Source organism: Sycon ciliatum, chromosome 8 (genome assembly GCF_964019385.1).
Source record: "Sycon ciliatum chromosome 8, ocSycCili1.1, whole genome shotgun sequence".
In the NCBI taxonomy this organism is placed as follows: Eukaryota; Metazoa; Porifera; class Calcarea; order Leucosolenida; family Sycettidae; genus Sycon; species Sycon ciliatum.
The window spans coordinates 10,855,759-10,919,241 of NC_088650.1; the positions used below are offsets into that span (position 1 = coordinate 10,855,759).

At 46.6% G+C, this 63,483-nt stretch overlaps 2 protein-coding genes and 3 long non-coding RNA genes across 9 annotated transcripts in view; 4 read left to right on the top strand and 1 right to left on the bottom strand.

Annotated features, from left to right (window-relative positions):
- Positions 1-5,974: 5,974 nt before the first annotated feature.
- Positions 5,975-12,622, top strand: LOC135823119 (uncharacterized). The gene is made up of 5 exons (XR_010554611.1): positions 5,975-6,223; positions 6,334-6,406; positions 10,635-10,766; positions 11,343-11,630; positions 12,474-12,622. It is a non-coding gene; the product is annotated as an uncharacterized LOC135823119 (long non-coding RNA).
- A 13-nt stretch (positions 12,623-12,635) lies between these two features.
- LOC135823549 (uncharacterized) lies at positions 12,636-20,034 on the top strand. Its single transcript, XM_065336392.1, has 6 exons — positions 12,636-13,085; positions 14,690-15,037; positions 16,094-16,192; positions 17,747-17,773; positions 19,192-19,469; positions 20,005-20,034. The coding sequence occupies exons 1-6, from the start codon at positions 12,959-12,961 to the stop codon at positions 20,032-20,034; spliced, it is 909 nt and encodes a 302-aa protein (XP_065192464.1). The 5' UTR covers positions 12,636-12,958.
- Positions 20,035-22,649: 2,615 nt separating this feature from the next.
- On the top strand, positions 22,650-30,437 carry LOC135823376 (uncharacterized). 3 transcript variants are annotated; one of them, XR_010554686.1, is made up of 3 exons: positions 22,650-22,994; positions 28,085-28,204; positions 29,429-30,437. It is a non-coding gene; the product is annotated as an uncharacterized LOC135823376 (long non-coding RNA). The 3 variants fall into 3 exon arrangements; XR_010554684.1 differs by lacking the exon at positions 22,650-22,994 and adding an exon at positions 23,872-24,217; XR_010554685.1 differs by lacking the exon at positions 22,650-22,994 and adding an exon at positions 27,511-27,585.
- Positions 30,438-30,622: 185 nt separating this feature from the next.
- LOC135823375 (uncharacterized) lies at positions 30,623-37,907 on the bottom strand. Of its 3 annotated transcripts, none has more exons than XM_065336229.1 (7): positions 37,620-37,907; positions 36,062-36,235; positions 34,121-34,312; positions 33,195-33,928; positions 32,485-32,821; positions 32,082-32,282; positions 30,623-31,706 (listed from the first exon to the last, which is right to left on the bottom strand). In XM_065336229.1, the coding sequence occupies exons 2-7, from the start codon at positions 36,186-36,188 to the stop codon at positions 31,336-31,338; spliced, it is 1,962 nt and encodes a 653-aa protein (XP_065192301.1). In that variant the 5' UTR covers positions 36,189-36,235; positions 37,620-37,907; the 3' UTR covers positions 30,623-31,335. The 3 variants fall into 3 exon arrangements, with proteins under 3 accessions (XP_065192301.1, XP_065192300.1, XP_065192302.1); XM_065336228.1 differs by lacking the exon at positions 37,620-37,907 and adding an exon at positions 36,442-36,613; XM_065336230.1 differs by lacking the exons at positions 32,082-32,282; positions 37,620-37,907 and adding an exon at positions 36,442-36,617 and having other exon boundaries at positions 30,623-31,673; positions 32,647-32,821.
- Positions 37,908-62,740: 24,833 nt separating this feature from the next.
- Positions 62,741-63,483, top strand: part of LOC135823025 (uncharacterized) — a 75,027-nt gene continuing 74,284 nt past the window's right edge. The window contains exon 1 of the long non-coding RNA XR_010554591.1: positions 62,741-63,288. This is a non-coding gene — a long non-coding RNA (uncharacterized LOC135823025). The remainder of the gene's footprint in view (positions 63,289-63,483) is intronic.

Sequence of the window (63,483 nt, forward strand, 5' to 3'; positions counted from 1 at the left end):
ACTCCCCCGATAAGTAACCCATTAAATTTTACTTTTGGAGAATCCTTCAAATAAAGTCTAAATGTAAAAATGTAAAACTAGGCATTGGCGGATAATGCTCGAAAAGGTGGCAGATTCTGCTCGAAAAGCAGTGAAATTGGCATAACCATACAAACCTTATGGCGGGAAATTCCTCGCATTCTGCTCCATTTCTTTATCCACATACCAAACATGCATGAAACTTACCAGAAAAAGTACCGAATTCTGCCAATTTTTCTGCAGGCATTATCCGCATATGCCCAGTGCAAACCTCTAACTAAGGACCATCTGCCATTAAAGACCGCTTTCTCTGGCCCCAAGCCAAGGGGTGGTCGTTAGTCACAGGTTTTACAGTAAAGTACTATGTAAACCAGCAACTACACGTAGTCCCAGTCTCATGATGTTGTCTGGTGATCGCCTCGTGCCGCTGTGAAACTCAGAGATACAACTAACGCGTTTTCATCCTCTACTTCTTAGCAATGACCAATGAATCTTCTAAAGCAGGATATAAATCCCAAAGCCCCTACGTACCTTGTCAATGTACCCAGGATTCGAAATGCGACAGATCATGGCCTTGAGAGAGTTTAAAATGATTGAAACCATCCAACAGTGTTCACACATAATAGGATATGTTTGCATATACACACACAAGGAATCAGCATGCTGTGTGTAGAACATGCGCTGACGCTACCCTGCACAAGTTTAAAAGCTCAACGTCTTGGTCAACACTGCACTTACTGTGGTACGGATTCGACGGTTGCCTCTCAGCCAAACACCTTCCACAGCCATTCTTGGACGACATTTGCATGCTCCTGCTCCGCTCAGCACCTCACCATCTGCACCAGACGGCTCAAGGATTGCGAGTGACCTGCTACCCACCACTTCTATTACGGTCATTGCTCACACGTATTGGAGCAAGCTATGGAAGACATACTTTCACAAAGGGATCTTCGTAGCTACATTACTCATCGGATACATCATGCAAATACAATGTAGACTATCAGTGTGGCGGGCTGTTAGAATGCACAAGTGCGAATAATAAACAACTAACACCTAGCATTTGCTACTCCGTGAATATCAAAACCATGGAATCCAAAAGCTTTGATGCTAAACTGAAGATGGAAAAACCAGGAATTGCCGTGCTAGGATTCCCATTATCAGTCGGTAGAGACACCTGAGCTTCGGCTTATACAGTCATCGTTCTGCATTATTATGGGTATATTACTATAACCGCTCGCCCGGAGCTTTAGGCTGAGTTCATCCGGCCCCGACTCCGGGGTCCGGTGTTATCCGTCCTTTGGCCTCATGTACCTGTACATGTATGTGACTTAATAGCTCTCGAGATCATCCTGATGCATGCCTGTGTGATACTGATATCACTTCAGCGAAATCATTACCGTTTTTTGCAGCCTTGTCAGACTATCAGAGGCTACATAGTGGACTTAGGGAAGAAATGCAGTAGTGTGAGTTCACATACCGGAACAGCTCTGCAGTGCTGACCACTAAGAAAACGGTTTCAAGTCTACCCTGTAGAGAAAATACAATGTAAGTTGACCTTGTGGTTGGCAGTATCAAAGTAGCATCAAACAAGTATAGCGGTCACGGTCCGGATTTGCCTCGAAGGCCAGACAGGCAGCTGGTGTTGAAAAGTGCATAATGATACATGATACAACAGTGGCATTTCCGCCGCATCGCGTGTAACCTACGAACCAGTCAGACACTGACGTGAGGCAGCCAGAGCAGCTGCATATGAATGATTTCCTCTTAGGCAGGTAACAGCGCTGGCCTATAAGTTCTGGTCAACAGCAACGTAGTAGGTCGGAATCATGCATGTTCTGTATAGTATACTGTTGGAAAACTTCCCAAGAATTGCTGTTGAGGAATCTGAACTTCACGTTTTCAAAATTGGAAGAAGAAGGACGAGCTGAAGTGACATTTGGATTACTTTATTAAACAATGTTAAAGTGATGGAGACGATGCGAAAAACGATCTAAAAGCTAAGGATAAATACATTTCAGGAGAAAAAGCGATGGAAACAATTCGCATCGTCTCCATTGCTTAATAAAGTAATCCAAATGTCACTTCAGCTCGTCCTCCGTATTGCAATTCAATAACTGTTGCCTCCACGTCGAATATTCACGTTTTTTAATAGCTATGAAAAGTATGAATGCCGCAGACATCACCACGCAACATGACAATTTGTTCAAGGTTTGGTTTTGTGTGTTTCCAAAATCGATTTTCACGCTCCGATCATCAGTGGAAATACGGAACTAAAGAGATCAAGGGAAAAAAACAAAGGTTAAAATTCTCTGTACTGTGTCGTGCCCGTTATGTCCAGCAGTTGAAGGTCCTTGAAGCTGTTTGTATTCGTACGCATAAGCCCGATTTGTGTAAGCAAAAAGAACATGTTTTAGCACTTAGGTTATTTTCGTGAGTTTGCACCCCGTGTTCATGAGTTGTTTCTGCACTGTTCATGCCCGGTTGTCACACTTACTCTTTATTTTAGTTCTCACTTTTTGTAATACTTACCACAAGTTACCCGTCATGTGTCACACTTCTTTGGATTTTTAACCTTTGTTTTTTTCCCTTGATCTCTTTAGGTCCGTATTTCCACTGATGATCGGAGCGTGAAAATCGATTTTGGAAACACACAAAACCAAACCTTGAACAAATTGTCATGTTGCGTGGTGATGTCTGCGGCATTCATACTTTTCATAGCTATTATTAAACTTTTATCTCCACGTAGATTATTTGTATATTCACGTTTTTGCTCTTTCTTATTAGTGTGATAGTATGTTTGTCTCCCAGAAAACCTTTTATTGTACTCCAACCAGGCATATTCACTAAAAGGACCTGAAAATGTACATGTACATGTACTAGACGGACCGGAGCAAACGTTTACAGGTACATAGAAAACTCAATTTTCGAACAGCTCTCGGTACTGTAGCTGCTTCGAACATTTTAGGTCTCACCAGAGGAGCTCAGGATGACTGGCCCAACCGACCCCAAAAAAGAAATTGCATGAGGACAGGAACTGTTCACCACCGTAACGATAGGACAAGCAGTCAGTAAGCGCGATAAGTCCGAGTTCAGTTTTAAACTTCTGTGAAGTGTCATGCATAAACGATCATCAGACAGAACTGAACACGATGTCCAGCGGATGTGTTTGATATACTTGTGTATTCTGCTGGAAGTGTGGATTGTTACTTTTATGTGCCAATGCCATGTCCAAACGTGTGTGAAACTGTGTGTTTGGGGGGGGGGGGATACGCATGGCAAGTCTCTACACCCACCAATATTGTGAATTTCATGTTATTGCGTACATAGAACGCGACCAAGCGGTCAACATCAACAGAAGGTCAGGGTTGGTATCAAAATGCAGACAGGGGAAACTGGTGCTTTCTCTCACCCTCTTCACGCCTGCTTTGTTCTTACGTTACTGTCGCTATCGCCCTCGATGACTCCGTAACACTGCCCTGTTATCGCCTCTATTCTCACCTACATGTATATGTACATCCGCTAACTCTCACTAACAACTCAATAGCATTGTCCCAATGCCACGTCTTCACCTCACGCATACATGTACGCATTAACTTCCACACTTGCACCAAATATCTAGGCTTGCTCATAGAGAATTCGATAGTAAACCATTGTGGCTGTTGTCTGATGATCCCTAAACGTGAAACTTTTAAAAAGTTCCAGCTACGCAGCCTTTCGTACTCTGTTGTGTGTGTATACTGCTCTGCACATTTGTGCATTGAGCACTCTACCTCGAGCAGCCTAGACCGGCCTTGTTTGTACAATCATGTACATGTACATGTATGTAGTCCAGTGCTCACAAATTTCAATAGCCTACTCAAGCTCAACCAAGACTCAAGAGTACATAACCCCCCCCCCCCCCCCCCCCAGGCCCAGAGTGTGCAACTCCACTATGGGTGCTGTCCCGACAGAATTTCAAGTTGACGTCATTTTGATGATGCAATGCGCACTGTACACGGGGATTATCAGACGAATCCGGAACCTGTGGTTGACCGAAGCCGATTGATCCTGTACAAATTATTGCAAAGAAAAGCGTGTGATGCTTTGACACCCGTACACATGTTGTAAAAATCACTGGTGCAAGGAGCATTGCGTCATAAATTATGACGTCAACTTGAAATTCTGTCGGGACAGCAGGGTATGTGGGAGTTGCACACTCTGGGGGGTTATGTACTCTTGGCTCAACTGATGAGGGGTGGATTCTTTCAGATTTGCCGAGTGGAAAGTACGATAGACTTCTCGTGTACTCTGGATGGCAATCGTAAGTCAGTCCAGTGCGAATTCAAATCGGCAGGAAAGGCGCCATGTCCCAAGTAGGGAACACCACAATTACTGGAGCTGAATGTTTACAAAAGTCCACATGAATCTTTCTCTGTCAGCCATACGACTTTCCTCTTCATATAATAACGTGAGTAGTCTCGTACTGGGATGGATTTTATGGGAAAGAAGTTACCGGTACCGGAACGCGGTGCCGAGACATGTCTATGCATTCGATATCAGTTACGACGCACAGGTTTATTTATTGGGCACTGACGTCATGACTGTGCTCGTCGTGTGGCAATACCCAAATATAGACACTCCAGGATAGCAGTAACCAAATTTGACCAAAGGCCACACTTCGCAATAATAATACTAGAATGAAATTTTCTTAGATTACAGAAAGAACACTGGGCGTTTACAAAGGGGAACAAAACAGAGAAACGCGGATCAAAGTAGGCAATGCAGCATGCAATAATCATGACAAGAGACCAGCAAACTGCAGACTTCCCACTGGACACGGTCACCTACATGTACGTACAGCACTCTGACTCTCATAAACACTCTCATAAACACTCTCATAAACACTCTCATGATCACGCTCACCCTCACCACTCAGCTCGCTACCTCCCTCACCATTCCTCAATCTTGTCGTTCGTCGACTGTTGAAGGTGGACTCGATCCTGCTCCTACTACATTATCAATTTTTTTGTTCTTGCTCCGCAGGCCCTTTGATCCCAGTGTTTTACTCAGGGAATCGTGAAATATCGGTATTTTACGACTCCCTGGTTTTACTCACGGTTCTGTGTTCCCTTATCACTATCAGCTGCTTATTCTGCTGAAGGCAGAGTTATCACGTGATGCTGTAATCGAAGCAGGTCTGCGTACAACCAATAGTCCAGATGTTTATGGACTGTTGTTACCATAATAAACGATTGGTACCTTCAAGAGTACATACACGTATTGACTCTTGGTACTGTGTGACCCTGTAGCTATCGATGTCATGTACATACGTGGTTATGGCTCGCAGACCCATACCATAGCTACATTGTAGCCGGCCATACATGTAGAAGATTGGAGCTGCATTCACACACTGGTACGGGTGGGGGTTATGCCTTGCTATTATGGGCGGATTGATCACCATATTTGCATGGACCTACTTCACACTACTACATGTAGTACTAGTCTGGTTTATACAGAAGCCTTGCTTGGTTATGGGTGTAGTCAGGAGCACTACGCGTCCTCGCCTTGTAACATGCTGTCAAAACCGAAAACATAGTACTAGTATGTAGGAGCACAGTAGTGGCTGGTGCGACTGTCTGGAAAAAAGTTCGTATCCAGCGCCTGTAAAAGGTTATGCGATACACGTCATTGCCACCCCAAATTCTTCTATATAAGGGGTTTCTGTGCCCGCTTTGGGCATTTTGCCACCCAACTGGCTCCTATATATATGTATGGCGGATTTGACGTTATCGCATAACATCTAGCATTGGCTGTGCACCTGTTTGGACTGCTACCATCCAAGTATGGCACAGTGTAATTGCAACCATTTTGCTATTCGCCAATGATGCCAAACCTTTCTCCAGCAAGCAGCACAGTTCGCTGCTTCCTGCTAGACACCACTCTTCAGTACTGGTATCGTTTCTCGTTTCCACAACTTACTAGTGAAAGATAACTCTCAGTTCAAACGGCTTCTTCCGGAACTTGTGCCCCACCGTTTTCCAAGTGTTTTTAAAATTCAAACAGCTTCATTTGTTCTTAGAAGCAGTCCATACTACGAAACTACAACGTGTATTCTGGTTACTTTTCTACTAAACTTTGGAAACCCTCAGGGAACTTGAAACGATTCGGTTACTAGGTGTTTTACAACAGCGTTGTGCACCTTGCCTGAGTAGCTGGCTCACCCCCTGTACGTTTGTGAGCAGATGGGATTCAGTGAAGCATAGGTGTAACTCTGTATGACCTTCTATACGTCAATATTCTCTTTCTCTCTTCTTTCTTGTTCGTCCCCGTTCATAGTTGATCATTGCGGTCTGCGACGAGTGGATGAAGTTCCCATCTGGCAGACAACCAGCTCGTGTGTGCATGGATGGTAAGTCAGGCAATAGTCAATACCTACATGTACACCTGTAAAGCTGTTTCGAACAACACCCATTGCACATCCTGTAGTCTAATGTTCACCTTCCCCACATCCTTCCTTTCAGACAGTGGTCCTAGAGACCAACAGCAGTGTGTTAGTGATTGCGGGTCTGGATGATCACGGGATGAAAACATCTTTGCTACCGTTCCTGATATGATTCCACTGGCTACTACCACATAGCCCTTGGCGGATAATAATACTAGCAGAAAGTTATTACAATTTCAAATTTGGACTTCACGGAGAATTTTCAAAGTGTTAGGAAATTTGAGGCCACATGCCACGTACTGCTCTTTTTGGAGAGAAAAGAGCAGTACGTGGCATGTGGCCTCAAATTGCCTAACACTTAGAAAGTTATTAGTTGACAAAAATCGTGACTTTTCTGGAATGTTTCATGCATCTTTGGTACGTGCATAAAGAAATACAGCAGAATTCAAGGGAGGTCCTGTGATGAGGTTTGTAACGTCGGCCAATTTCACTTCTTTTTTATCAGAATTTGCCAATTTCCCGATAAATATCCGCCAAGGGCTACTACCATATTGCATGTACAGCAAAGTGACTCAAGAGCTATCCCTTCCCAGCCTAGTTGAAGCCTTTACCTCACACAGAGAAGGTCAGTACGGACACGGGGAAAGCTCATCAATGATTTAAAGAGGTATACATGGCACATGCAGCTTTGATGCTATTTGTCCATCTCTCTTCGACCTCCTACCCATACTTCGAAGTACACACACAATTTATTCCGGGATAAGATGAAGCAATGATCTGCTTTAGAAATCAATTATCTTTTATTCATGAAGCTTAACATCCTCGTATCAAAACTGTGAATGCGCACTCATGACTCCATGCCCACATGCAAGCAAGATCGGTTTAGTGTTTCCCAGAACGTTTTCTTCTCATATTCAGCAGTTGGCAGGCATCACAATAGGGAAGCAAGGAAGAAGAACAGAGTATTTTGCAAAGAAAGTGGACAATGTTGTACACCTTGATAAAATTCATCAAGGCACTTGTTCACGGTCAGCCTCATGGATACTGTATTAGGCCCTGACGGATTATGCTAGCATAATTTTTCGCATAATTCCTACCAAAATCGAATAATCGCATAATTCGAGGCAAATCGCATACGAATCGCATAAATAATGGAATAATCCGCCTGTTCGCACCAAATTCCATAGAGTTGTACATGTTCTACAAGTACAAGTAGATACACCAGGAAGTCGTAGGTTTACGACTCCCTTGATTAACATGTTCAGTCCATTACAATCAGTGATGGTCGTAGCTACAATTGTAGGTCGGACGGTGTTTAGAGTTAGAGTTCAACCTTCAATCCAGTCTTTAGTAATAATAAAGTTAACAGCAGTGTGTTCACTGAGACCCGTCTGCATTTGCCTCCGAGAGACTGCGGCCCGCTACACGTTGACCCCGTTGAACTTGTGCTACTACAGTACAACGCCCTATAAAAAAATCCCCTGTTATTTTGCACAGAACCATCATATACATTAGCAGCATATGTGAGCATAATGCGGCATAATATGATAACTTTTAGCATAAAAATAGCATAATTCTGCAATTTTTTCAGCAATGCGAAAAGCATAATTTCACGAAAATATTAGCATAATCCGTCAAGGCCTATACTGTATTCACCCAAATACATGTACAAGTGAATGTCCTGATGTGCGAAAAAATGCATTTTTTCCATTTCGCCAGGAAACAAATGTTCCGATTACAAGGGCATGTCTTTCAATACGATTATTCAAGTCTTCAAAATACACTCTTGGGTCTTGTGTTTTTTCATGCTTTTACGTGTGCCCTTGTATTCGAATATAAGTGCGTGCCCTTTTATGGGCGTGTATACCATAAAAATGGGAGGTATGCATCAAATATGGTCGTCACCTTTATGCGGGGCAAGTTGCCCCACCTTTGGCAGGTACAGCCCATTCTAGTACACTTATGAGTCCATGGCCTTTCATGCAGAGCTGGCATTACAGTGTGTACGGTTGCAGTGGACTTTCCCCGGAAAACCTAACGGCGGGAAATGGATGCATACATGTATGTCCCATTGTGCAATTTTAAAAGCAGGTGTAGCGTCTTTGTGCTCCGCCCGTACAACACAGCAACAACAACAGAGTTGCATAGCCAGTGGCTGGCAATGGCGAACTGATCCTATCAAAGAAGTAGGCCACTGTGTGGGCATATGCGGATAATGCCGGCAGAAAAATTGGCAGAATTCGGTACTTTTTCTGGCAAGTTTCATGCATGTTTCGTATGTCGATAAAGAAATGGAGCAGAATTCGAGGAATTGCCCACCATAAGGTTTGTATGGTTTCGAGCAGAATCTACCACCTTTTCGAGCATTATCCGCACACCCCTACCACTGTGAAGTGACGACCACGTTGTGCTATGTCTGCTTTGCGCAAACTCGCACTGAACACCATGATTGTCATGGCTACGCACAAAGACACGTGCTTTCCAACTCTCTTACGGCCGTTGGAAAGCATATCTTCTTTGAATCTCTCCCATATAGAGATTAATAGAATTCTGGCAACGTAAACAACAGCAACTCCGTCTAAACTGTACATCCCTTTTACAATACTCAGTTAGCCCTTTCCCAAAGGTGCTCTTTTAATTCGCACTTAGTGCTCTTCGCGTCCCTCAAAATATGCTGAAAAAGTTCTCTTTTTCCAGTGAAAACAGGCAAAAGGTGCTCTTTTTTCAGTGAAGCATAGCCATGATACATGTTCAGATATGAACCCAAGCTGAGAAAGGAATACGCACTCTTCCATTTATGGGTCCACGAAAGGCAAAACAGGAAGTAAAGTTCAAAACCCCACTTTTTACAGCATTGTGTACAAGCTTCACCAACTTGTTGCCCCGAAAAACGGCGTGCCGGGGCCCACCGAGCACTCGGAAAATGTGATCGCATGCACGAGCAAACAGATTTTAGCACTTTTTCAGCTCAAAAAGCTCAAAAAGGGCGATATTCACCAAAAAACGCAATAAAGGGCGAAAGAAACGGGCTTTTCCAAAAAGGGCCAAAAAGGGCGAAAAAAGGGCGAGCACCTTTGGGAAAGGGCTATACTCAGCATGCATAGGATGGCTGCAGTGATCATGGTAACAACCTATGTCCATGAGGGTGTGTTGCACGTGCTACCTGGGTATATTGTTTGTTTGTTTCTTTTATCGTGAACCTAACATTTGAATTCGTTTAGAGCACAGGCAATTCTGCCTTCTCACCAGAGGAAAAACTTCCGGTTCCTGCTAAGAACGAACAGATATATAAGAATCACCACCAGAAATGACTCACTTGCATTGCCCAATTCTATTATAAATGACTGTCCATGTCGTGTTTTGACGAAAACATTACCCAAACCCACTAAGAAATCAAAACCTTTTAAAAGTATTGAAATGAAAGAGTAGGGCGAGTTGGGCATTCAACACACACACACACACCTGGTCCTGGTCCTGGTAAACACTGCCATTACGGTCACGTGTCCCCTTGCGGGGCCGACAATATGGAACGACGAGCAACGGCAGTCCGCTGAGAGAGAGGTACTAGGTCAGGGACTCAGGGACCATGTTCGAGAGAGCCATCTCTGGCAGCGATCTGGCTTATCATGAGAAACGATTCCTCTCACGGCTGTCGCTTGAACTGGTCCATCACTCTCCACAACCGTCAACAGAGCGAACATTCCATGAGCCAATGCTCAGAGTCATTCCAAGTCGTCGTCTTCGTGCGGTAGTTTGCTCCACTCGCGGGCTTGCAAGGCCTCACGAAGGACTCCGAGGTGGGGCGACGAGGAGAATGTCGGCATCGTAACTATCCAACCAAGTCTCCATTGATGAATACCCCACCTCAGGCACTGTTGGCCTGGACGGCTGGGGACACCCCAGGCCGTCCACAACGGTGAGAACAAGCACGGACCAAGGCGAGAAACAAGAGCCCGAAAAAGTACAACCGTCCTCCACCAGAGCAGAAAACACACACACACACACACACACACACACACACGCATACGCACACACACACACACACATACACACACACACACACACCACTGGCTATGGTCCAGTATCCTCTAAAAACGGTTTCGTTGCCATCTCATCAGAAGGATTGTCCACCTTTACCTTTTTATCATACATCCGGTAGTTCTATTGCTTTGTTTTCTTTCATATCCATTTGTAGGTTGACCATTCTTCGCTTTGAAGAAGGTTAAGATGGCACCTTTCCCCCACCAAGGCACATCGGTTATGTTACTACTCTCTAGTATCACGTGCTGTGCCTGCACTGTGTTCCCTGGCGGTGGACCCATCGAAGGTGAGGTACAATATTAAGGCTCGTATTTGATCTTTTTTTCGAACCTATAGATTTAATAACATCACCCCCACCATCATCATCATCATTATCATCACCACTACCGCTGCTGCCATCCCCTGTGCCACGGCCGCCCCCAACAACGACAACAACAACAACAAACATACCATAATTATGTCTTCCTTGTGCTTAGCACCTGCCAACTCCGAGGAATGACAACCGTCTCTGCCCCCTTCGTATAAGGCCCTTCAGTACTTTAAATTGGCCGCTTAGCAACACCGGCGCAGGATGACCACCTAGATATACCTCGGAGAGTATAATGGAATGACCACCATCTAAAAAGACCGTAGAGCAAAGGGCAAGAGAAGCGAAAAATGATAGGAATTACGCTATCAGGCCAGTATGTTTGCGAAATTCATGATCGAAACTGTTCTTCAACCTTCAAACCTGCTGTGAATACGACCACTCTATCCTGCAAAATACCTTTGATTTCAGATAGAAGACATGTACATCTTGATTTGAGTATTATATTTATTCTCGTTCCACTGGATTTTCGTTTGCACCTGCTGTACTTTGCAGAATACTATGAGCGTGGTGCAGATGTACTCAATGGGCCAACGTGTAAAGTCAGCCGCGGCCAAGCTTTTCTGGACATAACAAATGAAGGTTCAAGAGGATCTTGCCCTCGACGAGTTCAGTATAGAAGGGCAGGTCTGTCTGTCTTCCAGAGACTCCTGTTCTTCAATGCGGACTACGAAATTATCCAGCTGAGACTTCTCAACTACTCCGGTGTTCATAGTTCGTACTCGTGTGGTGATGATCGAAGGCCTTTCTCCCGAAGAAATAAATACTCTATTCGCCTCGGCAGTAAGTATTATAAAAATAGTGTTTGACTATGAATGCTACCATGGAAACTCATAGTGTTTACAAGTTTAAAGAACACTAGTACCAGGGCAACTAAGGTACATCTTGTATGTCCGTGGGTGTCAGCGGTGATTAGCGAACTTTTGGAAACGAAAGAAGGTTATTGTGTACTTGGCGTGGCATGTGGCTGTTGCTGGGTCTAAAGCCAGGCAAACCAAATGTAATGTGTTATTTGTCTGCCATGCCAACATCTTGAATTTTTTCTCTATTTAACGGAAACATGGATGCAGAGCATGAGATGTTGGTCTTCAGTGCGGAAACCTCTGACTGAGTCGCGCGAACCACGACAAAATTTAAAAGAAAGTAGGTTTGACTTTAATATGAAGGTGAATTCTCTGAAAGAATGTGCATTGAGGAGGGGAGTGGAGCTTTCTTGCTGGTTCACCGAGGACTTTCCATGTGCTCTGGATAGCAGCAGCAAGTCAGTTGGGTCAAGTGAGCGGGAAACGTCTGAACTCCAACATTGGGAGCGAGTAACTTTCTTATAATTATCCCCGAAGTTCCGCAGGAGGCCAGTATTTTTTGCTATTCGAAAAGAAACACACAAATAGAAACAATGGATAAGAATTGAACCCATAACCATACGATTCCCACCTCTGATCCTTATTGGCGAGCCACTTTGCTGGTGCTAGAAGTTAGCTACAGGCCAGTCCAGATCAGGCTTCTATTGTGCATGTGTTATAAGACTGAGATTGGCTAATCCAAGACCTTTACTTCATACACGTACTACTGCTAGTTGTAATCACTGATGGTGCGTTCTGTGCCCTGCATCCTGCCTTTGTTCAGAGCCAATTGTTGGTATGAATACTTACCTTCGAGGAAAGAGAGGACTGGATTATCAGCCCCATGTGCCACATGTTTACGATGAAGGCTCGGTCATTCCTCCTGTGATCTGTGCACCAAGGCATGGAGCTCCAAGAAGGAACTCTACTACACTCACTATACATTATAGTGACGGTCGCACACGTACAGTTCGACCGCACCCGCATGCCAGAGGACTGTATTTCAAGATCGAAAGCTCTCGCAACTCATCCGGTCGATATGTGTGCTCGGCTGAAAACAAGTTCAACAAAAACCCGGTTGTGGTTGTCCACCGAGTCGATATACTACACGCACCTGTTTTCACTGGTACAAAGGAGAATGTGACGGTCGAAGTGGGTCAACCTCTAGAAGTTCAATGCATAGTTACCAGTCTGCCATCTATAACCTCAATTACAGTCGAGTTTCCGGATGGGTCACATACTTCAGTTCCGGCTACACCATTTAATCAAATGCAAAAAGCAGCGAGAATTTTGAGAGCGGCCCATGCTTCTGTCCTAAATGAAGGATATTTCAAGTGCATTGCTAGTAATGGCATTGGAAATCCAGTTGTGAAGGTCATTCGCGTCGCTATTACCAGTGAGTATTATCACCTGCTGTCTGTCTGTCTGTCTGTCTGTCTGTCTGTCTGTCTGTCTGTCTGTCTGTCTGTCTGTCTGTCTGTCTGTCGGTCTGTCTGTATGCTTCTATGTCTGTCTGTCTGTCTGTCTGTCTGTCTGTCTGTCTGTCTGTCTGTCTGTCTGTCTGTCTGTCTGTCTGTCTGTCTGTCTGCCTGCCTGCCTGCCTGTCTGTCTTTCTGTCTGTCTGTCTGTCTGTTTGTCTGTCTGTCTGTCTGTCTGTCTGTCTGTCGGTTTGTCTGGGAAGCTGACTGGCTGGCTGCATGTCACACCAAGCGAGGGCTTTCTTCTCCAAAAGATAACAAACCAGCAAGGTCCCAGTAGAAATAGGTCAACTACAACAGTATATAGCCGAACTGCACAACAGGAGCTAGACTTGATAGTTGATACTGACGAATTTAGCGTTTCCTCAAGTCTATTATATTCATGGACTTCTTCAGAATGATGTTGGGAACAGAGGAGAACATGGTTAATATAGCAGGAGACTCCGAGAGGACATATGCCAATAGTACGATGAAATTGCTACAACTACGTCCTCTGGAAACCAAAAATTCGTGAGTTTTCTATTCCTATTCTACTAATCTTATTGTTTGGAGTTTCCCATCTATCACAGACTTCAAAGACAAATCGTTGCAACAGTTACCCTACAGTAACTCAATATCATCAATTCCTGATGTGCCCATTCATGCTCCACAATGGACCTTATGCCATTTGTACAGATCCACGAAATCCCGTAGAATCCCGTAGACCCGGTAGGGTGTTGAAAGTGCAGGACCCTATTGTGTGTTCTGCTATTTCCACTAAGAAATGGGGCCTGAAGGCATTTCATACGAAACCCTTTTCTGACAAAGATCTAGCGAGTCATTAGTTCTAACCAAAGTGAAGAAGCTGAAAAAGCGATTGTTGGCCATTGAATTATGACGCAAAAAAGGTCAAATGCACATGCATAGCACACAATGAACACCCTACCGGGTCTACGGGATTCTACGGTATTTCGTGGATCTGTACAAATGGCATAAGGTCGATTCTTGCCTCATTGGCTCCACACAATCGCATAATCCCCTTGAAACTGTGCATTATCCCATACATACAGCAAGTGGATGATATGAGGCTGGCACCCAAATCCCCCCCCCCCCCCCAATACACACACACACACACACACCGATAGAGTGCGCCTGAAGCTATAGTCTGATAAACATAAAACATGTGCATGTATGTGGATACTTAGCACTCCCGTACTCTCTTTACTTACTAGTATCCGGTAGAGATCTGCCAAGTTTATGTAGTTTCCAGATGAAAGGAGGTCTAACTATGCTTGTGTACTGCTTGGGTCTTGGTTTATGCATTCACTAAACCTGTGTCTGCCGGGCCATGTACCAAGTGGAATCGTGTGCTGACCGGACAAATATCCATGCAACAAAGTGCTGTGGATCAAACGTGCATCCCTGCATGGCTTAAACGGAATCCCGGCACATCAGGACAGTCTCCGCTGCACCAAGGACATCCGGTTAAGGCAGGTTTTTTACTGTATTCGGCATGTACTGTGTGTAATGCGTGTTGTTGCAGATGCTACTGTACCTGTAGTGAACTCCACCATAGCTCAGCCATCATTTGCCACTGGAAGCCTTGAAGCCCCTGCTGGAAAAGTGAGGCCTGGAGACACTGTGTATAAGGTCAGACGCGGGCACCCTGTTGGAAAATCAAACCCCGGAGATACCGTGGATGTGGTCAGATCTGTTGGAAAAGTCAGGCCTGGAGACAATGTGTATAAGGTCAGACCTGGACGCCCTGTTGGAAAAGTCAGCCCCGGAGATACTGTGCATGCGGTCAGACTCAGACGCCCTGTTCATCCAGCTAACTCGAAAAGAACACCAATGCTGTCTGTTCCTCAGCCAGATTTCAATTCATCCGAAGGTAAACGGTCTTGAGCATACAAACAGATGTCAACTATCAATGATTAATGATAATACCTGTGTGCTTGTAGCTTCCTAAGTATCATCGTTGCCTTTTCCTAATGCTGGGGAAGTGCAGAATCCTTATAAAGTATCGGCACTGGTTCGGATGTAGAGCGCTGTGGTAATGGGAATGTCCACACAAATTCATTTCTTGTCAGACGAAGCTGAAAGAATTCTCACGACTTGTGCAAACAAAACTTAGAAATTTCGACTTTGGCGGTATTAGTCATGAAGTTGGTTGTTCCAACGAGGAATGGCTCCTCGTGTTCTCCGGATGGCAGTCGTGAGCCAGTCAAGTGTCAAGTTCGGCAAGACGTGTGTGTTCCTCGTTGGAACAACTAACTTCACGACTTCTACAAACAAATCATACTAACAGTGGTCCAGATAGGAGAGGGGGCACATGGATATGAGTTATCAGCAACTGTCGACCATGGTAACTACAGTCCTGCTCAATGAAATCCAGTCTCGTCACTCAAGTTTGGGCCTTGCACCATTTTGCAGCCCAGTGTTTTCAGGTCCAGAACTGCACGTACTTGAGTGACGGAACTGGATTTCATTGAGCAGTACTTTAGATATTTTATGCATGTTTTTAGTTAGAAAGTGCTATAAGTATGGACCAAACTGAGAGAGCACTGAGGCATTCAGCGAACTGCTATCTAGCTCCAATATATTTCAATTGCACAAACCAACAGGTGTCCAATTTGAAAGGCTACTGGATAAAGAAGACCAAACCAGGGAAGGTGAGCACACCATTGATGAATACAGGCTCACAGCAAAGAGTGCCTGATAATACGTACACAGAATTACACAGAATTATAGATGATCTGACAAGATATCAGCACGTTGTCAATATCATCTGGGTACTAGTAATCGACACTTCTACACCCTCTTTACTGATCCAGTAGAGATCAGCCCACCATATATGGTCGCCAGATCAAAGGTCACCATTATTGTGCTTATGTACTGCTACAGTCTTACAATATGAGTATCTGGCATGTTTTGTGTGCTATTTCAGACGCTACAGTCCTCGTATTCAACACCACTGATGATGCAGCTAATAATGGAAACACACCAATGCAGGATGATCCTTGGTTTCAGTTCAGTGCATCAAAAGGTATGTGAGTGGTCTTGTGTATGCTCAGGTCAGTTACCAACTAACAATGATGATAACAGCTCCTTCGACAGTGTATGCACTGACACAGTCCACGCCAGCTTTCTAGAGCTAAATGTTCTGATAATATTTCTCCATTTACCAGTACTTGAGATATGTTCATCAGGTTTTAAGGGAGTTGAAGCAGGAAGTCTGAAGGAAAATTGGCTGCCATCACCTAGACTCAAGCCAGGGACCCTAGCATATAGCCTGAGGTTCTCTACCACTTAACTACGGTAAAGTCATCATCCACGCAGCGATTGTGCAATATTCTCTTCAGATTTCGGTGCAATGGAACTCCGGTAATTGCGCGAAACATCTAAGTTAGAGTACAGTTAAACCTGTCTTTACCGGACCGGATGCTCCTGGTACAGCGGAACCTATCCTTATACGAGACGATTCCTCTTGATAGGGGAGGCATGTGTGCCCCACAACACTAGTATGCAGGTTAAATTGATCAGTATGACGTCATCTTCGTTTCTAACCAAGTCAATACGGCGAACTTGGTTAGAACCAAAGATGACGTCATGACGATCAATTTAGCATGCATAGTATTGTGGCCCACGCATTCCTCTATTAAGAGGAGTTCTCTCGTCTCCGGATAGGTTCCACTGCACCAGGGGTCCGCAAAAGACAGGTTTTACTGCACTTTAACTTAGATGCTTTGAGCCAGTTCCACAATACGCGAAACTTACTTGCATGAAACACGAAATGAACTTTCGTGTGAAGTTTCGTGAGATTGCGAGTTCATCGTATGCTGCCAGTAAAAATTGGACTTGGTGTTTGACATCCGTTCCACTGTCCATGTTGGGCGGTATTCCACTTGCTTAGGCAAGTTTTCTTTGGCAGACCGTCCTTACATGAAAAATTGTGCGGTTGCGACAGGACTCCGCTTGATCCAGGTGAACTCAGGGTGTACTGTACTCTAACTGCAAGAAACTCAGCGTGCCTTGCACGCGAGGTAGGGCGACATTGATACAAACCAGAAAAGTGCTCAACCAGGGTGATGTTGAGCTATCATGAAACCCCTCAGTTGTCAGCACTTGCATCTAGGTTTGTGAAGATACTGATACTGGGGAGACGAGAGGGCGGGACAAAGGGCCCATAGATCATGAGAAAGAGAGTGCTAAACTGTGCGGGATATGGACCAACGCACGATGAATACTTTCCGCGAAAGCCAGCCTCCGGCGTCTAGCAACAAGAGCGATTCAGCAATAAGATGGCATGGACGAAACTAGTCACAAGAGGGAGTAATAAAAGGGAAGCCTAAAAATACCCATCTCACAGTTTATAGCACTTTTTGTTATGCTTGTGACCAAGGACAAAATTAATAATAATTACTACACTTATAAGTTGCAAATGGGAAAAAGTCTGTAGAAAAATTGACTGCAGCCACCAGGACTCGAACTAGGGACTCTCGCTTATGGCCAGCAATGCTCTAACAAAATTACAACACTTACAATTACAATTGCACTTACAATTACAGCACTATCGTGTTTTTGTTTTGTTTTGTTCTAGGATCTGGTGAATCTCCTAAGAAACCAGGTAAGATACCCGGAACACTGCTGCTCTGCTGTACACCAGCATCACAGGTATTGGATACGTCCAGAGTTCTCATAACACACACACACACACACACACACACACACACACACACACACACACTTGTACTTGGTGCTCACTGCCAAAACTGGTCACGTGGGTCTCCTCGGGAGAGGGGAGAGAGACTCAAAAGGAATCTTTCACACACACACACACACATGCACACACACACACACACACACACACACACACACACACACACACACACACACACACACACACACACACACACACACACACCATGTACCATGTACAGTCCGTATCGCCTATAAGGTTGGTGGCTATAGTAATATACCAGATATAGTGATCAATTTCTCAAGTTCATTTTCATTTGCAGTATCGGTCATAGTATATCGCTTATAGTGATAAAATGATCAAAATCAAACACCTACACCAAGGTTCAACTCAAGGTTCAACTCGAGTGACAGGACTGCACCCAAAAAAAGTCAAACAGGCTAGTAAGTTGTACCCTGCAGGCACGGTGACCAGGTGACTGGTGTATGCAGAAGCACGTGACCGCTTGTTCAACCATGTTCGATTGGGAATAAAGGAGGAACGCTACATCGCAGCCTTTTCGGACCAAAACCAGTCGACTCAGCGTCCAAAAGACTACAACATATGGGCCAATCGCCGTCAACCGTGCTTTTATAAAACGACATGGCGCTTTTAGTGACATTTTGCATGCAAATCCCCATCTAGTAGGGCGCAGTCACCCAGTTTTGGTGGAAGTCCGCGAGTTCGATTGCGATTAAAGTAGGAAGGGAGCGTCTCAGCATCCTCGGACCACGACCATTCGACTCAGCACCCCGAAGACTACAACTGGTGAAAATTTGATTTTAGCCTTAACTTCCCCTTTAACAACATTGCTTGTCTACAACATGACTGGCACGCATGTACTTGAGGCAGCCACATCCTACCATAACGGGCAGGTTCTGTTATGCGAAGTGGGTTATTTCCCGTTTTTAGTAAATTGCAATGTGGAGATAGAAAGGTGGACAGGGAAAAGATGCAGGATGAATTCTATGCCTCTTTTCTTCCTCCATTATTGTAGTAACATAATATAACCCTCACCCAGGACCCAATCGACCATTACACTGTCAGCGTAGCAATGCAGGACTATTTCATTCAAGAGGATAAAGTAAACAATTGGAGCAATAGCATAGCTTCATTTTGGAGTTAACGTTATAATAATTATTACTACATTTAAAAAATACATGTATGCCCTCTCATTCATAGGTTGATAGCTTCTACTGGTGGGTAAGCAGATGGAGTTTCCTGCTGGGTACATTTCCTATGATGTGTGAACGATCAGCGTTCTGAGTGCATAGCAAGGATGGATGTTTTGCGCATTGTGCTTCCAGATCACGGAGCAACATTCGCTGTCATTGGAGGAGTGTTGGGCGGATTGATTCTTATTTGCGCCGTGCTCGTGGCTTACCATCAACGCTCCCGGCGGTACCCTGACGTGGAGATTCGGCCAGAGCGACCGTCGTATGGGGCTGCAAAGTCGAGCGGGCCGGTGAAGGCGAATCCTTTCAGTACAAAGTTGATGCCGGTTCCTTCCCTGGAGTCGTGTACCGAAATTCCTAACCAGCCTGGCCTTCTATTTGGTGTGAACGGCATCTTCATGTCTCCAGATGTACGCACTAGTATCAGTGAATACCCATATTGAGTCTGGTCAAGGCAGGTCGGATCAAGGCAGGCTGAAAAGCACTTACTGTTACCAGTGTGGAGTGTTGGATACATGCAACGCGCCAACATGTTTGGCTCGGCGCATAAACACCGCCGCTCAGATTGGGCACGTAATACAACTCTCCGCCGGCATTTTTTCAATAAGGGTTTCTCAAATCGGTTCACATAGTCACGCATATTTTCCCATACTTTTCTTCTGTTTTCTTTGCCAAATTCTCGCCAGCAATCCCAGTCGAGCTTTACCTTTCCTGTGAAGAGTACTGCCCATACTATAGCCTACATAAGCGAATACGTGGGCCGGGCCAGTGTGTTCGACACTTGCTTCGCTGAGGCGGCTATGGAAATTCAAATAATTATTGAAGTAATAACATTTTCTTCTTTGCGGGGTCTGCATTGTGACCCGCAAAAAAATGCTCAACTCTGCCCGAAATATTGATGGCAACCCGTACTGTTGGGATATGTTTGAATTCTATCTACTGTAGATATTCGCTTCACACTACCTGATGGCATAATGCATACTAGTACATGTTCGCCGCACAATGGCTGCGTAATATGCTTGCTTCCCCGCATATTTATATACAGGTACATGTCATGCAAATAAGTTGTGTGATGTCTGTTACTGACTGGCAAGATCTACTTGTACAAATATGAGTTATGAGTAAACTGTCTTCACTCAGATGCCTGCCAGCCGCCAGTTGCCAGCAAGAGCACGGGCATAACTCCCCGTCTAGGAGTGCTGCCATTGCTGAGCCACCGTGCTCGCAGCGGAGACTTCTGTGTGTGTTATGGATGTGTATATGTGTGTATGGTGTGTGTGTGTGTATGTGTGTGTGTGCGCGCGCGCGCACGCGTGTGTGTGGACCACAAAGGCAGCTTGGGTTTGTGCATCTGGCCGTACAGTCAAACAACTTTAGATGAACACCAAGGAACTGATGATGTTCGCAATATCATTCTTCTTACTGTATATCAGCGCCTTTAAAGCCATGGCCTTATATTCGAAACACCGCTGCTTTCCTACATAATTTAGATGCAAAATGACTCACCCACTACGCCATGCCATAAAAGTCAAAATCCACACAGAAATTTCAATCTAAATCTACTTCACCCGTCCTGCTGGGCTGTGAGTGTGCTAGCATGGTGCTTACTCCTTCATTTTTGCAAAACATACTTCGAATATCATTTTCATTTATGAAGCCCATGGCTTTATAACTGAGACTGGCTTTATAATCGAATATACCGCCAAGGCTTTAAAGGTGCGAACATACGGTATCCATAATTATTATACCCAGCGAATACACCGCTATTTATCCAATGGAGTTGTGAGTACTACTGTACTACTGTACTACTTGTAGCTTTTATGAAGGTAAACCTTTACCATATCAGAGACTTTTTAGAGTGCGCAACCAAAGGTTGTATACAAGTCGGCGGTATCTCAGCCCATGGTAGAGATTGGCTTTAGGTCATCTGTTAGTCAGTCTTTCGGGGCCATTTGATAAGATAAAAAATCACGGATCGCGTGAGACTCGGCTGGAAGCCGAGCTTTTCGCATCCGCACGAACGCCGCCACCCTCTTGGATCAAGGCGCAGATGCAGCCTCTAAAGCGATAGTCCAAGTTACAGAATAATTGGTGGTACGTGTAGATCTTTCATAGTCGCAGCTCTGGGTCATTTACTCTCGGCTTTGGCATCCGCGAGTGTGAAGGTTGACGACCCCCAAACCTGATTATTCTCTTGCAAAGCATTTCTGAGAAACAGGACTCCGAGTGCCATCAAAAACTGTTCACAATGCTGGCACCTTCAACAACTACAATGCACTTGTAGTTTCATGCCCGCATTTTGGGACAACCATCGTAGATTCCGCTAGGACCCACAATAGAGTCAGGTGTGGAATCGGGGTTACACGAGGAGTGAAGGCGAAGAACGTGACAGTACGTTCTTTCACTCCTGGGAATGTATGGAAAACTGGAGCGATTTGGGGTCCAAGCACACTGTCGCATTCGAAGCCGAAGCTCCGAAGTGCAAAAAGAGTTACCGTATTTGCCCCATTAAAATGTACAGTACGTTTATTTTTTCAAAGTTGATCAGACCTGTACTACTATAGGAGACTGTTTTTTTGTTTTTTGTTTTTTTACTAAGGCCACAGCTTCCAATCATGACATGCAAAGCAGCGTTGCAGCATCGCAGGCATGAATCGTGGACGTGGTGACGGGGTCTGATGTGCTCCACCGACCTAGGGTCTCGGCTTCACTGCACAGCAAACGCGTCGAAAGAAAACGGGTACATGTACTAGTATTGGAGACGTGTACTTTTATTGTTTCTGGGAAGATTGATTGCCTGGGTTAGGTGGCAAACAACTCGTGATAATGATGCTGTTAGGCTGTAAATACACCCAACCATGGTAAGAATCAGTGAACAGAGACACAAAGATGATGAATGGGTAAGAAAAACGAAGTAAGGTGGACCCTGGTATCTGTACCCCACTAATGCCCATCACATCATTCCGGCATGTACTATTATTAGAGACGTGTCCTTTTATATTTTCGATCCACATCCAACATGTACTACAATTGGGGACGTACTACTAGTAATGGAGACGTGTACGTTTAATGGGGAAAATACGGTACATGTACTTCGGCGGTATTAGTAGGTGGCGTTGGTTATGTCCTACGTGGAACGGGCGCTTCGTCAAAACTGCATCCGGCACGCCACGCGCGATTGTGACTCACCCTGCTACCTGGAGTCGCATGCACGAGGTGTTTATCGTGCTAGAAATGGAATGTGACTGTAATGTATCCATTGACATTGTGTTGTTTTAGCTCGGATAACACTACATAGTGCCGTGCTCTCGTAGCACAAACTTCGAATCAAGCTGAACTGATCAGGGGTGAATTCCCCGAAACACTGCGTGTCGAGCAGGGAATAGTGCTTTCTTGTAGGTTTGCCGGATGGAAGGTTAGCCATTCTCCTCCTGTGCTTCAGACGGAAGTAGTGAGTCAGCTCAGTCAAATTAGGGTATCACGTTTCGCAAGACGCGTGAGCTCCACACAACTTCGTCGACTGTTCCCGCCGAAGCTACTTTCCCAGTCTTTTAATTTTTTTGCTGTTGTAAAAAAAGAGGATGATTTTCGAGAGCACAACATTTCCCACATCCTGGATCGGCAAGTCGCCAAGGAAGCTCAAGAAGAGGATGCGACGAGAGTCCCTCTCACCGCCGCCGAAGCTCGGCAAGCCAGGAAAGCAGAGAAGAGTATACGCTGTCATTGCCGGCTAAAGGGTTTCAGGTCAATGCTGCAACCACCGGCTTCTCGTGGACCTAGGAAGTTTAAACGCCTGTCCAGTCACTGGTCTAGTGATTCCAAGCAGTCGTCCGGCAAGTACAGCAGTCTTTCTCGCCACCAGCTGTAGGCGTATTAACGGGAACCTCTTGTGTCCCTTGTGCGGCAAATCGCTTTCTCATAGAGGCAACAATGAGGTAAGTTTGAAACTTTCCTTGCTTCTTAGGCTGCAAGTGTTAGTTACCGGTATGCATCAATCACGGTCACTTTGCCACTGTACTGTGGTTTTCAGGTACCATTAGTGTGCTTTGATGGCAAATGACTGCCCCGTCTCAGAAGCAGCTGATTCAGTGATTGGCCGTGACCAGGGAGTCGTGAAGGCCCTTTCACCACTTGCTGTGCGGAGGGTTTCGACCCTGCCCGTTACAGTCGGCCGGGGAGGCAGGGCCAATTTATACCCGCTGGCATCTGGCATCGCTTGTAATTGTCTGGACGACACAGCACTGAGCACACAACTTCCATTTACCGGTACTGCCTGATTTTCGTTCTCTTTTTCTATTTTATTGGCCACTTTGTCCGCTTTATAGGCAGACTTAGCTCGAAAAGCAGTGAAATTGGCAGAACCATACAAACCTTATGGCAGACACTTCCTTGGATTCTGGTCCATTTCGTTATCCACATATCAACTACTACTAGCATGGCGGCCGACTCATTGACCCTGGGGTCGATCTGGGTCCGGAGGTCTACCACCCTCAGGAGCAGGCTTCACACTTCGGGCCTGGCCCTGGGCCACACGTTCCGACGCAGGGCGCTCCACGGTTACCATGGTTACATGTAGTCAGTACGACAGGAGCAGCAAAAGTTGCCAAAACCGATGCTACGGCACCAGGACGAGATAGATACCGTTGAAGAAGGCGATGGCTGCGTGCGTGCGTCCCAAGGCCAAGCACTCCCGATCCCGATCTCCCCACTGGGCCCCAGTCTCAGTAATCCAAGAGAGCACACCCATGCAGCGTCGGTAAATTATTTGGAACGATTGCGCTTAGTAGCTCACATAATCGTTGTGAAAAAAAAGAAAGTTTGTTTGGTCCTCAGAAAGCCCTGCCAATGCGGAGACGAACACGAAAGACGTTCTTGCGCTTGCTTTCGGAGGTTTCCTTCCCCGTAGTCGGCCTAGACATTTGTCCTTGCCGCAAAGTGAGTTTCGGTCGGATAATCCTGATCATAATTTTGGACCCTTCTCGAATCCACACCATCGTACATTTCGAAGTGGCTATCAGGAGAACTTTGTGAGGGCAATGTTCCTGGAAGAAAGCGATGTCCAACGTGAATGGTATGGCTGGTCACTCGGCGGTTAGAAACCTCAAGAGGCAAGGCTTCATGAGTATCACGGTCGTTCCAAACACAGCAGATACTGCTAGTAAGTAAGGCGTGTAATACTAAAATGACCCTTTCACTCAGAAAATGCAGACGTTTTCGAAGCCAATCTTTATACTGAAGGACACTAGTTCTCACTCGAAATATGAAACATATTGGTGGACCTCCAGGCAGTCAAGTGTCAGCTGGTACCTCTCTGACAGCAACTTGCATGCCATAGACCGATGCCACAATATGGAGAATCATATCGCAGAAATAGTCACAGCACTGTCGTCTCTGCCTCCTTGGCCACATCACTTCAAATCATTGGACCCATGAGCCAGAGGGTATCATCAGGGATGAAAAGATGGCTTCAATGGGGCTTCAATATATTGTTTTTAAAATGGAAACGAATAGTCGGCGGCGAGACAAAAAGCATTACAAAATGCTTTGAATAGAATCAATGTAGTTATCACTACTCTTACTTATCCTATCAGCGATGTAATGCATCTGACGACAATCACAATAACACGTTACTGGATGCGCTAAACCTTCCTATCCTAAACATGATGTATGTATGTAAGTATGTAAGTATGTGTGTGTGTGTGTGTGTGTGTGTGTGTGTGTGTGTGTGTGTGTGTGTGTGTGTGTGTGTGTGTGTGTGTGTGTGTGTGTGTGTGTGTGTGGAATCGTATGCCTTACAAAGGTGTAAGCTTGTTGGCGACCGGACTGCCAAGAGTCATTTGTCTCAATGCACTATAACCGAGTCTCAGTTTGCGGATGACGCCCCGTTGTACACCCATCCAGTAACGGACATGGATGCTGCTGCCGCTTTGTTCGTGACCGTCGCTACCCAGTTCGGCCTCACGGTCAGTTTTGGTAAAACGAAGTGCATGGTCATCAATGCTGATTCCCCTCCGACCGGATGCTTGACGTTGGCAGATGGCGACATCGAAATCGTGAACGAGTTTACATACCTCGGTAGCTGTGTTACTAATGATGGCCAGTTGTCTGTTGAGGTTTCTTCCCGTCTTGCCAAGGCCTCCCGGTCTTTTGGTGCCTTGCGTTCTGCTGTCTTCGGAAACCACCACATCTCTGTGCGTACTAAGACTGATGTTTACTCTGCAGTCGTCCTCTCAACGTTACTTTATGGCTGTGAGTCATGGGCTGTCAAGGCAACCGACACCTGCCGTCTGTCAGTGTTCCACAACCGCTGTGCTCGGTTTATCCTGGACGTCAGCAAGTCAGAACAATGGAATGAGCATCTCTCCAATGCCGTCATCTTGGAGCGGGCTGGTTTGCGATCAGTGGTGGAGATGCTGAGGACGCGCCGTCTTCGCTGGTTGGGGCATGTCGGACGCATGTCGGACGGCAGAATACCGAAGTGCGTATTGTTTGGTAAGCTCAAGAAGACGCGCCCTCACCACGGGCCACGCAAGCGTTGGCGTAACAACGTCTCGATTGACCTAGAGGAACGCCACATCAGTGACTGGTACAGCCTAGCCGAGGACCGTCGTGCGTGGAGACTGGCCTGCAACACCATCCAGCCGCCTAAACCTGTGTCTCGGGATTTCAGGTGCCACTGCGGCCGAGATTTTCGCCTAATTTTTGCGTGCGTGTGTGTGTGTGTGTGTGTGTGTGTGTGTGTGTGCGACGATTATGGTCGCACACGTCTTTCTTCTCTTTCTCATTCTTCTAGCTCTTCTTTCATTCTCCTGGGTGGTTACCAACAGCCAGTGTATGCTGGAGTATGTCATGTGGCGTATGTGTGTAAAAAATGGAAAAATGAAAAAAATAGGGATTCACTGGCCAGAAAAAGCCACTTCAATCAGCTGTGTGGTGGATACCAGGCTAAAATTAGTGGCGGTCAATTCATAAGCCTTGCAAGCTGTTGAATGGTGTAATCCTAGCACAAGTTGCTATATCTAACATAGCTGTCCGTATCATCGCTTCCGCGATGGGCAGGTCTGAGGTCTGAGGTGTGTGTGCACAGGTGATGACTGCAAATTATTCCATTAAAGGCGTTGGTTGAAAATGCCTTTAAAATGAAGAATCTTTGCTTTGAATAACTCCCTCGTTCTTTTCTGGTCTGCTCCAGATACAGACGGTATAATAACGAGAGAGCTTAGAAGCTCAGGGCCCTACGCTAAGCCTGTTTGCCTAGCTGATCATGCATGTTATTAGAACTGATGGAAATGCTTTTTCCATTGATTGCCTACATCATTGTATTGCAAAAAAGTTTCAATTAGTTTGAATATGAGTTAGGCAAAAGTAATTGCAGAATAATGACCTAGGCAAAAAAAGCATAGGGATGTTATACATTTTTCATTTCTCCTATTGTTTTTTAAGACATAACCTGGGATTCGAATCCGCACTGTCGCCCTACATGCATTCCCCCGATACACTTCGCATACATACTCATTCTTCCGAGATGCTTCACGTTATGATCTTGCATTTGGAAGCCCTATTTGAATATTGTGGCCAGCTGTCTTTGATGGTACGGGGCAGGTACGGGATAGCGCCAGGCATGCAGACGGCACAAACACACAAACACGGAATTAGAGCTGTGTGGACCCTGGCTAGCGCCAGACATTACTAAAGTAACGTCTTTTGCATAGGTACGGGAATCAGCACCTAATCCTGTCCCTCCAGGAATCCGCGATTCCGTGGCTGCGGTAAAATCCGCGAAATTCCGCGGAATTCATGTTTTTTAAATATCCAGCGGAATTCACAGTTTTCACCGCAGAATCGTGAAAAATCACGGTTTGGGAGCAATGCGAGCACGCGCTTCATATTCATGCACAGTGCAGTGTCCTGTCGCTATTTTGTTGCATTCAAACTGTACCAGTTTTCTTCGTTACTGTATTGTCTATTGAGCCTATCGTGTGTTTTCGACCACTAAATTTTTTATTGATACTTGTACATAGCATATAGCCATGTCTTTTCGCCGGTGCAGCGCCGCAGAAATACCGCAGTATTGCCGCAGAATTCACGCTATCCGCCGCATAATGTAGCGATTTGTGCCGCAGAATTTCAACTTTCTGTCCGCGGATTCCTGGAGGGACGGCTAAACCTGTGAATAAGCCAGACTGCTATGTCATAATATGCAACATTGTCCAACTAAAAACTGTACAACAGTCAAGTGAATTGAGTGGCCGATATGCTGGTGTCACGGTCCTATGCGCGTGCTAGTAGAGTATCTAGGCCTGCTGCTCTAGGATCTGGAGCTGAACCACAAAGTCAACATGAAAAACGGAAAAACACATCTATCAGTGGTAATCATTGTCTGTTCTGGTGAATATTTAAAACACATTCACTGCTGTGATTTCGCACTTTTATATTTGCCCCATGATGCAGTCATTTACGCTTTGCACTGCCATCATTCACAACTTTTAGATTTGCGCCATGATGCAGCCATTTACACTTTGCTTTGTGAGTACAAGTATATAAACCAATAATGATCCAGATTACTAATTACTGTTCTCTGATGATCGCTTAGTGCGTGAAACTCGGAGTTAAAACACTTTCTCTGTCCTCGTATTGTTTAAAACACATTCTGTTAAATGGAAACCAGGAAAAAGGCCGGGCACAAGTTACGTGGTGGACTCTAACGCATACCTTGTGCCCTACCATTTTCCTTGTTTCCATTCAATCTTTGTTCTGGCGATTATTGATGAAATCTGAACTGTACTAGTATGATGCTGTTTGCTTCTGGGACGTCTGAAGCATTACCAGTTGCTGATTAAAGTCACTGACGTAAGCCTTCGGGTGACTAGCCATGAGTTGCCAGCAAGTAGTCGTCATACTGATCTGAGGCTCGATTTCCCTGGCATGCTACATTATGTTGTGCTCAGCAAGATACAAGAGACTTCTCTATTGCCTGCTTTGCGGATGACGCATTTTTGGATTTTTATCTTCCTCTCCTGCACAGGTCTTTTTGGATGAAATCTGACATGCTGGTTATGATTCATTGTCACGTGGCCGTTCAGCAGTGATGTCATGGAGGAAGGCACTGAGCAACTCGGCATTATTGTGCATCCTCTTGGCCAAGGTGAGTGTAGTTCTGGCGCCGCACATTACTCACAGTAGGAGGTGGTCAGATAACACATGACAGAAATTTGGCATGATCAATTGGTGTGCTCAGGAGTTGCCTCACATGAACAAAAAAATAGAGAGTGAGTGAGAGTCAGGAAGTGAGAGTGAGGAAGTGAGACTGGGGAAGTGAGAGTGAGACTGAGCGTGAGAGCGAGAGTGAGTGAAAGAGAGAGAAAGAAGTAGAGAGAGAGGGAGACAGAAGAAGGGGATGTGTTGAGCATAATGGGGGAAATGCATTATTGATGAGCTATTACGAGTGGTCACGGTAAAGCTGGCATGTGGCTTATCTTGTAAACTTATGAGCTAGCAGCGTTATAGGCAATATGTTCCATTGAGCCCAACATTGGTCAGATAATCATAATTATTGTACCAATCTCAATCATCTTGCATTTACATGTATCTCCTTAGGCAAAGTGATGTACCTGAAGCAAGTCTTCTATAGAATGGAAACGCTTTTTTGCGCAACGTGGCATTGGAAGCAAATCCTTGTGTTTGGATGGCAACTATTCTAGATACCCAGCATGCCACGCATGAGCAGTTAGTGTGAGAAAATGACAGTCACTGCAGAGTTCTACTTCAAAGTAGCCGACTTCCTAGTAATTTTAACTGTAATGCACCCTACACTGTACTTGTCACGTACATGTATAGCTTTTACACTCTGTTGCATTACAAAATAATGTATAGCACATTAGGGTGATAGACACTGATAGTACGTTCCACCTTTTGGTAGGATTCATCGAGTCCGGAACAAAGCCACAGTGCGTGCTCGACTGTTTTCCACGTGCCCTTGTCTCAATGGATCGGTGTAAGACGGTAGCCGTCCTGCCCCTGCTCATAGTCTGGCAGCCATGCCCGAAGACAGCGCTCATTGTGCATGTCTAGTCGGTGTGGACGTGGTGCTCAACAGCTGTCAGTGCACAGCCTGTATTTGCAGTGAGACCTGACGTTTCTGCCCTTGGCGCGGGAATCTGACTGATGGTTTCTGGCACAGGTCAACAGCAATTGACACTGCCCTTCTAGCGTCGTGTGACTTCGTCGCCAGTTCGCTGACAAGTCTCAAACAGACATTGTGAACGACTTTGTGTAGTTCTGTGACCTGTCTTGATCTGCCTGTCTAGCCCTATATCACACCTGCTGATATGTATGCTGCTTGGGTTCTGTGCTCGGCGTGTTTTTTTAGGACGCGACCACAGTGGCGACACGTCGTCTAGGGCTCAGCACCCCCTCCCTATCCCTGTCAATAATACAACTCGATAGGTGTCAGCTACTGACAGGCCAGAACTCATCTCAGCACCCGATGGACAGTGGAGTGGAGCCGCCTGGGATGTTTACTACTACAATGTGATCTGGTGAGAATCTCCTTCCCATCTGGCTCTCAACATCGGCTATAATCATATTGGAACCACGATGAGAATCATGTACACGTAGGCACTCACGACTATGATGCATGCAAAGAACAAGAAATCACAGCAATATCCTAATCATACATGTACAGTGTACAACACCATCCGATACTGGTACAGAAACGTGCCTATGCAAGCATTGCTGGAGAGATTGCCCAACAAACAGAACATGCAGAAATCTTGACCAGAACACAATGGAACATGTTCTCTTCACTGCCATGCCATGCCTCCCAGTCTACACAAAATAACTTATATATAGCAATGAATGTAACAGACTACGGTGATAATGAGAAATCAAGATGCTGGCAAGGTTGAAGCAGCACATGGTGTGTAATTTCTACAACTCACAGGTCTAGATCACAATTCTATTATTCCCCTCAAAATTCTGAAGACAATGACCGGTCCCTGCCTGGAGGAGGACTAGACCATAGCCTAGTGATAGAGGATCGCTGACCATAAGCGAGTGTCCCTGGTTGAGTCAATTTTTCTTCAGACTTTTCGCTTTTTAATTCCCTGAAATTTATGGACACTTTTCTCCTCCTTGCAATTCTTACAATTATTTTTGAATCCTGCATCCATGATCAGGAGGTACCGCAAGTAAAAAGTTTGTTTTGGCCTTTTCAATGATTTCAATAACACTAACTACAGTGTACATCACAATCACAATGTGCGTATCGTGCTGGTTATTAGTCTAGATTGCATTTACACAAACATTTTAGGTGGCGTGCATAGAAAACGGTTGTGCGAGAGTGTGATCTGCATGCCAATACTTATAGTTATATGCCATGAAAGGGGAACCAGAAATGTCGAGGACAGAATGAAATCAGAACATTCGACTCTCCAATCCAGCCATGCAAACCTCACAAGAGTCAATAATAATGATGAGTCCTTCACCAGTCTGAACTTTCAGGATCAGACAAGCACTTCAACCAACAGTAGCACCCTACCCTCACAAACATCTCACGATCACATGTATTTCGACACTCCATGTTCTTTTTCTCAGGATGATTTTGACGATGAGACTAGGAAAGGATAAATCATTATAAAACTTGTACAATTTGACCTAAATCTGAAAAAGGGTAAAGCAGAAAAAGGTGCAAAAGCTCTGTATGACGTGGACCGGATAAGCAGGTTCATTGCCTTAGAAGTGGTGTATATAACGGTGACAATACCATCGGTGAAAGTAGAAGCTATTATTATTCTTTGAAGGGCTATAGGCGAATGGGATGTGGGTCAATGATGGGGTTGCTCAATGGGTTGGGTACTCATTTCAGATGAGATAAGTGGACAAGACACTTCCATTTCACAGGTTTCTTTGGCGTTTTCTGGATAAATTCGAAAAGGGGATTCTAGGTTTTTAACTTCTCTTGAAGGAGACACAACACGCCGCACACATGCTCACCGCAATCAACAAAGCATGCTCTGTAGGGAACAGGCTCTATAGGGAAAGACAGCGCTACCTCGCACGCACACAAACGCGTACACAACCCACATACACACACACATGCACAGCATTGTCTCGACCGCATACACACTAATTGAAAAAAAAAGAACACGTGCTCTTGTAGTTCTGGTACGACTATTCGGAGCAGGGATTTCAAGTTTCTGTAACCATCAGCGAGACGACAGGAGCAGTCTAACGGATTACTAGTATCCGGTAAGTGTAGATGAGTTCGGGAACAGGCTAGTACTCAGAGGTCAACTCCTCCACGACTGAGCAGTAACCCTTCTCAGCACAGCCACCGATGCAGAACAGGCGAGTGCCAAGGCTGACCAGGCAGGCCGCCGAGCGTGGAACATTCAGCGACGGCAGCTCGTCCGCTTCTTGTCCGCCGCCGGTGAATCGCACGGTGGCCGCGTACCCAGTGCGCTTCATCATCGGCTTGCGATACAGTCCGCCGACAAGCAGCAGGCTAGAGCCGGTCGACATAGCAGCAGGCGCCAGCTCTTTCACACTCGAGACGGTGATCCAGCCGCCCATCAGATTTTTCAGAGGCAGGCACTCCACAGTTTGCATCGTGTCAAATCCCATCAGCTTGGATCCAGTGCCACCGGCTGCAGCAGCGGAGCAAACACGAGAGCACAAAATCCACGTAAGTAATCGGTAACACCCAGCTAATCACAAGCAATGCCTTCACTGAAAGACCTATGTGCCGACCACAGCTGAGCCCAGTATTGACTCAATACTGCATACAATGCACTTTTGTTGGCCAATGTTGCCCTATTGCTGCAAATATATGCGAAATCAAACAGAACTACCAGCCATGGTAACAAGGGCCACTAATACTGAGACAGCTCAATACCAGCTCTGACAGAGCATAAACTGTAGTGCAGAAACACTAGCTGCCATACCGAATACAACACCTATGGACTGATTGCATGGTGGATGAACAAGATAGCAGTCAATCCGCAACAGTATACTGTACTCACCAACAGTGTAGAGGCAGTCATTCGCGTGGAGCAGGCGTGCCGCATGGCGTCGATTCCTCATGGCTGGCCAGCCGTGATTCCATGTCATCGAGGCGACTGAGAAGGACTTGACCGAGCTGCAGCTGCCGGTCTCGTCCTTCATGTCACCACCCGCCAGGATTATATGCTCACCAACCATACAGGGCGCACAAGACGTCTCACCTAAGTAAAAAAAAGCATCAAGTGAGAAAGGAGAAAATATGTTCAACGTAAGAAGGAGCAGAATGAAGCAAATACACTATAGTCTCCTTCCAAAATACGCAAGGTTCCTCATCACGAGAACCCTACACCAAAAGTGAAAGAGACACAACGTAATCGGGCACACTTTTTAATCTCACATCAGACAGCTAGCCCAGTTACTTACCACCGATTGTGGCACTCAAGAAGATCCACTGCTTCGTGGATACATCTAGGCGCCAGATCGAATCGCCTCCTTCCTGAGCTGTCACCATGTACATGCGATTTTCGTGAGAGAACAGGCCAGTTGGGTACACGGCATCGGGCGGTGATGGGACATTGACGTTCACAAATCTTTTCTCCTTCTCGTTCAAAACGTACAGGGAAATTTCTGGCAGTGGCGTTGGGCTATGCGAACGAAGCTCGGTGCCGACAATGGTGTCCGCGACGTACAGGCGACCAACATGCTCGGTTGCCGCACACAGGTTCATGCTGTTTCCGGGAAGGCTCGGCTGTTCCACCCACTGCAGTTCATGCAAGAAAAATGGCCAAAAAGACATTGTTAAAGGTCAATGCTGACAAATCTACAACATGCAAAGATTCCAAAGCAGGAATCCATTGTAGCAATTCATTTACCCACAGCCCAAATGTCCACTTTACTATCAATACTGTTCCCATTTTCAGGCCAGGGCTATCTTCAGAAACTTAAACCAAAGCTTAAATTGGCATTTACAAGCACACTCATATACATCTATTGTAGCCCAGACTCTCTTTGAGTGTTGGGCAACAAACGGAGACAATATTGCAGCTGTGCGCATATACAGACAGGGTTTTACAATATTAACTCATCTAATGGAATGCACACCACACGACTCGTCTGTTTCTTGCTTTCCTTACCTTCATCAGCTTCTTTGCCCGGGCTTTAGCCCACCAGGGACCGGATGTTGGGACGGCGGAATCTTTCTTCTTGCGCTGCTCCTCATCCGACACACTCTTGAGTTTCTTCTCCAGTTCCGTCGGGAGTGGTGTGGCGGGGGCGGTGGTATTCAAGAACATGGCCGCGGTTGTGGCAATATCTCTGTTCGACACGGAGCAGTTTTCACTGTATGTGGGATTGAAGCACTGGTGGTTATCAATAGGAGGTGAGATCGGCCGAAAGGTGCACTCTACTGGCCGGGACCCGAAACTGTCGGCAGGGTCCATGATTAGATCCTCAGATAGCCGGACATAGTCGTCATTCAGCTTGTCGACCTTGGATCGCAGGCGCAGGTTCTCCAGCTCCTTCTCGGCCCGCTCGCGTTTAACGACGGCCAGCTCAGCTTCGAGTGTCCGCACTTTGTCCTCAGCCGCAGAGTTGGCATGATGGGCAGCAACTTCCTCGCTGAAGGCTTTCACTTGAGCATTCTCGTATCTCAGACTCTGGACCTCCTCTTTGAGCTTACGGATCTCTCGCGCTCGCTCCTGCTTCAGGCTATCCATTTGATTGCGGAGCTTTTGCAATTCCTCTGTCAACGAAACAATCTTTTCATCCTTTCGGTCATTTTCCTCTTCCCGCAGTTTAAGGCTCAACTGGATTTCAGACGGGATATGATTGGCCTTCCGCTTGTCGCTCAAGCTTGAGTCGCCGGGCGCTACACAGATAGAACAGGCAGAAAGAGAATGGGGGAAACAGTAAGAAAAGTGCTCCAGATACTCGGAAGACCACATAGAAACTCGGAAGACCACATAGAAATGCAGATGCACAAGCCAAGAGGTGACTGCAAGCACACGAGTACCGTCATGAACCATCCGAGCGTATGCATCATACCCAGTACTTCACTTACACTGCGTCGCAGCTGGTCGCTTAGCACTGCGGAGAAGCTCGGGACGGGGCGAATCTCCCGTTTGTGATACTGAAATATGCCTCTCGGTGAAACCAGATGGACAGGCAAACTCCGTGGCGGAGCTCTCATCGTCAGAGTCTGGAAACTGGGGCAATTTCATTTGAAGGCCGCCAGGACTTGAACCATGGAATCCTAAAGCAAACAAACAAAATCAAACAAAACAGGGATGAGTGCACAATTTACTGACCAGGCCAACCCTGTGAAGCAGTACTCCATGACAGATTTACGCAGTACACAGATCTGAGCAATCGATCGAAGTCACACTCATAATGTGCGTCTCAGCAGACAACCACTATCAAGTTCAAACAGAAGGCTACAGACTTCGGGCGAAAATCTAACTGGACGCCAGCAGCGATCCTGGCAGACCTGCGCCTCAAGCAGCCACCACTGGGCCTTTCAAATCCATTTCTCATGTCCCGATAAGCACTGGGGATGAGCAGCCCCAGCCAGCAATGACTGTTCGAAGCAGTGCACCACAGCAACAGTAGCTGCACCCACATCGCGCCCCCATCCAGGGGCTCTAGCATTCAGCTGTGATAGCGGCCTACTTTCACTAGCACTCAGCATACCAATTCCACTTCTGGCTGAGTGCATATCTCCCCGTATCTACGCTGGCTGAGCACCACTCCTACCCACGGGCAATTGCAATCAGACAACTTGACTTAAACTGCAACATGAAGGCAGGCAACAGCTAAGAAACATGGCACGTTGACTACCGCACAAGCGCAGGAGCTCATAGACAGAGGTTGCAGTGCACCTTTTTTATGCCAGGCAGCACAGGAAATTGCTCCATTTCATATGCACACCAGTTCAGGCAGCGTGGACTGTCTTTGGATGCTCACACAGTTTGCAGACATGTCCACACAGCTGTCCTGCACAACAGCCAGCAGCAGCCCAAGTGCTACAGGGGCTGACACTGGTGGACAGATTCATGCACAGGACACCATGCAGGATATGATGTCGGCCAGAACGTCCACAGCTGCATGGCCACATTGCAGCATGGCACAACCCAGGAAGGATCAGCCTACCGGAACCTATGCTGCCAACACACCAGACTCTTGCTGGACACAACGCTAGGGCTGCTTGAACTTGAAGGACGAACAGTGATCCTACCCACCCAGCAAGGACACCAGTAGGCAGTACCCTGGATGTGCATTAGTACATTCCGTGACACTGAGAGGCAGGCCAGGACACCCCCAGCCGAACACTTTGCGCCCCAGTCTGCAGTGCAATGCTTGCCATCTTCCGTACAAATGCTTGCCATCTTCCGTACAGAGCCAAGGGCCATGAAGGCACTGAATGGTAGATCTAAGATGTCCCATGATGCATCCTCAGTCCCAGGGATCCTATTGACTGCACGTATTTTATTACTTCGAAGTATTATTATCATTATCAGTGAGATTGCCAACAGCAGCAACAACAACTGATCAAGCAACACTGTTGTATTCAGCAGCAGCATAGAAAGTGATCAAGAACGGACAGGTAATTACTGGACCACAGCCCCGAAATACGATCCTACTCAAGCCTTCTAACACCTTGTCCACAAGCACCTCACACACTCCACCGGATCGCTGAACCCCCATTCAAACATTCGAAAAGGATAAGTGCGTCCCTAGGCTAATGTCACGATGGGCACGCCTGACGCGCTCTGGTGCGCCTTCTACCAGCCCTGCGCCAACGTCATCAGCTGAGCGATCAGCTGGTCTCCAGGTCAGGCCCAACCCCATACACGCGAAAATTAATTTTACAACAGAGGATCAAACATCGGAACAAGACCAGAGGTCACAACAACGCCAACGGGTTGGACATTGCCAGAGTAAGGACAAACAAAAGTGGAAACAGGGCCGCATGCATCAATAAATCCATTCGCACCGATCTTACCTGAACTATGTAGAGCTGGAGAAGCATTCGCAGAGGGCGACTTGTTGTGACTTTGTTGCAGGCGAATCGTTTGATTTGAAGTTGAACTAATGTTAGTAAGATGCGTGACACTAAGAGTTTGGAGCATCTTGATGCTTTCTTTTCCGTCAAGTAGCCGGCAGGACAAAACAATTACTGCAGAGGAGAAGAAAACGGAATAACAAGAACAAATTCAATGGGTTGTGAAGAGATGCTGCTGTAGGGTTCCGTATCCTGGCTACCCCAGCAGTTTACTTTGACGGGGAATAGGCACATAATTATTATGCCGAGTACTACATGCACTCGGGAAAGCAGATGCCAAGCAAAATGAAAACGACAGCCACGCGCTACAATAATTGTACCTGGTGCAGAGGATGAACGAGCGAAAACCACTGTCGCTGGCCACGACAACGGCATTGCATGAGAAACGAGGTGAGCTAAACACTTTGCTTCGCGAAACTTTCGAGATGCACACGGTCGACCACACATCACCCCTGTCTATAACTCCGAATGAAACCAATACTATTCGTTTCGAGATGACAACGTTACTGAAGTCTATTGACTCCGAACCTAAAGATAAACGGATATCTCACGATCGGATCACGCACGACAGTATCGCTGACTAGAATGCTCAAGAAAGACTTGACATCATAAGCATTAGCATCATCAGCACTGCACTGCACCGAACCCACGTCAAGGACAAGTCGATAGGACTCGGATCGAGCCAAAAGCAAAAGCAATCACTTGAATCAGTGGAGAGATCAGCGCTTGTGCAACGATCGCGCAATAATCACGTGTTTGACTACACACACATAATATTATCATCACACTGAGTCATACACAGCGAGCCAGGGCCAGGGCAGGGGAGATCCACGACGGACAGGACGATCAAGGACAAGGCGTCAGCTCCGGGGTTCCACGTCGAATCCGATTGTAGCTGGGAAAAATACCGGTGCACTTCGAGTCGTGCATTGCACGGGGAAGCCCCACAAAGCAGGCAATGCCAATCAGCTGATCACTCGTATCTCTATGCGCTCCACTGACTTGTCAGGCCGGGAGCCAGGCTTCGCTGTACACATGGTACAAGTGGCAGGCAATGCAGCCTGGCTGTGTAGGCAGCTGCAGTGGTGAGAGGCCGGTCTAGCGAAGTGCATTATGGACCATAATGCCAGTACAGTGGAGACTGCATGCAGTACATGTACAATCATAGCCATTCAACATTTTTACAGTCGCACAATTTTTTTAAATTGAACACGACGCGCGCGAGGCGCGGCCATGGCCAAGGAAGGAAGACGACGTAACAGATGCTCTTCGAACAACCATTGCCAAGCAGGCTGGCAGCTGACAGGTACCCAGATCACAACAGAGGTGAACGAACGAACAGCGGGCACCACACCTTGCCTGGCAGTTGAATAGTCTGCGCCTGGGCTCAAACGTACCTCTAGAGACGAGCATCATAATTATTTATACGAACCCTGTTCGAAATACGCCAATCTAAGTCGATCATTGTATAGAATTATAACTCCCTACTCTTTCTTACCTTATCAACGACGAACGGCTCTTGACTCAAACTTGGTTCCGCTGTTGCGAAGACTATGACAACTTCTTGCGGAGGATTTGGCAAGCGCGCACACCACGACTTCTGCACTATAGACAAGTAAAGAATATTGCGAAATACGGAGCTACTCGTTGCTGACTGGTAGTAGAATGCAGCTAAAAGCGAAGGAAAGTGCAGCGAAATGGTTTGGTTGGGTGCACTGCTAGGGCAAAAGGGGAGCGATGAAGATGTCGTTCCCGTGCGGGGGTTGCAAGCAACTGAACGTTGACGTGAAGGAGAAGAGCTGTTTTCATGCTCCAAACCGGTTTGCTGCTGACAGCTTTTCTCGCACGTGACCTCGATCTGATTGGCCAGCTAGAACAGTGTCACCGATCCTAGGCTACGGCCAACAAGGCTGGCAGCATGCAGCACTGCCAGCAGCTCTCTGGCTCGGCGGCCAACGAACGATAGCAGTGCATGCAGTCTGTATGCCTGCAGGCGATGATCGGGATACAACACCACGGCCAAGTCAGTGTATCTACCATGTGCCAGCACTGGCAGGTTTTGCGCCTCTGCTGAGCAGCACACACAGGCCGTTGTTGCTTGTTCTGCGCATCCTGCTAATGCACTAGTTACAGTGACTTGTTTTCTTGTGCTTCACTAGATACATCCCCAGGCTAATGTCGGAAGAGACATAATGTCATTGCATGCTGGAGACTAGCCAGTCGACTGCGCACTACAATCTACACGAATCTTGTGGATGGGGTGCCAGCTCTAGTACTACTACTAGTACTACTACTACTAGTACTAATAGTAATAGTTCCGCACAGAGCAGTGGATGCAACGGGTTCACTTCCCTAGGCCCTCACTCTCGGCGACGAACAACAACTCGTCTCACTCTGACCTCTGAGGCCAATGCCCGCCATGTCTAGTGCACACTGCACTGCAGGCTGGTACTACCAGCCTGCAGTCCAGTGGTAGGGTTAGATTCCGTGACGTGAAGACTCGGAAATCTGCCAAGCGCTCCTGCTGGAAAGTGTCACTTTTGCTTCAACCTGCATGCACATGTTTCTGACCTGCCCTTGGCCTGTAAAAAGAGTCCACGCTGCCCTGTGCATGCCGTGTAGATCTACCAAGGCTAGTGTACGGAGTCCGAGCAGTGAGATGCTGCCAAAGCGCAGAGATCGCTAGAAACGATCTTAAAAAATTCTGTGTGACTGTGATGACAACTCCCTACCCTTGGCTGTGCGGCCAACCAGTACCTGCGACTGGTGACAGGGTTTGAAGAAAGCCCCCAGTCACTGGGAGTGGGATTCTTGGCACACGCGCCAGGCAGTGTCTCGGTAAAGTAAAGTAATTGCTTTGACTTCTGCCCACTTATACTGCACTAGACGTCTTGACTTGCGACTTGGGTAGTTTTTTTTTCACGTGCTGTGTTGGGCACGCACCATGCATAGTGTTTGTCCAATGATTATGTCGGGAGTGCAACAGCAACCTTGGCATTGGCAGCGGTACATGTACTATCATACTGGAATGTTCAATGCCTCTGCTAACTGCTAACTGCTCAGCCTAGCGCCTAGGCAATCATTCTGATTATAATAATTATTGAGAAACATTCAGAAGCGAACACAATCGTTAGTGACTTTGGCAACAGTCAGTAAAAGCACGGATTTCCATCGTTGCACGGTCTGCAGTGACTGCATGGTACTGAGTACGTGGTGTGGGTTCCCCGAAGACAGCAACATTGTAGTACAGTCATGTACTCTGTTGTGGTGTTGGAACTGACGTTACGTAACTAATTTACTTGTGCAGCCGTAACTGCATGCATGCGGTGCACTGATCTGACCTCTGAAAGTCTGATTATTCTGATCGACGGACTGTGAACCATCCCGCATCAGCTGATCGCCAGCTACGAGCTGGACCGCAAAAACTGCATTGAGTACGGGGACCTGCAGTGTGTATGTGTGTGTGTGTGTGTGTGTGTGTGTGTGTGTGTATGTGTGTGTGTGTGTGTATGTGTGTGTGTGTGTGTGTGTGTGTACGTACGTGTGTGTGTACATGTATGTGTGTGTGTGTGTGTGTGTGTCAGTGCATATTCGCGTATGTTTTAGAAGCTTCGCTGGCGTTGTTCTCCCTTCTTTTTCTTGTGACTACTGTCACCGATAGTACCTGTGTTTACGGGCTAAATCGCTCTTTTCTTGCGCCGGCACATCCCATGGCACTTCAGCAGTGCTGAATGCTGGTCGTTGTGGGGCTTCACCGCACCGCACGGTAGGACCGGCTAAAGAGGACGCTTGGCGAGATAAACACTGGCATTGGGTCAGTGGGTGGATGGGTGATCGCAGCGAGCCAACCCAGAACACAGTGACTGACCGTGTATCTCGTCTCTCTGCTAAAACTGTAAAAGAACCAGGGCCGCATTCGCCTCCTGCTGGCAGTCGACGTTGTGCAACACTGGCCGCCATTTTGGGCTTCATCGGAAGCTCGTTGGCCGAAGAGGCCGACGGACCGATACGGGACACTTGTAAAGCATGATGTCTTGATGATGGCTAGAGTACAGACAACTAGTGCACTTTGCGAGTGGTCCTGATCTGCTATTTATGGAGTCTCTAGCTGTTTTTCTTGGTGAACTGTCACGGAGGCCACTGACCAGAATACTATCATAATTGAACACTATTACCGTAATACATGTACGTCATGTACACGTGTATCCACCATGAAAGATTTTCGAGACAAATGAAAGGTCTACATGTAGGTAAGTTAGCTGATCATTGCCACGCATCCTAAACCATTCTTGCCCGCTCTCCAGACGAGTAAAGACCAAGCAAGAATCATTGAAGAAGTATTTCACTGCACCCGAACCAAACCAGGGTACTCGTACCCCGAATCACCTCATGAGCCTTTCAGCAGCAAAATACACTGAGCGTAAATTTGGATGCTCACCCTGCCCTGTTTTTTCTGTTAACCATGGTGTACATGTATGTACTGTATATGTACATGTATGATGAGCCCGGAGGGACAGATCTTTTCCATGGATCCAAGAAACGTTCATTATACTGCCAAGATTTTTTAGGATGAGAATTAGGAAAAGAGAGAGAAAGTAAAACAATAATATTGTGACATGTACACAATTATTGTATTCATTGGTTTGAAGTAAGATGCAAACGGGAAAAGTCTGAAGATAAAATTGAACACGATTGTACAGAGTATTTTGACGATACAGTAAGCCAAGCACAGTCTATTATTACTAAGTAGCTTAGTGTAATGGAGTGTGCCAAATTGCCAATACTGGCGATAGACCATCAGGTACATGATTGTACATGTATATCTATGTGTAATAACCAGCACTGCATCGGTAGTGTGACGTGTGTTTACAGTCAGTAGTCATGCTTTTGCAGTACATGTACAATGCCAATGGAGTGAAGCATGCATAATACTATGATCAGCCATTAATTTTCACTCAGCACTAGTGTCGACCGTCCGTGGAGATTGGATTTGCAGCCCAGACACCTGTGCAAGTACGGCGTTCTAGCAGCTGAGTGACGTGTGCGGTCAGCTGATGTTGGGAAGGTGGCAGCCTCTGTCAGATAAATGCGAGCCAGGAAAGATAGCCTTCCCACTGGCACTGGAGCCGTCCTGGCCTGCCGTGTGATGGCTGCTTTACTTGAGCCAAGTAACAAGTTGAGAAGCATGGTCACTCAAGCAGTAAATCTCACAAGGTCCTGGGGGCCATCTTCCCGTGTTCATTGAGGAGCGCCACTAGTAATAGTGTCCCCACCAATCTAATTCCAAGCCTTGGTGGCGTAGATTCCACTTGATCACGGTTATGGTGTGTCGTCTACAGACATGTTCAGTGATGCCTTTGCCTCTCCCGATTATGTACGGTCATGTATCAGCGTTGCAGCGGCAGCCCACAGTACACGGGTACCTCGAGGTTGCGTGCAACGCACCAGAGTCTCAGAGATGGGCCGCATCCGTCTCCCATCGCCTCAGCTGATCCCGGGCGGTGAGGCAGTTAGGGGTCCTTCAACTACATTGCCTTTTGACACTATACCTTGGGCTGGTTGTGCCTGGCTGAATGCTGGAAATTCTCCGGCGCTACGAAGTACGCAGTAATATGGTTGAGCTTCTTGGGCGTATTGTGTGCCCAGTTCTGCGTGGTTGAGTCCATTTGGGGCTGTAAATGGCGTGCCAATACAGCGATCAGGACGTGGCGTTCAGTCATGCCTGTCCGCCTCATCTCGTACCCTGACATAGTGTCTAACTGGTCAGCATAGCTACACATCTCCACACGTCAGGCTTGGCCGAGATGCGCAGGCCAGGGTGACATTTGAACGGACATCTTGCAATACGGTGGGGTATACTAATTACCCTTACCGCCTGGTCCTATAGTGTGTACGAGTACATGTCTGTATGTAGCATTCCGCATCGCCTCACTACAGCTGCCACGCCATGGGGATCGTTGAGTCTCCAACTAGCTACCTGATGGTCGATGATCGCGAACATGCAGCAAGCATGCTAAGAATCTCGCCAAGCAACACTCTCAGCAAAAGGTGATTCAGTTCTTAAAGGTGGGAGCAACTGCCAGATTTGGTCGTGCACGACCTGTTGGTGATCTGGCGTGGCCATTCGCAACATCATGAACGCTGAACAGCTGCGAACGCATATTCGCTGTTGGGTTCATAGCTCATTGGGCTTGCAGGCTGCTGCCAATGCTGGCAGGAAGTCATGGATTACTCAAGCTCAACATCGACTCCACATCCCTGCTGTCACCAAGTGACATTATAGTCGGTTCGGTACTCCCACACGAATTTCGCGTGCACTGTCACACTTTGCACGCCCAGAAAAGGACAGGCGCCTACGCGAACCACACGAATGACGCGTGACTGTATGTGGAGGACATTGTTATCAACTAATCACACACTTGGCTCACTGCGCCGAGCCTGTGAGTTAATTAATCTGGTAATGTGGGAGAGAAGGCCAGCGCCTTGGACTGGCCTCTGCTGTTCAACCGCCAAGGCCATGTATTTCACGACCTAACTTTCCGATGTCTTCCTCGCCGTCGACACCTTGCTACAGTAATGTCAGTATCTAGACTCAGTACACTAGGGTGGCGTGAGGGTGCGACCCTCCCTACTACTAAGTACTACTACTAGTACAATACTACTCTACTCTAGTCTAGGCTATTGATACGCATGGCTGCCAGGGTTCCTGCCTTGGTCAAAGGTGTCATGACCAAAGACAGAAATAAAAAGGTGCCGCACAGCCATAGATATGGTCGACCCTGAAAGTTAGTTACATTGTTGTAGATACATGTAGCAAAGTGAAGCATAACAATGTCATGGTTTTCTATTCATCCTGAACCTGATGGAATCCTGCTCGCCAAAGAAACAAATGGCCGTCACATGCGCGCACTCCGATCTTTGTAACCCCTCTTTAGTAATAGTAGTGTTCCTCTCACTCAGTGCGCATGTCTCCTTTCCATTGATCCAGGCGATTGAGAGTGTCATCCGGCCATTTCCGAAGAATACGCGCACATGCAGCCTGCTGTCACCGTGCCCTGGCAAGCACAAGGAGGCACAACACTTTTGCTCCATTCACGGACACTAGAGGGGCACTTTGGCGTATGTTGTTTCATCTACTTTACCTAACGAAGCATTGTATTCTAAGCTGCAACAGTACAGTACAACTGTACTACAAGGGGCACGCATTGATTACTGGCTGTTCCCTTTACAACAACTCTCTCTCCAACTAACGTAGCTCACTCACCGGTCTGAAAGTAATACAGATGGATACCCAACAACATTGCCCACCGTCCTTGAGTTCTTATGTGGCATTACTAGTACATGTAATACTACTTCAATTAGCTATGGCAGTTTTGACGTGATGGATGGACTGGTAATGCCTAATGGCAGTGGGGAATGAAGCAAACAATTGTTGGAGTGCAATGGTTACGTGCAGATCGTTCCGGACCCAAGACCGCATGAGAATCCGGTACATCGATCGGCAAAAAATGCGTCAATATTATCTACATGTAATTACTTTACCTTTCCATGTTGGAAACCAGTTGTTATCTGCAAGTTGCGGATCCTTTGACTTTGAGAAGAGTTGATAGCTCTCCAAAAAGGTTGGCATTGAAGTGTCACCGTCAGTCTGATCTCCCGCCGATGGCGAAGGTAGCTGCTTTCGGAAATCTGATCGATAGCTTGGCCGAATAATAAGCACGTACATGTACATGTAGATATTGATAAAGTTTTCTCAAGTACATCTACATCTACATTTACATGTAGCTTTTGCACGAGTCACAGAGTACCACGCTTCTGGATTATTGTAACTAAAGGTTTCATGCCAGATGGCGATCTTCAGACAACTGATACTAGTAGTAACAGTGATTCACAGCTACATGTAGTATGATACATGTATACAGTGGCATAGGAAGGAATCTGTGAAGGTTTGAGGTCTCAGGTCATGTAGCTTTTATAATGACAAACGGTATAGGGGCTCTAGTCTTGCGATAGAAGAAAAATGACTACTTGTATTCATAGCTCATACTGGAACTGCACTTGGATGGTAGTAGAGGCCGCACGCGCAGTAGCCGCTAAGCGTCAGGCAGTCGTGAGCGTCGAGCGGAAATTGAATTCATTGAGCCTCTCTGGACACCATGCTACAGACACCAACTACATGTTCATAGAATGGCCGCCTGCATAAGAACAATAGCAATGACCATGACTCTTGTATTGTTGTCAGCAGCCAGTTTTCAATTTGATTACGATGAATCGATGCTAATTATTTGGTCATTCATAGTCATCAGCTACGGTATGGACTTCTCCAGGGGCTGCCCTCTATCAAGATCTGTTGTTTTATCTTGTCCTGTGATCCTGCATTTCGTGTTTGAATGAAATGAAGATTATTCATTATTATTGTCTGCCTTCGGCAAGGTCAAGCTACTCTCCCCAGTAACCAATCTGCCGTACATTTCATGTCAGTTTACTAAACTAATGCCAAATGCACAGGGTATATCGACTAAGCCTAAGCCTAAGGTCTTGTGCCGTTGTGGGTGTAAGTCAAGGCACAGGGATGTACATGTACTTGTACGTCTGACTCATGCACGGACCATAAAGCCATTAAAGGGAGTAAGTCCATACATATCTCGGACTGCCCTCACAGTCTGTGTACTCGACGGGTGAACTCTTTCTTCGATGATTGCGTCGGCGTATTATATCCAGGTGAGAACCAGATGCCAATATCGCATGCTTGTGTGCACGCTGTCACGGAGTATGATTGAGCCCAGCATTGCACGAAAGGTCTCTTTCACAAGGTTTCAGACTTCTCCGACAGGCACATGTCACTGCTATTTGGTGGGCTTCAGGGACTCGTGACGGCCATATACAATATCCTATACTCAATCTGCGGACAGAACTGTTTCGTCCTTTGTGGACTCGTCAGCGCAGCACAGAGGAAATGAGGCTGAACCTGATAGCAATGGAAATAAAAATTTCCAATCAGGCCCGAACGTACCTTGCCAGAGTGCTCAAACTGACAAGTCAGTGAGCTCTGCATAAAGCAAACAGCAAAGGCACTACCCCACGCAAGAGTGCTCAACTGCTACAAGAGCAGGAGCGAAATACTCAATCTGCGGACAGAACTGTTTCGTCCTTTGTGGACTCGTCAGCGCAGCACAGAGGAAATGAGGCTGAACCTGATAGCAATGGAAATAAAAATTTCCAATCAGGCCCGAACGTACCTTGCCAGAGTGCTCAAACTGACAAGTCAGTGAGCTCTGCATAAAGCAAACAGCAAAGGCACTACCCCACGCAAGAGTGCTCAACTGCTACAAGAGCAGGAGCGAAATACTCAATCTGCGGACAGAACTGTTTCGTCCTTTGTGGACTCGTCAGCGCAGCACAGAGGAAATGAGGCTGAACCTGATAGCAATGGAAATAAAAATTTCCAATCAGGCCCGAACGTACCTTGCCAGAGTGCTCAAACTGACAAGTCAGTGAGCTCTGCATAAAGCAAACAGCAAAGGCACTACCCCACGCAAGAGTGCTCAACTGCTACAAGAGCAGGAGCGAAATACTCAATCTGCGGACAGAACTGTTTCGTCCTTTGTGGACTCGTCAGCGCAGCACAGAGGAAATGAGGCTGAACCTGATAGCAATGGAAATAAAAATTTCCAATCAGGCCCGAACGTACCTTGCCAGAGTGCTCAAACTGACAAGTCAGTGAGCTCTGCATAAAGCAAACAGCAAAGGCACTACCCCACGCAAGAGTGCTCAACTGCTACAAGAGCAGGAGCGAAATACTCAATCTGCGGACAGAACTGTTTCGTCCTTTGTGGACTCGTCAGCGCAGCACAGAGGAAATGAGGCTGAACCTGATAGCAATGGAAATAAAAATTTCCAATCAGGCCCGAACGTACCTTGCCAGAGTGCTCAAACTGACAAGTCAGTGAGCTCTGCATAAAGCAAACAGCAAAGGCACTACCCCACGCAAGAGTGCTCAACTGCTACAAGAGCAGGAGCGAAATACAGAGGAAATGAGGCTGAACCTGATAGCAATGGAAATAAAAATTTCCAATCAGGCCCGAACGTACCTTGCCAGAGTGCTCAAACTGACAAGTCAGTGAGCTCTGCATAAAGCAAACAGCAAAGGCACTACCCCACGCAAGAGTGCTCAACTGCTACAAGAGCAGGAGCGATATCCTTGCCACCCACACCATGCGGTTTGCTTTTATCGCTGCCGCCGCGCCATTCTGTCAAGCGTTGTCACTGTTGACCATTTACATTGTACATGCAGGCTTGCACTTGTGTGCGTGTGCGTGGGACCCAAACATATGCATTGTACAGGTTAGCTTTCGCCCCAATCTTTAGAAGGATTACCCGTCGCTACATGTACATGTATATTATGATTCTTAATTTTACACTGCAGATAGGAGCTACATGTACATGTGTACAGTGTAGTACACCAGGCTGGAAATTGAGGTAACGGACCCACAAGCACATAACACCTTTGCGAGCTCTCGCAGTCTCATTATTAAGTCTCAAGAAATCGAATTCAGTATGGAAATGCTCCACAGATCCGTAACGATGAACGTCGTTATGGCTGGCATGTCATTGTTCACTTCTCCACACGATCACCTCGCTACGTACATTGTACAATCAGGTATTCTTCCTACCTACAAACAAACATTCAACTAGTATTATGTTAGCACACACACAAAATTGCGATGCGTTTGTCTTTGGGGGGCTACTCCGCACCTGGCAATGTGATGGGTAGTGTTGTGGTTTACTGGATCTCAGCGTGAGCATAGAAAGACAATTCCAACAGAACAGAAGACAGAGAACTGCAACCATTCTCACTCCGTCCGGAGAGCACGAGACCCCAGCAGGGCCCAGGCCGGCCCATAGCACAGTGCAGTGAACCATGGTGAACATCACTGTGCAGGTTAACTACCCGTACCTGGCTTCCCCGTCCTGTGCCTGGCTGTAACGACCTGACACTTACTTAGCCTTAGCCAAGGTCACTCATTCCTTATGCACATCTATCATTCGGAAGAAATAAATCCTTCTCTTTGGGAGTTTGGGCCTTGGCCTCAACCTCTTTCTTGTCCGGTTGCCCATTGCAGCCAACGACTAGGGACTGGGCCGACGTACATGTGCCTGTACAGACATTGTAAAACCCTGTAAAGTGGCGACCCCGACATGATACACCACCGACGGAGTCCTGCATGTTGTGCATACACGGCGCGGGGGTGGAGTCCACGGATGATCCCTTTGGGACTGGTCTGCGCCACAGCAGGACCCCAACCTAGCCGCCGCACGTTCATAATGAGGCGACAAGCCTCTGGGTCATCCTAATATTTAATAAAGATATTATTATTATTATAGTCATTGTACATGTACATGTACAAAGTAATGTAGCCTATTGTAGGTAGTAAAATCACGATGCATTGTGAGAACACGCGTGAAGCACGATAGAGGAGTGTGAACAACACCACACACAGTCATGTGGCTGCACGTACCACGCACCACATGTACTAACTACTATTACCAAGAGTAACTGTACAGTAAGCTCCCAGGAGATTACACGAGCTCGTACATGTATAGTCAAACCTCTTTAGGACGAACACCAGGGGACCAATTGTTTGTTTGCAATAACTGGAGTTCTTCTTATCCATATTTTACACCCAGTGAATACAGTGATTTATCCAATAGAGTTCTGATAGTAATAATAATAATAATAAAACAGGTCGCGTAATGAAGCAGCACAACGATAGATGTGCAAAGTCATGATGCCTGGTCCGCTTCTGTCCTGGGTTCACTACCCCGTGCGTTGCAGCCGCGAGCAAAACCAGCTCAGGCTGAGAGTTCCCTCCATGATTGCTTGTCCAAAGCGCGCATTCTGAGCCCACTCAGATCAGTCATGGTCTGATAACTGAGAGTTCTGATAACTACATGTCTAATGTACAATGTAGTTCTTCTAAAGCGAAAGTTTGTTTTACCAACGCTCTTCTTCATTAACCAGGTTTCACTGTACATGTACATGTATATGTAATGATACTCTTGCTATTTATTTATTTTAATTATATTCATATTTATATTTTACCTTTCATGGCATCTCTATTTTTTCACGTCTACATGACTTTATCTTGCCCGTAAAAGAGGCCGTTACCCCGCAAAAAAATACTCTTGCTATTACTTACATGTACATGTACATGTAGTTCAAGTACAGTCATGGGAGGAAGGTCACGCAATGGAAGCGACTTGTGCTCATGCCATGGATTATGATACATCGTCATTCATAGCCAGCAGGACAGGAAGGAAAATGCTACCCTGTACATTTCACAGTGGAGAGTATTTTCATGAGCAAAACCAGCCACCTTGGGCGCCATTACATGAAGTAAAAATATACTGCAACATTATCGATAGAATGGAGTACAAATATGGCGGAGAAATGAAGCTAGTAAAGGACCACGACTTGACCTATGCAAAGGCGCATGGCCACACTACATTGTAGACTGAATGTAGTGTGTACAATCATGTACAATCATGTACAAGCAATAAAGTCACTCCTGATTGCATGCGGTGAACATAATAGTGGCGGCAGCTGATACCCATACGCGACCCCATTTTGCATAAACTGCTGTGACTTCATCATAATTATCAGCGAACCTTTGAAATGCTTTCATATCATCCGAGTGCAGTTGGACAACTGTGAGCCGCAATGGCAAACCACTTGAATTAAAATGGCCCAGTCGGCCTTGGACACCTGGTCAGCTGTGCGAAGCACATGATGCGGCTTTTACGCTGGAGCCACCGCATGCAGAGGCAATTCAATGAAAATCCATGTCGCCATAAATGAAACATTGAACATCAGTCCCGTGTATTTGCAAACTACAGGTACACAATTGAAGAGCCAGGGGTCATCAAATAGCTCTTGTACTACACAGACAGCCATTACTTCCAGATGGTCCTCGCCCCTGGAGCTTATTCTGATGCAGAACAAGTCATGTCTGCCCTTGAACGCTAGCTAGCCATTCACCATCCGTTTAGCTCCCTCGGTATACCGGTATTAGACTGTTTTCACAGAAATGTTAGCTCCCTCCCTCTATTTTAGCTCATTTTCTTCCTGCTGAGGTTGCGCTTGTGCTTATTTTGCCCGTAGAAGAGGCTTGGGTAGACTGAAAAACATAGATGAAAAGAAAGGACAAAATGTCACGAGTTATGACTTCTTTTTATCCATGTATGTCCCATCTCTTTCCTACACACAATTGTTATACATGTAATAGTTTGTTTTCATTAGCTGTTGCGCTAGTAGTATGCTTCGTGACAAGCTCTATCTCAGACACTACACTGCAGCACAATGCGTTACTTTCTCCATAGATAATAATTCTTGCTTCGTGACAAGCTCTATCTCAGACACTACACTGCAGCACAATGCGTTACTTTCTCCATAGATAATAATTCTTCAATATGATCTCTTCCCGTTGACGATGAGTGACGTGCTGATGAGCTGGGAAGCGAGCAGCGGAGTACAGTATCCTGTTGTCCATTTGCTGGCTTACTGGGGAATACTGGCTGCATGTGGGTGTGTGTGTGTCTCTCTCTCTCTCTTTCTACTTCTTTTTCTCTGTCTGTCTGTCTGTCCCTTTCTCTCTCTCTCTGTCTCTCTCTCTGTCTCTCTCTCTTTCACACACACACACACACACACACACACACACACACACACACACACACACACACACACACACACACACACACACACACACACACACACACACACACACACACACACACACACACACACACACACACACACACACACACACACACACACACACACACACACACACACACACACACACACACACACACACACACACACACACACACACACACACACACACACACACACACACACACACACACACACACACACACACACACACACACACACACACACACACACACACACACACACACACACACACACACACACACACACACACACACACACACACACACACACACACACACACACACACACACACACACACACACACACACACACACACACACACACACACACACACACACACACACACACACACACACACACACACACACACACACACACACACACACACACACACACACACACACACACACACACACACACACACACACACACACACACACACACACACACACACACACACACACACACACACACACACACACACACACACACACACACACACACACACACACACACACACACACACACACACACACACACACACACACACACACACACACACACACACACACACACACACACACACACACACACACACACACACACACACACACACACACACACACACACACACACACACACACACACACACACACACACACACACACACACACACACACACACACACACACACACACACACACACACACACACACACACACACACACACACACACACACACACACACACACACACACACACACACACACACACACACACACACACACACACACACACACACACACACACACACACACACACACACACACACACACACACACACACACACACACACACACACACACACACACACACACACACACACACACACACACACACACACACACACACACACACACACACACACACACACACACACACACACACACACACACACACACACACACACACACACACACACACACACACACACACACACACACACACACACACACACACACACACACACACACACACACACACACACACACACACACACACACACACACACACACACACACACACACACACACACACACACACACACACACACACACACACACACACACACACACACACACACACACACACACACACACACACACACACACACACACACACACACACACACACACACACACACACACACACACACACACACACACACACACACACACACACACACACACACACACACACACACACACACACACACACACACACACACACACACACACACACACACACACACACACACACACACACACACACACACACACACACACACACACACACACACACACACACACACACACACACACACACACATTATAATACAAACGAAGCTACCTGTATGTCCTAGCTCTTCACCGAGCTGGTCCCACTACAACATCTACTACCGTGGAAGTATCAATTATCTGTAGTCCAGTGGCAGTGTGGAGTGTTCGCACTGCATCACTGCTATTCACTACAGTTGCACCACCGGATACCTGGCTCAATGAGGCATGAGCGACGACACAGCACACCACTTCGCACTTCCAGGCAGATCGGGCGGTCTCAGCTCCATCACCATTTCCTCCCATATCTGTACATAATCCACTGAGCTGGGCAATCTAATCTCCTCGTGCTGTACTGTAGTGTGTGGGTCTGTGAAAGATGACCGCCGGCAGTTTAAAAGCCTACAGTGCAGCTCAACGAAATCCGTTCGCGTGAGTCACGTTTGCGCCCTCCACCATGTACTAGTACCAGTTCACACCCCAGTGTTTGCAGGTCTAGGGCTGCACCGCACCCGACGTGACACTCGATCGGATTTCATTGGTCAGTGTTGTACATGTACATTGTAGATGTATGTGGCCTCCTGATAGACAGCTCTTTCCCGGTTCACTTCACGCTCTCACAGAGTCACACTCAAGGTCACAGCTATCAAAATCAAGTTTTTGTTTCAACCGCTGACATCAGATATCGGGGCGGTCCCGGTCCCACGCGTGCATGAACATTGTGTGTATGTGGTGCCTCCCCAGCCGATACCATCTGCGGTATAGCGCATGGTTCGCCGCAGGAAGGAACCAACGGAGGATACAGCTGTCGCCTGCGGGCTGCACTAGGCCTGGGTGGGCGTCTAGTACAGTGTTGACCTTTGCTGACACGTGTGTATACAGTGGAGTTCCCTCCTAGATCAGGTTGTCTTGGTTCAGGTACTAGCTGGTACTGTCTGGTGGATGTTCTTACATTGTATATTCTGTCCGCAGATTGAGTACATTTATATGATGTATATGTACATGTATATGGCGAGACTTTGCTAGAGTGTGTATGTGTGTGTGTGTGTGTGTGTGCGCGTGTGTGTGTGTGTGTGTGTGTGTGTGTGTGTGTGTGTGTGTGTGTGTGGTGAGAGAGAGAGAGAGAGAGAGAGTGTGAGAGAGAGAGAGAGAGAGAGAGAGAGAGAGAGAGAGAGAGAGAGAGAGAGAGAGAGAGAGAGAGAGAGAGAGAGAGAGAGAGAGAGAGAGAGAGAAAGAGAGAGAGAGAAAGAGAGAGAGAGAGAGAGAAAGAAAGAAAGGAAGGAAGAGAGAGAGAGAAGAAAAGAAGAAGAGAGAAGGCGATGCTTGAAACCGTTGAACACCAAAATGCCAGAGCGCTGGGTCGTGAAAGAAGCCGGTCTATCGCTGTAGAGAGCGTTGCCTTCAATACTTCAGGATTTGCCGGATGGCTGGTGCAGAAGCCATGATGCGTGTAGAGCATACTTCTCAACACTGGATTGATGTGAAAGGGCATTACTTGTGCATGTACATGATTGTATAATTGAACGTTCGGGCCTGGTTTAAATCTGGCTTTGGAAATTTTATTTTCATTGCTATCAGGTTCGGCCTCATTTTCTCTGTGCTGCGCTGATGAGTTCTAAAAAGAACGAAACAGCATGCTGTCCGCAGATTGTGTATAATTGTACATGCATATGTAGTTGTAAAATGTATCAGCTGCGAGCCCTTTATTATACTGTGTGAGCAGAGGAACTCATGTTCGCATATGTTCGCACACAGCACCTATCCAAAGCATCCACACGAACGGCGCAAGGATTGCAACGTGTATGTACATGTAGATCTCTTGTTAGAGACGCGTAACTACGATGCGCGACACGGAAGGTTTTATTCCACATAGCGTTTTGCTTGGGAGATCTGTACTAGCCCGACAGTGGCAACCGAACTGTGTGTGTACATGACATACATGTATACAATCATGTGTATGTTGTCATTGCGTGCATCCAACTCGTCGGGGACTCCTAGAACAGTGCCTTGACTACGAATTCGAGTACCGAAACGTCTCTATACAATCTGCAGTTGTTGTTCAGATTCTGCGTTGATTCGATCGTAGTGCCACCATGAATACACATGTACATTGTTTGTGCTAGTCCTAGAATCTATAACTAAGTTACTTTATCTTAACTTTATCTTGTAGATATTTCTGAGTAGCTGTGATATACAGTACATGTACAGCATGCAGAAACTGAGAAAGGAAAAGAAACTCCAATACCTCCTCCCAACTACCAGCCTGGACTAGGCTTTGCCAACTGCTTGTAGTACAATACCGTTAATGTACAAGTACATGAACTCCTAATTGAGTGTTTTAGAGGGACAGCCTTTTTTTCTTATCCTTGTAACAGGGTAGCCGATTATCGATATCTTGCCTTCAAAGTGGGCCACGTCACACCTTTTTAATAGCTCTCAGCTGGGGCTATTTGACAGAGGAGCTTGGTTTCTGAACTCTGAAGTAACAATGCCATTTTGGGCTGACGAGTCTCGATCAAGTCAAGACCTGCGGCTTGGTCCTGCACAATCTGTGTACATGTACATTCTAATGTGTATCGACTTTGATTGCACGTACTCGGTACTGCTGTAGCTTGATGTCCCCCCCGGTCTTCCGTTCAGGTACAAGGTACTGTAGTGGTATTGGCAGCCCAGAACAATCCTCCCCACATACCCCGTCCGACAATGTACATGGTTGTGCTCGGATAGTTAGCTTGATCGCTCGAACATACCGCATCCGCGGCACAGTGCTTGGTACATCCGCCTAATGCAATCGCTGAACGACATTGCATGCGAGTCGTGGAGTGGCTCAAGCCCAACAAATCCACTATAGCGGCCTTATACATTGTAGAGGGAGGCTTGCTACAAGGTACAATTACAAGTGCGTGTACAAACAAAACTTGTAAAAGGGTTTCCAGATATCCCACCAGTGCCTCGCTTGGTCCCTGCATTTCTGCTTATGACGTACATGTAGGCCAGATAACAACGCTGACCCCCATCTGCCTTTGCCCACTGTTCGAAGAATCTCCAGAACCTAGGCCTTGCCTAAGTGCAGACTGCAGTCCGTTTACTACCCCAGTACTACCGGTACTGAGTTGTTTTGGCCTTGCGATACAGATGTCGCGTGGCCAACCCAGGTAAAAACGAACTGTTTCTTGTTTGGTCACCACTCGCGTGTATACGAGAGCTCGTATCATGCCAACAATTGCATCGTCCAAGTGGTGCTGATGTGATGGGGCTTCAGGCAGCTAGCATATTGCATGATATCTCGAGTCATATGAGTGGTAGGGTTGTTACGATCAGAATTGAAGGCTTGAGGGGCGTGAGTGTGCGCGGCACTCGGATGCACTGGCGCCAGTTAGGCACCGGCGGATTCTGCTCGAAAAGCAGTGAACATGGCAGAACCATACAAGCCTTATGGCGGGCAATGCATGAAACTTACCAGAAAAAGTACCGAACTCTGCCAATTTTCCTACCGGCATAATCCGCCGGAGCCTAGCGCCAGTCCGTTGTTGTGCTTCAAGTGGGCCACTTCAACGTGTGAGCGGAGGGTGTGATGTTCAGGCCAGCACAATTAATGCACATGTCGAGAATCAATAGTTTCACACCCATATGGCCATAGTCCATACTTATAGGTATACGGACAAAGAGAAGCAGAGTCAACCATACAATGTCATGTACAATACATGTAGGTTCTCATGGTGTGAAGCTTTGCTGTAAGCTAACCTAATTGGCATGAGCTAATAACACCCGTGCAGTTTGGTTAGCAAGCTGGGACTGGCCCATTAGCACTAATGTTTCAGGATACTTATTCGTTATCAGGGACAATTAGAAATTGATTGCGTTTGGTCAAATCAGTGCTGAGTAGTGTGCAGGGGCCGGGGCTGGACGAACACACAACTACTTGAACTAGGTGTCCAGTGTGGATGTGGTCTAACACGTGAACATATGACTGGTGTGATGTCCTGCGTGACCATTGCTGTGACGAGGTGACCGGGCGAAATAGGTTACTTCCCCCAGATCACAGAACCGACACCAGAGGCCCGGGATTTCGAGCGTTCAGTCATTGCGCTATACAAGCCCCATCACTCGGGCTGTGAAGTCAGTCCACTATCATTCACCACTAAAACGGGACGCAGTGACCCGTAGATGGACCGCCTCACTACATTGAACAGGGACGAGCAAAACAATCCACACGACTCTATTTGGTGTGCTTTACCAAACCCCGGGTGTTAGGGGAACGCCATGAGGACAGGTACGAACACGAGTTCGAGCACCATCAGATTGTCACCATGTTAGTGGGCTAGCCCGGCCGTTGTCTATGTGACCGAGCAAGGTGTAATGGGAAGTACCTACAATCCGCGAACTTCTATAGCACTGCCGCGATCCGTTTAGTAACTGTTGTAAATGTGCAGGCAATGCTCTCCTAGATCCTCACATGTTAGCAAACTGATTATGTACTGTTCTGTAACAACAATCTGCGAACTTCTAGCACAGCCGCAAAGCGTGTAGTTGTGCTGGCAAAGCCATCCTAGATCCTCACATGTTAGCAAACTGATTATCGTTCTGTAATGTGCTGCTCCGGTGGACACGTCCAACGAAGGACAGGTTTCTGGCTAGTAGTAGTACAATACTTGTTGTAGTTGTAGTCTACGAAGAGCTGTACAACTGACTGTAGCCTAGTGTAGACCGTGTAGGGTAAGCCAATGGTCAGCCCCATTGCTAGTACTAGTAGTAGATCTACTGCGTCTGTGCTTGACAATGCACTTCATCGACAGGTGAATCATCGGCTTGGCGACGAAGTAGATGCGGCAGATATTGCATGGAGGTGACCATCGGCTAGGCGACCAAGTACTCAGTACATTGTAGATGTAGATACTATGTAGATAGGGTAAAGAGATTAGGACGACACTTGCTTGATTCTGTGCATTGAGAGGCGGTCTCAGCAGTGTTCACTTCTGGTGGACAGGTGACCCTGCAGAGATAACAGCTATCTCTACTGTAGATCTACTAGGGACAGTAGGGTACTGAGAGTCATTATGGCCCAGCTCAGTGCCAGTGGCTCTAGCACATGGACGCACAGTTATTATGAGAGCAATAATTGAATTAGCGCTCAGCCAGGGAACAAAAGGCCAACTGCTCCTCGCCTGGCCGACCCTTGTGCACGACTCAATGACTTTACTTCTCAGGCTCGTTTCGAATTTCATGCAAAAAAGGAAACCCTTCAGCTCGCTAAACCTCACAGTCACACATGCCCTGCAGTGCTGAATGGGATTATGTACGGTACTCGTGCCCGGCCGAGGATTGTTCTTTGCAGCTGAGTGGTTTTGTAAATGGCGCCCTACACATATGTACACAATCATACATGTATGTAGGGCCTAGGGCCAGTAAGGGGTCCCTGGTTTTGTACTAGTACTTGGTTTGTCTACATTATACACCCACTCGATCGTCTGTGAATTTGTGATGTGCTGCATCCCACATACATTTGTACACATCCAGTTAGTTCAGTACAGTGTCCAGTATGGCATGTACAAAATAATGCACATCCCTGAAGATAAGCTGTGATGTTGATATTGCTATGCCTACCCTCGTTCTGTGTATAGTACAGCATCCTGATGGTTGAATGCCGTAACGTTTGTTCTATTTCGAGCCAAAATAGAATAGAACGCAATGAAGAACTAATTCTATGGCCAGTATGGGTCTACAAACTGTACATGTATGTCAAACATCACGAGCCATGCTAAATTTGGCGTAGCCGTTCCCCATAACCACATCACCTAGCCTGTCGCCATATCACTAGTGCACTGTGTCGCTATTACCGCAATGCACTTGTAGTTGTAGTTGAACTTGTACCCAAACTGGCTCGCCATAAAGGCATAATGCAGTCATGTTTGCATAGCTGAAATCTACATATACATGTACATGTAGGTAAGGTTAGCTGGAGCCTTCAAAGTAGGTTAAATTCGGCATGTAATGCAATCGAAAGAGTGCTGTCTATCCAACACCATGTAACGCAGTACTTAGAACCGATAGTGATAGGATCCACCGGTATTCACCCTCCATATCGTATCATACACTTCCCATTGCCAGCGCAATCGGAACCCTTTCTGGCAGTTTGTTCTATTCGGTTCTGGTGCTAACTTGGTGATACGTCGCGCCTGGCGTCCTGGCCTTATTTGGCGCTGCTTCGCAAGTGCTAAGAGGATAGAAATAGGCCATGTAATTGTAAATGTATTCGGCGTGTGATTTCGAGAATTTGGCGCTGCTTCGCAAGTGCTAAGAGGATAGAAATAGGCCATGTAATTGTAAATGTATTCGGCGTGTGATTTCGAGAATTCCGCGTGGGTTTAACTACGGTACACTCCAGACGCAGTATTCATTTCTGCTGCAGCAAATCTCGCCCTGGGTTTGTCCACCCACAATCAGTACTGATTCTAGTGTTTCGTACTTTCGTCTAACCAGACCAACCAGAGAGCCAAGACTTTATTTTTAACTGTTGAGTGTTGTACTACGATAATACAAAGAACCTAGGACACATGCAATCTACAACTTACAAGATATATACATGTACATACGGGCTTGATGATATGACTGATTGTGAGTTCCCGAAGTAAACTCCAAGCACTTGTACCATGCTACATCCTACTATACCATACCATACCATAGAACTAAACCACTGGTGATAAAAGACCATCAGTATTCTGTGTTATGCGACCGGTCAGCTCAGGACCCAGACCATGTAACGTAACCGTTACATGTAAAATGTACAGTGTAGGTACGTGGAGTGCAACCTGCATTGAGCGAACACCTGACTATTGAGACAACAAGTCTGTGCACCATAGCGTGTAGGCTAGAGGCCGTTGAGGGTGGAGGGTAGCCCTAAATTGCAGGATAACGCTGGCATAAACAACTAGACAGAATTTGGTGCTTTTTCTGGTATGTTTCATGCATGTTTGGTACAATGTACATGTACATGTATATGGAATGTATATGGAACTGGAATTGCCCGCCATAAGGTTTGTATGGTTCTGCCAATTTCCTTGCTTTTCGAGCAGAATCTGCCACCTTTTCGAGCAGAATTTGCCAAGTATACGAGCATTATCCAACAAGGGCTACATTGTTGTAGTTATCGGGGCAAAGATAGCTATCCCTGTGCCCAATGATTATCCCGCACAAGCACGGAATACTCTGGGAACGCACGAAACGTGGAGTTTCCAAAACAAAGGTCACGTGACATTTACGTACATGTACATGTACATGATGTGTAGATGTATACCGCTAATGTAGTGCATACATGCCATGTACATGTATGAGCTGCTATCGAATGGCCAGCCCATCTAATCGATCTGCTTTTGTAGATGATGCTTCTCAATCTTGAACCGTTCGCATTACAGTGTATGTGTCACAACGTCATAGATGCTTGCAGATGGCAATGGTGGGATGTTATTAGGACCAAGTATACAAGAGAGATTGGCAGCTGTGTCGCAACTCTGAGTTTCCAAGCAGACCCCACTTGTAGACACAACTAGTACACGTAAACCAGCGAAGATCTTGCGTCATAAAACGACGGTGCTTTGTGGTGTAGTCCACTTCATACGTCATTTCTGCGGGGAACCATGAACGATTGGACGTGTACATTTAAAAAAATTAATGTTTGTTGTCACATTTCGGACAGGACACTGTGACATGATGCGTGTGTATGACGGTCATGTACATGTACATGTACATGACCGTCATACACACGTACATGTACATGTACATGATGTACATGTACATGAACATGTACTATGCACAAAACAGATTGCGGTTGACTTGCGAAAGTGCTCAGCCCACGAAGAGGAGCCTGCGACACAGGTCCACAACAATACAAAGTTCCCCACCACTGTGATCGACCTACATGTCACTAACGTGTGTACCATGTACTGTACAGACATGCACATGTGTGTGTACGCGTAGAGCGAATTAGAATTAACTTTTTACAGAATCGACACTGAAATAGATTTGGGACGTGGAGAGCCTGGACTGGCTGGAGTTTGGATGCTTCTCATGTTGAGCCACTCGAGGCCGAACAACTGTACTGTCACTGCTGTTGGCAGTTTCGATGGCTGTCAGTAAATCAATAATTATTGATATACAGCAGTCGTAGTGTTAGCACCGGCCGGGCCTGCCAATGTCAGTACGCAGAGCGTTCCTATCCCACAACCCCATGCCACCCACAAGCCAGAGCATGCAGCTCAATCTTCGACTAGTCGACTCTACACTGCACATGTAGCACTGTCAGCTCAACATGCCACCGCTTTCAGTATCACACTGTGATGCACTGCGGTCCAATGCAGAAAAAGAACCCTCACATCCAACAGGAATCTGGAATATTCGCCAAGTGCTACACCTCACATGATGAAACTTAGCCAGGCAAGTCCAACAGAAAGATCCTAATTGATCTAACCTTTCAAGACTGATGAGATGTTGGCTCGGCTAGTGGCTCCGCTGACAATCTAGTGTTTCCACAAAGTGAACTTCAATCTGCTCATGTTCCAGACTAACGTAGCCACTCAACAATTGCCACCGACGAGAAGCGGGAATAAGTACTTCGAAGTAGAAAGATGACAATCTCAACTTGCAAATCGTTTGTAGCAGTCTCCGTACCATTTTCTTTCAGTATTCCTTTCGAGCTGGGTATGTGAACATAGTCAAACAAATAAGTGAGATGAGGCTTACCGGTAGGGTCCGGCGGATTCTGTCGGCAGAAAAATTGGCAGAATTCGGTACTTTTTCTGGTAAGCTTCATGCATGTTTGGTATGTGGATAAAGAAATGGAGCAGAATTCGAGGAATTGCCCGCCATAAGGTTTGTATAGTTCTGCCACTTTCACTGCTTTTCGAGCAGAATCTGCCACCTTTTCGAGCATAATCCGCCGGTCCCTAGGCTTACGTAACATTGGAATGTACATGTATATGTACCTTTTGTTTCTGACGGCTCATATACACTGCAATTCTACATGTAAGCCATGCCACGCACAACCCTACCAAAACATAGTGAAGGAAGAGGAGCAGGAATGGTTTTGTCTCATTATGGGTGCGATTTGTTCGGACAGGACATGTTCATTACAGTCACGCGGCCTTTGCAATTTTTGTGCATACACGGACGTGGATATGAAAGCAGCGCATTCTCTTAATTCAACGTTACTGGTCCGATTTCACCATGCCACAATTCTACAGTACACTGCATGCACATGTACATGTATGACGTACATGTAGTTCGTACTAAATGTATCGACCATTCTGGTGCATGATATACAACATGTATTACCTTTAATTAATGCGGGCCATGACATGGATTTTGTGCACGTGTGTAATACATGTATACTCAGTAAATGCTTACATGCACATGAAGACGTACAGGGATGTTGTGGGACTATGCGGAAGTACCTATACATGTACACGTACGACGTTATGGATCGCTTTCCATTATAGGTCACACTCGATTTCATCCAATATTGCTCAACAATGAACATCCATTATCGCCGTCATGAGACGCCATCAACTACCACCGCACGCAGCCTTACACGCACACGCTCGTGTTGGGGCTATCGCGCTGCGGTAAGCCGTAGGATGCCTTCGAAAAGGATTGGTGTATTACACGATGCAGCCAACAACATTTGGCATGGATCATTAAGCATATCCGCCAGGGGATTGTGGTGCTACTAAACGTTAAAGCGTGTATTCAGACCTTCAGGGTTCCGTACAGGCTTTGTGTGAACGTGGTACACGCCACCGAACAACATAATCGCGTGATGAAGGTGCTCGTTCGTGATCCAAAGCGAAACGCGCGGTCGCATTCTTCCCATCAGGCAATCGTGACAGGAACTCAGAAATCCCCTTGCACCATGCACGGCCAAGCCACGCTTAGAGTTAGGCCCTATGCTCCGAAGCCTTGCAAACGCGACGGTCTCGTCTCTCAGATCTGCCATGGCACCTTGAGGGTATTACCACTAGCCGTTACGCATCCGCCGCCTTCCGATACTGCTTCCCTGGCTAGTGAGTTCTGAGCGGCAGGAAGTACTCACCATGTAACTACACACTGATGCCATGTACATGTGTAGAAAGCGAGATCTGATTCGTTGTCTCTCTCCACTCTCCAGCTCGGTGCGCTGCCACTGTGCTAGCGATGTGAATGCAAGGGTCAAACTGGCGACAGTGGAACGGAATGCATCGGGTACCTGTTTACGCTTTGCGAACCGGCCCTAGTGGCTTTTGTGGCTGAGCGTCAAGGCATCATGCTTCAGTGATGCCTTCTTCAGTCGTCCTCCTTTCGGGCCCTGGAAGTGGACCAATCGCCAGCTCATCATAATTAGTACACGTGTACGTGTGCGCGTGCGTGCTCCGCGCGCGTGCGTGTGTGTGTGTTTGTGAGTGAGCGCGCAAGTGTGTGTTTCTGCGATGGCTTCAGACACTCCGAGCACAATCATGTTTGCCGCTTCCCCAATCCACTGCATTTCACCAGGAGACATTGGCGATATTGCATTGGTGCGCCTCTCCTAGAACACCGCTGAATGGTGGCGTCAAACCATGATCTAGCTTGCGGCTTGGATTGATGCGGTAACATCAAGTACACGATTATAGTTAATGTTACTTTGTTCACTACGCGTAACCTCTTTGCGCGTTGAACGCGTCATCGTTGCATGCTTCGCCCAAGTAACGTTAGTTTCAAAGCAACTGATTTCGACTAATATTCGAATTTCATGTCGTCGACCCACATCCCACTGTTTGGATAACGGTTAGCCCACGGTACCTACGATACGCGTCACGCTTTTCGTCTTGCGAAACCGATAGCATAGTCCATATCCATACCTTTACGCAATGCGTGTCGGTCTCTTGTTATAATAACTCTCACACTATAGCAGAAGCCGCGCGGAATTTGGGTAGCCTTTTTGCTTTGGTTTACACTTTACGGTTTCACGCGATTGGTTTTGTGAATAAACCCATTCTCACCAGTAGTAGCGTCGATCACACACGCCCCGGGAAATCATGTTTGCATTTCGTTGTCAGTGTTACAACTACACTTTCTCCGCCATTAGGTTAGTGAGACACCAGGAGAAATGTTTCCACGGTGACTGTGCTAAGTGCCAACTACAAGGGTGAAACCACTTAGCATTTCTAGTACGACATCACTAGTGCCTGGACAAATACATCCTCACCTAATCAGTTTGTGCTTGCCCTGCGGTGCAGAATGCACCTAAATAGCCTTTCACGGCGTCTATTTTCGACCGAAGAGTGCGATTCCAGGTACATGTCAAGTCCTTGGCCTTGCATGGTGCTGTTCTCTTCTTTTCTCCTTTTTGTTGAAACCCATCAACGCTATTCTAACGTTTTAAAATAATACTTGATTCCTGCCCAGTGAGCCTCGGACGTAAGTGGCAATTAGGCTATAGATCTATGCTAGTTCGACTTGGTTTAGTAGTTATCGCGGATTCACGGAAAAGATGCAGGGCAGAGAAGCTGAAATAAGGAAACGCGTTGTCTAATCTGAATGATCTGGCTGTTTTCCGCTTGCGTCTTTCCAGAGATCTCCTATCACTTTTGTAGTATGCAATGTACTTGTATAAATACGTTTTCTTTTTCTATGGGCGATGGGTGCTGGACTGGAGCCTGCATGCGGAAGCGTTCCAAGCGGGCGACCTCAATGAATATTCTATCTCGCCGAGGGCTCCAGCTCCACTAACTACTGATGGCATCAACCTGATTCAATGTTCATTGCGGCAAATGTATTTCGCCAACGGCATCGTCAAGCACAGCTACTTCTGTTGACGACTACAAACGACTCGTACATTGTGCGTCAGTGTAGCTGCGAGTACTGTCTCTGATAGGGGCTACAAAGCTCATCGCAATGATTTCCTTTATTGGTTGATGAATCCCCAAAGGCTTTTCACCTATTGAGGGGTTCAAAAAAAATCACGGTTCGCGTGAGACTCGGCCAAAGGCCCAGTTTTCCGCATCCGCAGGAACGCCACCACCCTCTTGGATCACGGCGCAGATGCAGCTCCTAAGCGGTGGGAGGTGAGCAGTGAATGGGATTTCGGTCTTTGACGACTTTGTGGAGGGGTTCAAATACGTTTTTTAATTGGGAATCAAAAGCTAAGCAAAGAAGTGGATACAGAAACCGTGTAATTATGGCCCTGTTGATATACATGCACATGTACATGTACATGTAGGTTCAGTAGTTCAAGGCTCCAAGCAATGTGATAATTATAC

Coding starts and splice junctions, on each gene's coding strand:
- LOC135823375 (XM_065336228.1), bottom strand. CDS start 36,568: ATGTGTGGTCGACCGTGTGCATCTCGAAAGTTTCGCGAAGCAAAGTGT. Junction 34,313..36,061: donor TCCAGCTCTACATAGTTCAG/GTAAGATCGGTG, acceptor TGTTTGCTTTAG/GATTCCATGGTTCAAGTCCT. Junction 33,929..34,120: donor GCGACCAGCTGCGACGCAGT/GTAAGTGAAGTA, acceptor CTATCTGTGTAG/CGCCCGGCGACTCAAGCTTG.
- LOC135823549 (XM_065336392.1), top strand. CDS start 12,959: ATGCAAAAAGCAGCGAGAATTTTGAGAGCGGCCCATGCTTCTGTCCTA. Junction 13,086..14,689: donor CATTCGCGTCGCTATTACCA/GTGAGTATTATC, acceptor GTGTTGTTGCAG/ATGCTACTGTACCTGTAGTG. Junction 15,038..16,093: donor AGATTTCAATTCATCCGAAG/GTAAACGGTCTT, acceptor GTGCTATTTCAG/ACGCTACAGTCCTCGTATTC.